Raw genomic sequence first — 72089 nt, 5'->3', positions numbered from 1 at the left:
GACCCCCCGGCCCGCACCCTCCCCGGCCCGCTCCACCGCCGCCGACGACCACCCGCACCCTAGCTCCCCTGCTCCACCGCCGCCGACGACCCACCGCACCCTCCCCGGCCCGCTCCACCGCCGCCGACGACCCCCCGCACCCTCCCCCGCTCCACCGCCGCCGACGACCCACCGCACCCTCCCCGGCCCGCTCCACCGCCGCCGACGACCCCCCGCACCCTCCCCGGCCCGCTCCACCGCCGCCGACGACCCCCCGCACCCTCCCCGGCCCGCTCCACCGTCACAAATTATTACTGTTTTTGTAAAAAATTGTTACTGTTTCATATTCATATTCATTTTCTAAAAAATTTATTAGATGCAACAAAAAATAAAAAAAATTACTTATGGCGCACCTATGGCTGGTGCGCCATTGCTACATAAATTTTTTTTACTAATGGCGCACCCGTCGTGGGTGCGCCATTGCTATGTAAAAAAAACATTCTAATGGCGCACCGCTTCGGGGTGCGCCATTAGTAAGTTTCCCCCCTTAGCTAATTCCTCCCCTCTCCCTCGCCAGTCCACCCGCGCGCTCACCTGACCCACGACGCCGCCGCCCCGACCCCCGCCGGACTCCACCCCCGTCGCCCCCGCGCCCCCGTGCCCCCCACCACTGCAGCTCCCCCGCGCCGCCGCCCCCGCCCCGCGCCGCCCCGCCCGCCGCCCCGCGCCCTCCCCCGCGCAGCCATCCCTTCGACGCCGCCGCCGCCCGACCCCGACCCCAACCCCGACCCGACCCTCCGGCGACCGGCCGCGCCCGCCCAGGTACCTCTCCTCCTTCCTCCTTCCTCCTTGTCCAGCGGCCCGCCGCCCCGACAGCATCTCCAGCAGCACCTCTGAGCAATTTGCTCCACTTGTTCATGCAAGCTAGTAAAACTGTTGTTCTTCTTCTTGCTCCTGTGATGGATTTTCTGAACCTTACATTCGTTCCTGCACTAGTACTTCTTCTGCTCTGTTTAAAACTGCTCTTCTCTTTTTGTATTAGTCTCAGATAAGCAAGCATGATGCAATTATGATCTGGGCAACCGCAGATAAGTAGTAGGAGTAACTATGTTTGTAAATCAAAATTGCTTCACTCCTCGTGATAATCTGCAGATTCAAGTTGTGGCAAAAAAATGTTCTGTCTATTTACAGTGTGGAGTATACAGTTATTACAGTGTCAATGTTGATGATTTACAGTGTGGAGTAGTCATATTTTTCTTTGAAATCTAAGTGCAATTTCTCTGTCTTGTTGCTAACTGAATTTACAGTACTAAGTGGTCTCTAAATTCTGCAGTATTTATGTTCATGACTTTACTGAACTATGTTGTCTTTTCTAACAGTGCCTTCATTTAAATAGTTATATTTTAGCTTCATGGTTCTGTGTAATTTGTGCCTTGATTTTCTGTCATCTCTGAATTTTGCTGTTCCTGTGCTTGCTACTCCTTAATTCACACATGTACAGGAGGTACAAGAGGTTAAATTGAATCTAACCCTCCAATGTTATATGTTTTGAACTCCTTCCTGAAATCCCTTCTATTATTTTTATCCCAAACAAGTACCCAGGTTTATAAAGATCTAGTGAGCATTGCCAGTGTTGGGGAGGGAGTGATCTGAATTGGTTTATGTGACTCATCCTCATTAACTTTTCTCTCTAACCTTTTTTACAGTACAAATAAATTGTTCCTTCTTCTGTATTTGACCACTGTTTATTGTGGTTTTGATTTTGTTACAGTGTTCTCAAGTATAACAACATAGTGGGATCATTTGTCAACATAGTGGGATCATTTTGCAGATTCCAGCAAACAACATAGTGGGATCATTTGTCAAGGCCAGCATCGGAGTGCTAATTTACAGGTATAAATAGATAAAAGATTCAGAGTGTAGCTCTTTGTGCTCCCTGCATCCTTTTTCTGAGCTGTTTGTGCTCCCTGCATCTTTCAGCTCTCATTTTCAGTGGAGTTGTTGAATTATATGCTCTTATTGGACATGTTTTACGTGTTGATCCATCAATTGCTAGTTTGCTGGGTTTTGTCTGCGACCATCGTGTCGTGATGATTTTGCAGGTACCCCGAGAGGCCCTTGAGTTTGCCGGAATGTCGATTAACTTCCGTTCCGGCAAATTCGGGTACTCCATATGTCCTATTTTCAGCAAAGGTCATGCTGAAATTTTCCGTGAATTTTAGCATGACTTTGCTAAAAATAGGACATATGGGGCACTTCCGACTAATGCATGGGCCGGGGTATCTTAGTACTTAATTAAGTAGGATCAACTGCCTCTTGTGTTATTCATATAGAAGTGTGATATCTACTCATAGTTATTACTAATGTCAGTTGCTCGTCATCGATAAACCCTAATCTGGTAGGATGACCTACTAAAAAAGCCCATACCACATATTCTATTTGGATGGGCGTGTTTTCACCACACTGTGGATTATCTTATTGGACCCAACAGAGATGATGTAGTTTTGAATTATGAACATAGGAAATGTCGTCATCGGACGACGAAAGTCTCTCGGGGGAGTGCGACTGGTGCCACGACGGTCGAGGTCTGTGCGACAGGCCTCACCTGGACGATGATCGGCGCTTCAGCATTAAGCTCGAGGAGACCTTCGAAGTTGAAACGGTACGCAACGACGACAAGTGTTTTTTTCATAATTAAGCATGACTTCAACTATTCCAACGTGTAATTTCATCTTTTACAATTCGAGTATAGTTTATCCCATGCCATGCAAGACGCTATGTCTTGGAGAGGATGGATTTTGAAGATCATGAAAATTTTGAAACGAAGAAAATTCACCTAAGGACACATCATGATGTGGATTTTGAAGTAAATCTGTATAATGCTGAGAGCGTAACCCATTTTGGTTGCAAAAATTGGGAAGCATTTTGCAAGATGTATGGTTTTGATGAGGGTATGCTTGTCACCATGGATCTTGGTGATCCTGGCATCGACCAAGACAATATGGACATTTGGGTCCTTGTTGATACGCCTCCAGTTCTACCGCTATGTGAGTTTCTCAAACATAGTTAATTATTAACTAATCTATATTGTTTATTTCAAAATAGTTGACAACTTATTTCCATTGACAGCTTATTTTGATTGTTCAAAAAATGTGCGGAAAATGGTAGACAAAACCCACTACACCGATGGCTCCGAGTTAACTTATCAGGAGAAAAATCATCTGGTCGGATTTTGTACTGATCTTGAGAATTACAATATCTACAATCAAACTCCTCAACATTATGGTCAATACGTGCCACTAGTGCACGTGTTGAACTACGGTAACTACCATGGAGATACCCTGGTAAGATTTTGTACTATTACGACATCCGTGCATCTTTTGCATACTTCTAAAACTAGTACATCATTGCTAACTATGAAGTTATTACTATGTTTTTCAACAGAGAATCCCAGAGGATTGTGTGCCTCATTTGATGTATCAGAATGGCAGCCTTCAAGTTTTGAACTTATATCCAGGTCATCCTACAAATCTCAACTGTCCATACCGGATTTCTAGAAGAAGTGGAGACATGCTAATCAGAGAATGGAAAAAATGTATGGACAGTCGTAAGGAGGTTCTTGGAAGCAAAAGGAAGCGCCGCGCAAGAATTGGAGACAGGATGATCTCCATTCTCCATAATGGAGAGTCAGGGTCTATATTGTTTTATGCTATTTTACCTTAAATAGGGTATTTTAGGTCCTGCCTAATACTGATGATCATGTGCTAAGAACAATTAAGTAGGGTTGGTTCGATGACTATCAGGATGATGATCGTATGACTTGTTATTAATAACGAGTAGAAGTTGTATGATGATGATTAGTAGGACTTGTTAGGATTAGTATTAATTTCGACAAACTCGCTACTCGCGGTCTCGAGACTTGTAATGTTCTATCTTTGTTCGGTCTTTTGATTTTGGAGACTAATATGATGAATTGTATTCGGAGACTAATCTTCTATTGTATTCGATGAATCTGCTGTTGCTGTGTGGTGCTGTTTATATTCTGTCCAATAATATATTTTGTAATCTGTGCAAATATCATAAAAGAAAAAAAATCCCTAATATACATACTAATGGCGCATCACCCAGACGTGCGCCATTAGTATGCCAAAGGATACTAATGGCGCATCACCCATCAGTGCGCCATTAGTATGGCAAAGCACATGCCCCCTGGGAGGCATACTAATGGCGCACCGTGGCCTATACTAATGGCGCACTGCCTGGTGCGCCATTAGAGTACCAGATACTAATGGCGCATCAGCGGTGCGCCATTAGTAAAAATTACTAGTGGCGTGATGCTAGTGGCGCACCAGTAGTGCGCCATTAGTAGGCAAAACTGGTGCGCCACTAGTAAGCCTTTTTCTAGTAGTGCCCCTCTAGACATACTTCCGATCCTACAATGGCGAGTCGAGTTATCACCGTCATTTCGGCCGTCCCGCGGAATCTGCCAAGGAGATCCTATCTCCCCATATTTATTTCGCAAACCTCTTTTTACCGGTGCCGGGAGGTACCGGCGGACTACACCCAATCACAATGCGCCACCGCATAGAGTATCTGAAAAATCATTGCAGTATTCTGTTTATTTGGAGTTCATATTTCTCTATCTTGGGTCCCATCATGCACATGCAAAGGACGCATGCACGGTCCCGCTTCTCTGTTTTTACTGTTTATGGTACAGACTATGACATGCATGTCTGTGACATTATCTCTCCTCTCCATCTCCAAATCCATCACTTTTAATTCTCTTTTCACTATTTAAATTGTTCATATGTTCAAAACAAAAATTCCGTTTTTGAAACTTTTTATATGTGAACTCCTGGAGCGAAGACCTTTAGAACAAGATCAATCTTAAATATATTCAAACATGTTTAAATTTCAACGTTTGAAATAAGTGAAATCGGCTTTCTTAAAATAGTGAAATATGATCTTAGAATTGAGTGAAACCAATTTTTTTAAATGAGTGAAATATGTTTTTCATACACATGAGACATTTTTGGGTGTAAAATACGAGAAACTTATTATTTCAGATAAGTGAAATCATTTTCTTAACATAATGAGATGAGTTTTTTGAAATGAGTGAAATCAGTTTTATGAAATTGGTCTAACTCGTTCTTTGAAACGAATGAAATATGTGTTTTAAAATATGTGAAATCGGTGTTTAAGTTGGTCTTTTGAGACGAGCATAATCTGTTTTTGAATGAGCGAAATTGTTTTATTAAATGAGTGAATTCTATGTTTCGGAATAAGTGAGATCAGTATTTCAAAAGTTTTTTTAAATGAGTGAAATCACCTTTTCGAAATGAGCGAAACCATTTCTCTGAAGTGACTTAAATATGTGTTTCAAAATGAGTGATTTTATTTGTTTTGCAATGTCATTTCAGCTATTCCAATTCTAATTTCATATTTTCACAATGATTGAAACTAATTATTTTAAGTCTCAAAGAACTAATTTCAATTCTTCAAAAAAGAAGATTTGAATCCAATAAAAACATACACTACCATATTCTAAAAAATAGTACTGAACCTAGTATTTTCAAAAGAGTGGCATAAATTTTTTTTTTTGCAATCTCGTTTCAGTTATTCCAATTTCAATTCATATTTCACAATGAGTGAACTGGTTATTTCAACAATCAAAGAACTGATTTCAATACTTCAAAAAAAAGATTTAAATCCTTTCAAAACATATTTCACTATCATATTTTACAAAAGACTGAAACTTAGTATTTGACAAGAGTGAAATCATTCTGTAAATAAGTGAATCTGTATTTTCAAATTAGTGCAATAATTTGTTTGGAATGAGTAAACTTTGTCATTGAAATGAGTGAAATCTATCTTTTGTAACAAGTGAAATCAGTTTTAAACTAGCGAAACGAGTGAAATCTATCTTTGCCATTGTAATGTGTTTTAAACTAGCGAAACGAGTGAAATATATCTTTTGTAACAAGTGAAATCAGTTTTTGGAAACATATGAAACATGTATTTCAGTTGAGTGAGTGTAATGTGTTTTCTGAAATGAATGAAATGTATCCTATGTAATTGAGTGTAATGTGTTTTCTAAAATGAGCGAAATCTATCTTTTGTAAATGAGTGTAGTGCGTTTTCTAAAACTAGTGAAATGAGTGAAATATGTTCCTTTTCGTTGAGTGAAATATGTTTTCTTGGAATTGTTTAAATAAAATTAGTTGAAATATATCCAATATTGGTCTTATTTTTAAGTTCACGGCGCGAGCAATTCAAATCTATAAAAAGTTTCAAAGACGAATAATTATTTCAAAAGTTATCAACTATTCTGACTATCACAATGAAATAAAATGCTAGTCTTCATTTTGAAGAGAGAGAATAGTGTCGGATTTCGGGTTCCGGCAAAACCTTTGAGGTTCGAACACTGGGGTGCGCGCGAAGATCTCCCCCTACCAAATCACGCCCTCACCCTCACCGCGATCTCAAAACCTAGCTCGACGAACTCGCAACACAAGGGACACGAGATTTATACTGGTTCGGGACACCGTTGTGGTGCAATACCCTACTCCAGTGTGGTGGTGGTGGATTGCCTCTTGGGCTGAGGATGAACAGTACAAGGGGAAGAACAGCCTCCTGAGGCAAGGTGTTCTTGTGCTTGGCGAGTGTGAGGATGATCTGAATCCGTCCCCTCCTACTGTGGTGGCTAGTCCTATTTATAGAGGCCCTGGTCCTCTTCCCAAATATTGAGCGGGAAGGGATGCCACAACGGCCAATTTGAAGGGGGACAGCTAGTACAAGCTATCCTGACAAAAGCGGTCTTCGCCTGCCAAAGGCTCTGGTGGTGACGCCGTCTTGGACTCCACAGTGACCTCCGTCCTGCCGTCCTACTGGTCTTGGTCTCGTTGCACCGATATGGAAACCTTTGCCCGGTGCCTCGGTACTCCTCGCCTGCGCTTGTCTCCTTAGAACCAAAGAGGAAGCGAGGACACTGTGCGTGCTGGTGCCCGCCTGGTCTTGGTCGTCACGGCTTACGTCATTGGAACCTCGCGAGGTTCGCCTTGCCTTGAGCTCTCCGCCCCTCACGGGCCAGCCTGGTGAGGCCGCTCCCGAGGAGGTCTTGTGTCGTCCGCCTCGCGAGGCTTGGCCCCTCGCGAGGGTCTTGGGTGTTTGTTGGTGAAGACGAGACGTACTGGGCCGCGGGTAGAGCCACGCCGTGGGCCGCAGGCAGGCAAGTCTGGGGACCCCCGTTCCCAAAACGCCGACAGTAGCCCTCGGGCCCAAGGCGCGCTCGGACATGGCTTCGAGGCGAAGCCAAAGGGCAAGTGTCGAGCGCCGCGGGCCCCAACAGCCTGCGGCCTTGGTCGACGCATGGTGATTGATTGGACGTGGGCGTCTCCGCTTCCCCACGCCGCCTAGGCAACTGCCCGACTTGACAAGTCCTTGCTGCATGCAGAGAAATATCATCATTACCTGTGATCGTGGGGATCGCCGGTTGGCCTTCTCCTGCTATGAATGAGGAGGGGGGCAGAGCCCCCGTTGCCCATCTCTTCCCATTCTGCTTGCTTCTCCTCCTTGCTCCATTGCCAGTAGCGACTCCCATGGCGCCTGCGAAGAGATTTCGGCCGCAGAGAAGGGGAAGGCTCGCCAGGAGGGGCCCGATTCTCCGCCGCCCAAGCGTGGACGCGGCCGTCCTGGCAAGCACTCCGCGACCCCCGCCGCGGCCCCCCGCGGCCGTGGCAATGCCCCTTCGCGTGGTGGGAACCGCCTATGTCGAAGCAGCCCCGTCGGTGAAGGGAGACGTGCCATGGTCGCACGGCCTCCCCGGCCATGCTTCCACTCGGCAGAGGTGCTGCCGGAGTTCATGGTGTGGTCGGAGAACCCCGCCGGCTCCTGGCTTCAGCTCCCGCACTTTTTCGCCGGCGAACTGCCGGCCACGGGTCCAGGCGGGCTCTGGCTGCAGGCGGACGGCTGTTGCAGCAAAGCTTCGTGGGTCGCGGTCGAGACCTCCATCACTGGAAATGTGGCTTTGGCTCGCGGCTGGCAAACATTTGCCCGCGCGCGTGTCCTGGGTAGGCGATGCACCCTCCACTTCAAGTACGACGGCAACGCGACCCTCTACATGAGGGTGTTCGGAGAAGACGGCCGCCGCGCCGGGTGCTGCCCCGAGGACAACGACGGCGACGAAGTGCTTGGCCTTGGCGATGGTCGGGATGAGGGTGAGGACAATCTCGTGCCCAGCTACGGCGGTTCTCCCTCCGGCGACAGCTCCAGCAGCGGTGGCTACGACCAGCCGCCGCGCTCGCTTCGAAGGTGGCAGCGGGTCTTCTCGCCGCCGCGCCCTAGTGAAGCGCGAGGAAGGGTCCGACTGAGCTCGGGAGAGCGCCATGGGCCCGTCCCCGCGAGCTGCTGCAGGGGCATGTGATGCTTTTGTTTCGTTCCTCTTGTCCTTCCTGCACTGAGAGAGACAAGTATGGGGCCCCGTGGGGGCGTGCAACAAACTATGATTTCCAAATTGTTATGTTGTGTTTATCATTCCCGTGCCGCGTTGTAATATCAATGTTTTGTATAGGCACGTAGGAAAAACTTAGCTTGACGCGCTCGGAGTAGTTTCCGCCTTGCGAGGTGCGCGTTTCTCAGTACCTGGCGAGGTGGAACTGCAAAAATTTGTTAGGAGATCCAAGCCCTGGTCGCAGGTGCCTCTGGCCACGACCCAGCGCCTCGTATCACGGTACCCGAGGGGCACGGATTGAGAAAGGTGCGCCAGCTTGCGGCTCGAATGAGGGTGCCTCACAAAAAAAGGTCAAGATGCCCACGAGGGCACCTGTCCAGCCCCCTCGCGAGGGATGCGAGAGAGAGTATAGGTCAAACAAAGAACCGAAGGCAGAAACAGAGGCAGAAGGCGATGGAACGAAATCGTCAAGGAACACCGGAAAGCAAATTTCGATTAAAGAGGGGCGAGCCAACTACGGAAAGCAAATGAAAAGCTGCGTCCGGCACCTAGTCTAGTCTTCTTGTCTTCTCACCAACGCGGAGCTAAGTGCTGCCACTAGGACGTGGGAGGGAGCCCCAAAGGCCCGAGGGCGGCACTCCTGAGACTCTGGGGCGTGTATAGCCCCACTCATTATTACGTGAGAGTGTCATGAGCGGAGACCTTCACAGGCACTGGGCCTTCTTCACAGGCACTGGGCCTTTCTTCATGGGTAGAACTTCCGGAGGTGCTGGATGTTCCAGGCATTCTGGATGGGGATCCCGTCCTGCGTCTCCAGGCACGCGGTGCTAGGCCTGGAGACATGGATGACCCGAAACGGGCCCTCCCACATGGGCGAGAGCTTGTGCAGCCCTTCCTTGGAGAGCACCCGCCTTAGGACGAGATCACCCACCTCGAGCGTCCTGGAGCGGACGCTGCGGCAGTGGTACCGTCGTAGGGCCTGCTGGTACCTCGCAGCTCGGAGCGAGGCTTCACGGCGGCGTTCCTCCCCCAGCACGAGATCCATCCCCCGCATGGCGTCCTGCTGCATTTCATCGAACGCTAGGACCCGTGCTGAGCGATGCCTGACCTCGTGTGGGAGAACCGCTTCTGCTCCGTAAACGAGGAAGAACGGTGTCTCGCCTGTCGGCTTGGTGGCGGTGGTGCGAATGGACCACAGCACAGACTGGAGCTCGTCGTGCCAGCCCCTGCCGCAGGCCTCGAGCTTCTTCTTGAAGGTCCTGGTCTTGAGGCCCCTCAAGACCTCCGCGTTGGCACGTTTGGCTTGGCCATTGCTCCTGGGTTGTGCCACGAAAGCGTAGCAGATCTACGTTTCAAGGTTAGCACAATATGTTTTGAAGAGATTGCTAGTGAACTGTGAGCCGTTGTCGGTGATGATATGGTTAGGGACCCCAAACCGGCTCACGAGACCTCTGATGAATTTGACCACGGAGCCGGCCGGGATGGTGCAGACGGCTTCTACCTCCGCCCACTTGGTGAATTTGTCAATGGCGACGTAGAGGTAGCGGTAGCCCCCAGGCGCTCGAGGGAACGGGCCCAAGATATGCAGCCCCCAGACCGTGAAGGGCCACGAGAGTGGGATAGTCTGGAGTCCCTGAGCCGGCTGATGGATCTGTTTGGCATGGAACTGGCAGGCCTCGCAGGATTTCACCAGCTCAGTCGCGTCGTTGATTGCCGTAGGCCAGTAGAATCCGCTGCGGAACACCTTGCCGACGAGGGTCCGCGATGACGAGTGGTGCCCGCAGTCCCCGCCATGTATGCCAGCTAGCAGCTCCTTCCCCTGTTCCCTGGAGATGCAGCGCAAGGAAACGTCATTTGGCCACTTCTTGTATAACTCACCGTCCCGGATGCAGTATGCCGTGGCCTGTCGGGCCACACGCTCCGCGTCCTCCTCCTTTTCTGGCAGCGTCCCTTGTGTCAGGTATTCCTTGAATTCCTTGGTCTAGCACCCCTCCTAAGGCTCGAGCGCCAAGAGCAAGCGCGCTCCTGAGGTCGGGCCACAGGCCGGGGCTCCTGAGGCAGGTGGTTGAGGGAGTTCCTCCCGAGGCAGCGCTGTTCTTGAAAGTGGTGGTGTTGACGATGGCTTGAAGAGCCGCTCCTCGAAGACGCCAGGCTCTTGGGGTAGCCGCTTGGATGCTCTCCTAGTGATGTCGTCGGCTTCCTTATTGGTGCCACGGGGCACATGCTGCAATTCCAGGCCCAAGAACTGCTTCTCCATCTTGCGCACCTCTGCGAGGTACGGCTCCATGTGCTCGTCCTTCGGCTCATACACCTTGTTGGAGAAGTTGACGAGGAGTTGCGAGTCGCCCTTGATGGTGAGATGCTTCACCCCCAGGGCCACCACAGCCTTGAGGCCAGCTATGAGGCCCTCGTACTCTGCTATGTTGTTGGAGATCTTCTCGCCCTACTGGAAGCAGAGCTGCACGGCGTAGTAGAGTTTGTCCTGGGCGGGCGAGATAAGCACTGCTCCAGCCCCCGCGCCCTGGCGTGAGAATGCACCGTCGAAGTACATGACCCAGCCGTCCGGCGCTTCGCTCCCTGGAGATAGGGATTGGTTCTTGCCCGCTTTGAGCTCCGGGGTGTCAGTCCATTCTGCCACAAAATCTGCGAGCGCAGCCCCCTTGATGACCCTGGTCGTGCTGAACTCCAAGTCAAATGCTTGCAGCTCAATGTTCCATTCAGCAACTCGTCCGGCAGCATTGGGGCTCCTGAGCACCCTTTCCAGTGGGTAAGCCGAGACGACCTTGATGGGGTGACCCTGGAAGCAGTGGCGCAGCTTGCGCGAGGCCACCAGCAGCGCGAGCAAGATCTTCTGAGGCATGGGGTATCGTGCCCTCGCATCTCGTAGCACTGTGCTGACGAAGTACACCGTGTGCTCGACGAGGGTGGTAGAGCTGTCTGAGTCTTCGGCTCCTGGGGGTTGAGGTGTCTCTTTGGGGTCTTCGGCTTCAGGGGCTTGGCAGCCTGCCGAAGCAGCCGCTGCTTCAGGAGCATCGCCTTGGCGCCGCGCCGCTTCATCCGGCCTGGTGGTTCCACCTGGCGGGCCCTCGACCTGGCGCTCTTCTTTGAGGGCCACCAGCGCTGCGCTGGCGGAGTGGGGTGTGGCAGACAGGTAGAGCACCAAGGGCCCGAGAGGTCGAGGTGCCACCATCACTGGCGGGCTGGTCAAGTATCTCTTGAGGTCTTGAAATGCCAGGTCGGCCTCGGGGGTCCACTCGAACGGGCCCTTCTTCCTTCATCAGCTTGAAGGACGGCAAGGCGCGCTCCCCTAGCTTGTAGATGAAACGCCCCAGCGAGGTCACGCAGCCGGCAAGCTTCTGCATCTCCTTGAGGGTCTATGGTGGGCTCATGTCTTCAATTTCCTTGACATTTTCCGGGTTGGCCTCGATCCCCCTGTGGGACACAAGGAAACCCAGCAGCTTGCCTGAAGGGACACTGAACACGCATTTCTCCGGGTTGAGCCGCAAATCCACCTGGCATAGGCTCGCGAAGGTCTCCTCCAGGTCTTGAATTAAAGTTCTCGCCTCCCGAGACTTCACCACGATGTCATCGATGTAGGCCTCCGCGTTTCTCCCGAGCTGCCGTCCTAAGGCGATGTGCATCACCCGTTGGAAGGTCGCTCCCGCATTGCGCAGTCCAAAAGGCATGCAAGTATAGCAGTACACCCCACAAGGGGTCAGGAAGGCCGTCTTCTCCATGTCTTCCACCGCCATCTTGATCTGGTGATACCCCGAGAACGCATCCAGGAAGCATAGCAGGTCGCACTCGGCGGTGGAGTCGACGATCTGGTCGATGTGCGGCAGCGGGAATGGGTCTTAAGGGCAGGCCTTGTTGAGGTTGGTGAAGTCGACGCACATGCACTCCTTCCCTCCTTTCTTCGGCACGACGACAGGGTTCGCCAACCACCCCGGGTACTGGACTTCACGAATGACACCTGCCGCCTCCAGCTTGCGGGTTTCTTGGACGATGAAGGTCTGTTTCTCCGTGGACTGTCGCCGCGCCTTCTGCTTCACAGGGCGCACGTTGGGGCACACCTTCAGATGATGCTCAATCACTTCTCTCGGGACCCCGACTAGCTGCTTGGGCTCCCAGGCGAACACATCCTTGTTTGCCCTCAGGAAGTCCACCAGCGCCCTTTCTTGATCTTGGGTGAGGTCGGCGCCTATGGTAAAGGTGGCGCCTGAGGCTCCGTCCTCATCGACCGGTATTTGCTTTGTCTTGGCTTGGCCTTGAGTGAATAGCTGCTTCTTCTTGGTTGGCGCAACCCCCTTGGCTCTGGGTTCAGTCTTGCCGGCCGAACAAGCCGGCGCCGCGGCTTTGAAGGCGAGTTTGAGGGCCTCCAAGGCTTCCTTGGTGTCCCCGGCCACGGTGAGGACGCCCTTGCTCCCCGGCATCTTCATGAGGTTGTAGGACAGATGGGTCGCCGCCATGAACTGAGCCAGAGCCGGGTACCCAAGAATAGCATTGTACGGGAGGCTGATGTGGGCGACGTCAAAGTCGATCAACTCGGTGCGGTAGTTGTCGCGGGTGCCGAAGGTCACGGGAAGCCGGATCTGCCCCAGGGGGCTGGAGGCACCTCCGCCGACGCCGGAGAAGGACTTGCTGGGGCGGAGCCGCTCGAGTGGTACGTGAAGTAGGCTGAAGGCCTCCACCGACAGCGCGTTGAGGCCGGCGCCACCGTCGATGAGGGTCTTGGTGACGGCTACGTGGCAGATGGTGGGCGTGCAAAGCATTAGGAGCACGCCCGAGCCGACGGTGGTGACGGGGTGGTCTCCCGAGTCGAAGGTCAGGTCGGCCTTGGGCACCACCCAACCCGGGGGAGCCCCCCGCCACGCGGAAACGGCATTGATCTGGCGAAGGAACGGCTTGACGTGGCGATCCGAGGGTGGTGCTTGCGAGCCATTGAGGAGGTCCGCGACCGCGTGGGGCGCTGGTGCCACGATGCGCGCGACAAGGAGGTCGCACAACTCCTCCCAAGATGCCACCGTGGATCCGAGGAGGTTGAATAGCCAGGCACGCGGCACGCCAGTGAGGGCCATGGGGAGCCAGTTAGCCATGACCTTGTCGTCGCCTCCGGCCTCAAGGACGGCCTCCTCGTACGCCAGTAGGAAAGACACCGGGTCCGCCGCGCCGTCGTAGCGTGGTGGCATCTCTGGCTTGAACTTGGGCGGCCACTGCACCTGTCGTAAGGCGGGGGCCAAAGCTCGGAGCCCTCCGGCCCCACCGCTGGCATCGGTCGTCGGAGCGGGAAGCGCGGCGCCTGACATGGGTGCGAAGCGCAGACCGATGGAAGGAAAGCTCCGGCGCACCCCTACCTGGCGCGCCAAATGTCGAATTTCGGGTTCCCGCAAAACCTTTAAGGTTCGAACACTGGGGTGCGCGCGAAGATTTCCCCCTACCAAATCACGCCCTCACCCTCACCGCGATCTCAAAACCTAGCTTGACGAACTCGCAACACAAGGGACACAAGATCTATACTAGTTCGGGCCACCGTTGTGGTGTAATACCCTACTCCAGTGTGGTGGTGGTGGATTGCCTCTTGGGCTGAGGATGAACAGTACAAGGGGAAGAACAGCCTCCTGAGGCAAGGTGTTCTTGTGCTTGGCGAGTGTGAAGATGATCTGAATCCGTCCCCTCCTACTATGGTGGCTAGTCCTATTTATAGAGGCCCTGGTCCTCTTCCCAAATATTGAGCGGGAAGGGATGCCACAACGGCCAGTTTGAAGGGGGACAGCTAGTACAAGCTATCCTGACAAAAGCGGTCTTTGCCTGCCAAAGGCTCTGGTGGTGACGCCGTCTTGGGCTCCACGGTGACCTCCGTCCTGCCGTCCTGCTGGTCTTGGTCTGGTTGCACCAATATGGAAACCTTTGCCTGATGCCTTGGTACTCCTTGCCTGTGCTTGCCTCCTTAGCACCAAAGAGAAAGCGAGCACATTGTGCGCGCTGGCGCCCGCCTGGTGAGGCCGCTCCCGAGGAAGTCTTGTGTCGTCCGCCTCGCGAGGCTTGGCCCCTCGCAAGGGTCTTGGGTGTTTGTTGGTGAAGACGGGCCGTACTGGGCCGCGGGTAGAGCCACGCCGTGGGCCGCAGGCAGGCAAGTCTGGGGACCCCCGTTCCCAGAACACCGACAAATAGTATATGCATGTAGCCACTCACCCTTCTCTCCGCTCACATTCTCTTCCCTAACATAGAACAGTGTACCATACTGAAAAGATGTCAGGTATGACAGATTGTATTTGGTGGTATTAGGACTGCCGCACAGAAGAAGCACACAGAAAAAGAAAAATTCTAACCTGATCTCAACGCAAGTACACGGTGGATCCAACACCGGTACATCGCGGCTCCGGTAAAATTACTTATTCGATATTTATTCCTGCTTTGTGGTGAAGGACTTTCATGCTTGTTAAAGAATTATGATGCAGGTTGGGTGGATCGAGGAATTCGTGTAGGAGCGGGGGCACCATGGATCTCGCATCTGCTTTTTTGCGGATGGTTGCCTTATCTTTATAAAATTGATGGAATAAGTGCTTCTTGGCTTAATGAAATATTGGAGGCCTATAGCTATGGGTCAGGACAACGTGCGAATAAGCAAAAGAGCTCAGTGTTCTTCAGTCCAAACATGGGAGCGTCTATGAGGAGAGGGGTCAGAAATGTGTTGCAGATCTTTAGAGAAGCCCTCTCTGAAAAATATCTTGGCCTTCTGACGGCTGCGGGCAGGATTATAGAGCAACTTTTTGTACACAAAGTGGAGCAATCACATTCAAGGGTGCAAGAATGGTGTGAGAAAATGATGTCATGTGCGGCAAAAGAGGTACTTTTGAAGTCCGTTATTCAGGCCTTACTGACCTACTCTATGAGTTGTTTCAAGCTCACTAAGGGGTTATGCAAGAAAATAACAACAATTATGTCAAAATACTGGTGGGCTGGATCTTTGGATAAAAGAGGTATGCATTGGCAATCTTGGGAGAAAATGTCAGTGTTACAATTCAGAGGTGGCATGGGGTTTCGGGACGTTGAGATTTTTAATGATTGCACGCTAGTGAAACAAGCGTGGCGACTACAGGATAATCGGGAGAGCCTTTGTGCTCAGGTGTTGAAGGGTAGGTACTACCCAAACGATGACTTGCTGCGGACTGCTCAAAGAACGCCTCGCAAACATGGAAAGCTATCATATAGGGGAGATAGGTGCTGAAGGCATGCTTGATCAGAAGGATTGGAGATGGGCGTACTACAGATATTTGGCATGATCAATGGATACCAGGAACAACATCTATGAAGCCAGTGTGTCGCCTAAGTGATGCACCGGTTCAATTGGTGTATAATTTGCTGGAGGAAGGAACTGGGAAATGGAACAAGGATCTGGTTCAGTAGCTATTTATCCCGCCGGATGCCGAAGCAATAATGAGTTTGCTTAGACCTCGGGTTGCCATGGGCAATTTCTGGGCATGGGAATGGGAAACATCGGGGATATTTTCAGTCTGGTCTACCTAACGATAGCTGATGGAAAGAAGGTGCCAAGCAGGGTCTGTACAGAACAACTCGTCATGAGAAGACGGTAACTGGAAGGCGTTGTGGAAGCTGGGAGTGGAGTCAAAAATTTGGGTCTTCTGGTGGCGTGTGTTTAAGAACATGTTGCCTACCTTTGGGGAGCGCTGGCGGAGACATGTTATGGAAACATCATTCTGTCCGATGTGTGGACCCGAGGAGGAAACATTATTTCATGTGCTCATTCAGTGTGATCATGCAAATCTTTTTCGGATGCAACACATGACTTCTTTGGCATTGAGATGCCGCAACTGCACCTAGCTATATGGTCAAGGGATATTCTGGACACAAGTTTTGTGTCAAAACATACATCAGTGGTTGTCTCGGTGATGTGGGCTATTTGGTCTAATCGAAACAAGTATGCCCACGAGGAGATTAAGTATCAACCGGCGAATCTATGCAAATCATCCAGGAATTGTTAGCGGCGCTAGAGGCGTGAGAATCAGATGCACTAGTGCAGAACTGGGTGTGGGCAAGATGGACTCCACCGGAAGCAGGATGGACGAAGATCAACATTGATGGGGCCATTGGAATGCACAACGGGCTAGAAGCCACTAGAGTGGTGGTGTGGGATGATCATGTTCAGTTCTAGTGGGAAGGCTAACGAAGTATGAATCTATAAAGAACCCGATGGGGATTGAGTCTTTGGCTTGTAGGGATGCCCTAGCTCTTGCCTTAGAGAAGGGTCTCTCGCACGTGATCATAGAGACAGACTGCCAAAATGTGTGCAATCAGTGGATAAATGGAGGTGCTAAATCGGTAGTTGGTCAAGTGTTCAGGGAGATGAAAGCTGATCTCCATCGTTACAGGGGTTTAAGCTGCAGTTTGTGAGTAGAGTAGCAAACTCGGTAGCTCATACTTGTGCTAGGGAGGCGATGTCTTTGGAAGCGATCTCTTTGGATTTTGATGTAACTTATGTTTATCTGATTGAAGTTGTACAATCAGATTTGATTCCGCCTTCATATTAATAAAGAGCCCTGAAGGTGGTTTCTCAAAAGGATTACTCTTGGAAGGATGCATTCTTCACAGAGCATGCTTCCCTCAAGCCCACCGCGGGAACTCGATGGCTTACCCTAAGAGACTTCAACCAAATCTATCATGCCCTGGACAAAAATAATCTCTATGTGCAATCTAGTGCTCCTTGAGTATTTTAGAAATTGTTGGACTAATGTGTTTACTAGTGCACATAGAGTAAAATGGTCCTGAACTTATCGAGAAGTTTTGTAAGTGCATCAAGTGCCCCCTTAGTGGTTTTGGAGTATTGACGACAAATAGGTTGAGGAACTAATGAGTTTGTGAGTATACATAGGAGACAGAGTCCGTGAAGATTCGGTTTAACACATGGAAGACGACCCCTAAAAATGAATTTCTTCAAGTGAAGAATTTATTGATGAAATTGGCATGACCTTTGAAGAACTTGATGTGAATATTTTGAAGCTTGAAGACTTTGTTTTCATAGTTTCTTTTCTTCTTTGAGTCATAGGAAAAATCGTACTTTCAAAGGGGGTCTAGATGAATCATATTTCACATTACCAAAGTGATGCTCAAACCTATTCAAACCTATACACAAAAGCCGCTTCGAGTGAAGCATTTGGAAATCTCCGGTGCAGCTGACGCATTTGCTAGCGACAGTGACGAAGTTCATCTGATTGCTGATGAATTTGGTCATGCTGAGGAGTTAGGAGTTCGCCAGTGCGTTCTGCCTAAAAGTGAGGAAATCGAGTGCCCTAACGAAGTTGAGAGTTCAAATTCCGACTGTTGCTACACCGTGCACCAGCTGTCGAGTGGATCCTTATCCTGACAACGATCGAACTAGAGAAGGGCATTTATGACATTCCATGTCGGGTTGCCCCTAGCCACAACCACTTGTTGGTTGGCTTCTCCGAGAGAACTTGACACTTGTCATAAGAGAGCAACCCATCCTCTGACGACCCAGCCTCTGACGACTTTGAGAGAATCCTAAGTGAGGAAAAAACCAGAGCCAAAGTGATTGAGCATCACTGAAGAGATTGATCTTTGTGATCCGACGCCTATTACCTTTGAACACTGTCATTCTTCCAGACGGTTAGGCGTCAAGTTTTGAGTACACTAAGAGTCATTTTGGTGTGCCGGTGAACAAGTCTGTGAAGGTTTTGGAAGTCTAGCTTGAAGATTTACCACGAGTGATTAGACAAGATCTGTGGATCTTAGTTCAAGAGAAATACGGTGAGGACTGTGTGCCCTCTAAGTTGTGACTTAGCCGCCTCAACCAGACGTACAGTTGATGCAGCAACTGGAACTGGGTCTACCAAATTTCATTGTCTTCACCGAGCAAACCTGGTTTCAAATTCCTCAAGCCTCTCTTACTTTATTCCGCTGCTGGTGAATTTGTGATCTATGCTCTGAGGAATTGAACTGAATAATTTCATCTCGCTGTCTTTCATTTCCTCAGTTCATTTTCTTCATGCGTGTATGAATGTATGATTGCATGTTCTTCACTCTTATGTATCCTGATTGCATGTACTTTGATTCTCTGATGACTTAGTTTCCCTTGTGTTTCTATTTCTTCACTCTGATCTTCGTCAAATTACTTAGAGTTTGACGAATTTCTAAAAATCTCCCCTTCCCCCCCTCTGGGAGTTAACATGCGCTTTCAAGTTTGCTAAAACTTCTGCAAAGGTTATCTGCGCTACAGAGACTATTGAGAAGATTACATGTTGGAGACGACCCCTAAAATTTGTTGTGTGAGCAATTGGTTCGGTCTGTTATTCGAGGAACAATTGACGTAGTCCTTTTTGTAAATTCATTACTTTCATTTGAGTCATAAGGCAACTGTACTATTAAGGCAGGCCCAAGATAGTCAAGTTTAGGTCTTTGTTGAATGTTCAATCATTAACTAATCTCCCATTGAAGTCAAGAGAAATCTCTTAGTGTTTTGTGTTTTTACTCGGAGTCAGAGACATATGTTTTCTAGGATGCAAGAGAATATCATGGGCAGTTGAGTCAACTTGTTTCTCAAGTAAAGTTATCACGTGAGTTGAAATCCCCCCATTGGACACGTGTCAGTTGTGGCGCGGGCCCCTATTGTTCATTTTACCCATGGGAATGCTCCGGCTATAAATAGTCACCCCACCCCAACCTTCACCGGTGGGTTGCTCCATTTGACAGGGTTTGTCTGAGTAACCCATTTGTTGAGAGATTTCACCGAGAGGGAAAACCAGACCCCAAAGTGAAGTGATTGAACAATCACAGAGAAGTAAGTTTAGATCTAGCTTGTGCCTATTACTCTAGTGAGTTGCATAATCACTAGATAGTTAGGTGTCAGTCTGAGCAACTAACACTGGTGCGCGTCGGTCCTAAACAAACGGTTTTTAACCCCTTTCCGTGACGGCATTTGGAACCGTCGCCAAGTGAGTGTGGGCGATAGGGGGGTCCTTCCCACACGACCCAGAAACCATCGGGGATATGCCCTCCTGGCATACACGTTCGGCAAAATGAGGTCGTGTGCGACCGGTGAGCACTCAAATATGGAAATACGTACAGTAGAGCTAAAAAATACAATTATACGGAGAAATTGTTTTTGGTCGCAATACATCCCACACAGTCAGTCCCCGCTAAACGTTTTCGTTCGTATGCACATCCCACACAGTCGCTCCAAGGAAAACGTTTCTGTTCACAGGTACATCACACACAATTTTTCCCGTTAAATTGTTTGCGTTATTGAATGTATCACACACGGTCCGTAGAAGAAACTGTGTGGCAAAGGTTGTCCATCACACACAGCTTTATGTGGTAAACATTTGCGCAAGGTGGCCTAACGCAAACAGTTTTCAAGAGAAAGTCGTGTGTGATTGTTCATAGATCCAACACGGTTTATTCCTAGAAACTGTGTGCGTTGCCTGAGGTCATCGCCCACGGTGTTTTTTCAACAACCGTTTGCAATAGCAAAACCCAATTAGCAGGCTAATTATCCGATTATTCATAATCCATTTATTAATCTAATTGATATTTCATATTAAGCACACAATATATTTCATTTCCATATTAAGGAAGCAGAATTTCATAATTGAAATACATTAGAGTACAACATGATATAGCTTCAGCACTCAACTACCCCATTACACAACTGCACCAGGAGCAAGTTCCACATGCAACATGTAGAACCTTTCGAAATTAGCATCATAGACGGTATATAGACAGATGCATATCATCTGCAAAACTGCTGAAGCGGAAGGCGAATATTGAGCCTTCATTCATGTTGAAGGTCTTTGCAACTTTAGGCCAGTGCCTGTGGATGATTGACCATCCGTCCTTCGTCCTCTTCAGGAACACTTCAATATTGAACCGTGGGTGTTGTATGAAAACCTTCCTCGCCTCCTGACCATAGAGGTGGTTTGAGAGGTAATCATCAGTGAACTGCTTTGGAAAGGCCTGAAAACAAGGATGTGCATAAATATCTTCTCTATATTGGAAATGGGGCAAAGGAATAAAAAAAGGCAAGGTATAATAGTTAGTACCATCTTGTAGTGAACTGATGTCTTCTTCATTGTGCAGACAAAGATCTTGTTGTTTTTTGTCGCTAATTTCTTTATCCTAACAATCTTTCTGAGTTTCTTGATTTGATTGATATTCATGGACAACTCATTTCCCCATATGCAAAAAGGGTCGAACAGTGGGTCAAAACCTCTGACAGCAGGACCTACATGTGCAAGACCAAATTGTTAAAAACCTAAATATTAGAATGGTTCCTGCAATTGCACAATAATGTGCTATTAGACAATGGACCATGCACGTGCTAACCTCGATTGTAAACCTCAGTGCTTCCCATTGTTTCCCTGCAACACATATAAGGTAGTTAGTCATCAGGTTAAGTAAGGGTTCGCATGCTATCAGTAAAATATGTTGATGAAAAATAAGCACATTGCAGATTCATCAGATTAATTCAAGCCACACGAAAAACCCATTTACCCTAACCAAGCATGATTAAGAACTAGGAAATATGGCAGTTGTATATGTTTCTCATGTATTAAGTGCAGCCAAATTCGATTTATTCCTCACATGCAAAACTATACAAAATTCTACCCACGACAATTGGACATTGCATTGCAGAATTGAACCAAGCAGTTAACTAAACACCACAACTAATGAACCAAACATTAACTGAGTACCACATTGCATAATATAACATACTCCTAATAGAAGATCAGACAGTTAACCGAACAGTTAACTACAACCAATTGTAACAATTGTATTTGTTTCTCATGTATTTACTACAGCCAAATTCAATTTATTCCTCACATGGTATACAATAACAGAATGCATCCACAATTTTGTAAAGATAAATTCGATTTATTTCTCACATGGAAGGCAATAAAAAATTGCAGCCTGAAGAATTGAACATCACATTTGCAGAATTGAACCAAATAGTTAACTAAAGACGGCAAATAATTAACAAAATAGTTAATAAATGAGCACCACACTGCACGACATATAGAACGTATACACTAGATCAACAAATTGCATGGTAAAATTAGATAGCACAATTCACTAGAATTTGTGAAGGAAAGGCAGGAGCAGCACACGCAACGGGTAAACCGAGCATGCTTAACCGGCGTAGCTAGCAAATGGCAAGGTGCTCCTTCAAGATCTGGGGGTCGGCACGAATGGCAGCCATCGCGACCTCATCCGCCCGTGCGGCCGTGATTTGCTTCTCCGCTGCCAAATGCTCCTTGAGGTCCTGGCTATACTGCATGCACCATGGCTTACGCCGGCGCTTATTTGGTGGAGGGGTCAGTGATTTGGGTGGAAGGTGCCGCGCTCGCACCGGCGGTCGGGGCATGTGGGATGTGGAAGGAGGAGAAGGATGGGGGTCGAGTGTGGATTACCTGCCTGGATAGATGAGGCCGAGCAGCGTGAAGGAGGGTCGCCGGTGAGGAGGCGGCAGCGATGCAAGCAAGGAGTGAAGGTTTCAACTTGGAAAGGAAGGCGGAAAAAGGGGAAATGTGGCTTTTGATAAGGGGGAGGGGCGGGGAGGTAGATATTTCCGCGGAAGCTAAAAATTTGGAATCGCTTCAGCCAAAAAACTGGCGCGCAAAGTGTCATCAGACACGGTCCCTTATTCAAAACTGTGTACGATATGTGGACATCACAAACGATTCAGATAGCTTAACACGTGTGTGCTGAGTTTGAACGTCAAAAGTTTTGGTTCGAATTTCCATGGTTACAGTGGTCATCCACATCATTGCATAATTTGGGTCCACAAAGGAGACTACAGCACACCCACACTTCTTAATCAATCAAGTTCAGCAATTAAACAGAGCTAGCTGACCTAAACATTACTCTAACAAATTAAAGCCCGGCGCTTTTAATTAAACAAAACAAAGAGTACTACTATGGCTGGTGCTCGTCGATCTCCGCCGCCGCCTCCATGTCCAGCTCGTGCCCGATGTCTCCTAGGGAAGGGGCTCCATGGCATCCATCACACCATACACGGCAAGCATCTCGCCATCCGCGTCCACCATCTCTTTGGAAAAGGCTGCCACGAGCTGGGCGTGGGCGGACGCAATCTGGGCTAGGACGGGCTCCGTCGTCGCAAGGTATGTGGCGGAGGAACGGACGGCTGCTCGAACGCTCTCGGCGATTGCCAGCTCTTCGGCCGTGGGTTGCCGACCGTTGTCACAGAAGCTTCGTTCGATTTGTGCGGTGACCGCCAGGAGCTGGGCGTGGACGGCCTCGACATGGTCGTGGGCGGCCTCCATCAGGGCTAAGGCCGCCGCTGCGGAACGAACAGCTGTTGTGCCGCTCTCGCCAGTTGCTATCCCCGAGGCAGATGTTGCTACCGCCACCTAAGAAGCAACAGCGGCTGTTTGGGCTGCCTTTGCTGCCCGGTCGCAGATTGTGATCGCGCTCATGCACCTTGTTAGCATGCGCATGGCGGCTGCGGCCGCGCTCTCGCCGGAGTGGGCCACCGAAGTTGCCCTCACGACGTAGGTCCACGTGCCCATCTTTCACCGGCGACGATTGAACAGTGAAATGATATTTGGGGAGCGAGCTAGTGTGCTTGAGATGCCCGCTGTGGACTGTAGCAGACGCACCTTCTCGCGTAAGCCATAGGCGTACTATACACCGACGATGCTCCAGGATATTTTGTGCTGCACCTCACACGGTTGCTGATAATAAACTGTGTGATCTACTTGATTTTTCATCTTGATTTGAATTACATAATGGGGTCACAGCGGCAATGGACGGTGTTTGAATTGATAGACGTTTTATCTGGAGTGAACATGCAAATATATGTGTGTCGTAAAAGAACTGGAATTATTCAGGCTTCATTTGAACATTTTATACATTAAATTGGTTTTCTAGCCATTTCAGGTGAGCAATTCAAATTTGAACTACATGCACATGCTCCAGTGCATATAAATTGGTTGAAAAATCAAATATGTGTCCTTGGGTGCATGCTTAGGTCCCATGCAAGAAATGGGAATGAATTTCAAACACCAGGGCACCGTTGATTGCCGGAAAAACATTGAGATGCCTGGTTTTTAAATTCTAGTAAATCCAAAACTCTTCTGAAATTCATGAAACTTGGCATGCTATCATGGAGCGCCATCAACACCGTGGTACAAATTTTGTCCCATTTGGGGCAGGTTTGGGTATATGCTTCTCACAAACCGGAGCTTCTCACAACAAGCATGATGGTTTTCGGTAGGGAACGTCCCACCTTTGGGGACAAAACGATATCCATTGCCTCTTATTACTTTCAATTTTTTTCTCGTGTCAACATAGAACAACAGGAGTGTTGTGTGAAATTTTGTGATTTTTCGGGGTTCGTTTGGACATTTTTATGCATTAACTGAGTTTTCAATGCATTTATGTGCATAATTAAAATTTGAACTACATGCACATGCTCCAGTGCATATAAATTGGTTGAAAAATCAAATATGTGTCCATGGGTGCATGCTTAGGTCCCATGCAAGAAATGGGAATGAATTTCAAACACCAGGGCACCGATTGCCGGCAAAACATTGAGATGCCTGGTTTTTAAATTCTAGTAAATCAAAAACTCGTCTGAAATTCATGAAACTTGGCATGCTATCATGGAGCAGCATCAACATGCCATGGTAAAATTTTTGTTCCATTTGGGGCAGGTTTGGGTATATGCTTCTCACAAACCGGAGCTTCTCACAAGAAGCATGATGGTTTTCGGTAGGGAACGTCCCACCTTTGGGGATGAAACGATATCCATTGCCTCTTATTGCTTTCAATTTTTTTCTCGTGTCAACATAGAACAACAGGAGTGTTGTGTGAATTTTTGTGATTTTTTAGGGTTTGTTTGGACATTTTTATGCATTAACTGAGTTTTCAATTCATTTATGTGCATAATTCAAATTTGAACCACATGCACATGCTCCAGTGCATATAAATTTGTTGAAAAATCAAATCTGTGTCCTTGGGTGCATGCTTAGGTCCCATGCAAGAAATGGGAATGAATTTCAAACACCAGGGCACCGTTGATTGCCGGGAAAACATTGAGATGCCTGGTTTTTAAATTCTAGTAAATCAAAAACTAGTCTGAAATTCATGAAACTTGGCATGCTATCATGGAGCGGTATCATCATGTCGTGGTAAAAAAATTTTCCCATTTGGGGCAGGTTTGGGTATATGCTTCTCACAAACCGGAGCTTCTCACAACAAGCATGATGGTTTAGGTAGGGAACGTCCCACCTTTGGGGACGAAACGATATCCATTGCCTCTTATTGCTTTCAAATTTTTTTCTCGTGTCAGCATAGAACAACATGAGTTTTGTGTGAATTTTTGCAATTTTTCGGGGTTCGTTTGGACTTTTTTATGCATTAACTGAGTTTTCAATGCATTTATGTGCATAATTCAAATTTGAACCACATGCACATGCTCCAGTGCATATAAATTGGTCGAAAAATCAAATCTGTGTCCTTGGTTGCATGCTTAGATCCCATGCAAGAAATGGGAATGAATTTCAAACACCAGGGCACCGTCGATTGCTGGCAAACATTGAGATGCCTGATTTTTAAATTCTAGTAAATCAAAAACTCGTCTGAAATTCATGAAACTTGGCATGCTATCATGGAGCAGCATCAAAATGCCATGGTAAAAAATTTGTCCCATTTGGGGCAGGTTTGGGTATATGCTTCTCACAACCCGGAGCTTCTCACAACAAGCATGATGGTTTTCGATAGGGAACGTCCCACCTTTGGGGACGAAATGATATCCATTGCCTCTTATTGCTTTCAATTTTTTTCTCGTGTCAACATAGAACAACAGGAGTGTTGTGTGAATTTTTGTGATTTTTCAGGGTTTGTTTGGACATTTTTATGCATTAACTGAGTTTTCAATGCATTTATGTGCATAATTCAAATTTGAACCACATGCACATGCTCCAGTGCATATAAATTGGTCGAAGAATCAAATCTGTGTCCTGGGGTGTATGCTTAGGTCCCATGCAAGAAATGGGAATGAATTTCGAACACCAGGGCACCTTTGATTGCCGGCAAAACATTGAGATGCCTGGTTTTTAAATTCTAGTAAATCCAAAACTCGTCTGAAATTCATGAAACTTGGCATTCTATCATGGAGCGGCATCAACATGCCGTGGTACAAATTTTGTCCCATTTGGGGCAGGTTTGGGTATATGCTTCTCACAAACCGGAGCTTCTCACAACAAGGATGATGGTTTTCGGTAGGGAACGTCCCACCTTTGGGGACGAAACGATATCCATTGCCTCTTATTGCTTTCAATTCATTTTCTCGTGTCAACATAGAACAACAGGAGTGTTGTGTGAATTTTTGTGATTTTTTGGGGTTCGTTTGGACATTGTTATGCATTAACTGAGTTTTCAATGCATTTATGTGCATGATTCAAATTAGAACCACATGCACATGCTCCAGCGCATATAAATTGGTCGAAAAATCAAATATGTGTCCTTGGGTGCATGTTTAGGTCCCACTCAAGAAATGGGAATGAATTTCAAACACCAGGGCACCGTTGATTGCCGGCAAAACATTGAGATGCCTGGTTTTTAAATTCTAGTAAATCCAAAACTCGTCTGAAATTCATGAAACTTGGCATGCCATCATGGAGCGGCATCAACATGCCGTGGTACAAATTTTGTCCCATTTGGGGCAGGTTTGGGTATATGCTTCTCACAAACCGGAGCTTCTCACAACAAGCATGATGGTTTTCGGTAGGGAACGTCCCACCTTTGGGGACGAAACGATATCCATTGCCTCTTATTGCTTTCAATTTTTTTTCTCGTGTCAACATAGAACAACGGGAGTGCTATGTGATTTTTTTTATTTTTCGGGGTTCGTTTGGACATTTTTATGCATTAATTGAGTTTTCAATGCATTTATGTGCATAATTCAAATTTGAACCACATGCACATGCTCCAGTGCATATAAATTGGTCGAAAAATCAAATCTGTATCCTTGGGTGCATGCTTAGGTCCCATGCAAGAAATGGGAATGAATTTCAAACACCAGGGCACCGTTGATTGCCGGCAAAACATTGAGATGCCTGGTTTTTAAATTCTAGTAAATCCAAAACTCGTCTGAAATTCATGAAACTTGGCATGCTATCATGGAGCGGCATCAACATGCTGTGGTACAAATTTTGTCCCATTTGGGGCAGGTTTGGGTATATGCTTCTCACAAACCGGAGCTTCTCACAACAAGGATGATGGTTTTCGGTAGGGAACGTCCCACCTTTGGGGACGAAACGATATCCATTGCCTCTTATTGCTTTCAATTTTTTTTCTCGTGTCAACATAGAACAACAGGAGTGTTGTGTGAATTTTTGTGATTTTTGGGGTTCGTTGGGACATTGTTATGCATTAACTGAGTTTTCAATGCATTTATGTGCATAATTCAAATTTGAACCACATGCACATGCTCCAGTGCATATAAATTGGTCAAAAAATCAAATATGTGTCCCTTGGGTGCATGCTTAGGTCCCATGCAAGAAATGGGAATGGATTTCAAACACCAGAGCACCGTTGGTTGCCGGCAAAACATTGAGATGCCTGGTTTTTAAATTCTAGTAAATCCAAAACTCGTCTGAAATTCATGAAACTTGGCATGCTATCATGGAACGGCATCAACATGTCGTGGTACAAATTTTGTCCCATTTGGGGCAGGTTTGGGTATATGCTTCTCACAAACCGGAGCTTCTCACAACAAGCATGATGGTTTTCGGTAGGGAACGTCCCACCTTTGGGGACGAAACGATATCCATTGCCTCTTATTGCTTTCAAATTTTTTTCTCATGTCAACATAGAACAACAGGAGTGTTGTGTGAATTTTTGTGATTTTTTGGGGTTCGTTTGGAAATTTTTTTGCATTAACTGAGCTTTCAATGCATTTATGTGCATAATTCAAATTTGAACTACATTCACATGCTCTAGTGCATATATAAATTGGTCGAAAAATCAAATCTGTATCCTTGGGTGCATGCTTAGGTCCCATGCAAGAAATGGGAATGAATTTCAAACACCAGGGCACTGTTGATTGCCGGCAAAACATTGAGATGCCTGGTTTTTAAATTCTAGTAAATCCAAAACTCGTATGAAATTCATGAAACTTGGCATGCTATCATGGAGCGGCATCAACATGCCGTGGTACAAATTTTGTCCCATTTGGGGCAGGTTTGGGTATATGCTTCTCACAAACCGGAGCTTCTCACAACAAGCATGATGATTTTCGGTAGGGAACATCCCACCTTTGGGGATGAAATGATATCCATTGCCTCTTAGTGCTTTCAAATTTTTTCTCGTGTTAGCATAGAACAACAGGAGTGTTGTGTGAATTTTTGTGATTTTTTTGGGTTCGTTTGGACATTTTTATGCATTAACTGAGTTTTCAATGCATTTATATGCATAATTCAAATTTGAACCACATGCACATGCTCTAGTGCATATAAATTGGTCGAAAAACCAAATTTGTGTCCTTGGGTGCATGCTTAGGTCCCATGGAAGAAATGGGAATGAATTTCAAACACTAGGGCACCGTTGATTGCCGGCAAAACATTGAGATGCCTGGTTTTTAAATTCTAGTAAATCCAAAATTCTTTTAACCATTCACGTGACGCCATGTGTCTTGGTTTTAATGGCTGTAGGAGGTGTCGTGCGGACAGTTGCTTGACCTTGACTGAACGGGAGGCATGCGAGCGCCGTCCGGTGCGCAGGCTGACCAAGAGGCCCTTTGACTTCCATGGTCGCCCGCCTTGCTCGCATCCCCTCCATTAATGGCGCCCAAGCCGCAATTTAATTCGCTTTTTAAATATGAAACACTCATTGCAAATGTTTTAGTTTAAAAACCCGTATGCAAACCGACAGCTTCCCGAGGAAGCCAAGAGAAAATGTGCCGAGCAGGATTTCTGCAGCTCTTGATCGCAAACGTTTTAGGTAGAACACACGTATGCAAAGTGAGACCAGCGCAGGATTTGTTCATCCTTCAACGCAAACGGTTGTTTGGATGACCCGTGTGCAACCACGTACAAACAATTTGGTAATATTTGTCAATCCTTGTAACACTGCGATTTGTCAAAATATGAAGCTTAAAATCAATAGCAGTATCTAATTTTTGCAACTAAAATTTAGTAATTAAGCATTGATTTCATTCATAGATTAAGTAGTCGTTCTTAATTTATACAAACAGTTCAACTCGGCAGCTGAACCGACTAAACTTTTCCCCAATTGTTGCCAACCACGTACTGAAATAGCTAGTTCAACTATATATACTAGCTAATTTTAAGTACGTTGTACAGTTCCACCACATCTATAGTCAGATGAACTGAACAAAATAGCCCCTATATACTACTACTACTACTACTGCGGAGGGGCTTTGTACTACTTCCGGCTGCCTCTCCTCTGCCAAGCGCGCTCAGTAAGAGGCGGAGGAGGAGGAGCCTACCGATGAGCTGGGCAACCGCAATGCGGTGCCTGCCGCTAATGCAGCTTCAGCGACGCTCACCTCGAACGCCCTCTACCGCTCCAGATGACCCCTCTCGAAGTGGTGGTTCTCCTCGTAGATCTCCTGATTCCTCGCCTCTGAGGCGGCGTGTGCCGCGGCCACGGCGGCGGTAAGGCTCTTTGCATGCTCGACGAGGCGCTCCTCCTCCTCCCGCAGGAACTCGGTGTAGCGCGCAAGGTCGCTGACGCACGTGCTGGCATCCACCTCCGCCTCCCGCCGTTGGGCGGCGGTGGCGGAGCGGGTGATGACCCCGGAGGTCGACGGTGGGCTGGCGGCCACGGTGACCGACGACGGGGTGGCGGCCATGTCCACCACCTCCCGCCTTCGGGCCGCGGCGGCGGTGTGGGTAATGGCCATAGTGGCCGGCAGTGGGGTGGCGGCCACGACGGCCACCTCCCGCCTTCGGGCCGCGACGGCGGAGCGGGCGATGGCCCTGGCTTTCAACGGTAGTGTGGCGGAAATAGCGGCCGGTAATAGCTGCCGACGGGCACCGGCGGCGGAGCATGTGGTGGGTGTTCCACGCACACCCAACAGGGACGCCATGCACACTACACTACGCCGGGGACTGCGCCGCCGCCGCGGTGTAGCCTCCCAGCTGGAGCTGTCCTCTGATGACAGCGGAGTGGCTGAGCGACGATGATGAACCGGTGCCATTGGCGATTGTGGGAGAAGCAGACGAGATAAGCTATAGGGATGGAGGGGAAAATGCGACGCAGGACCCGCCGGCCGTGAGGGTTTATATAGCAGGCCGGTAAGCATCGGGATTTTGGGGGATTTCACCGAGTCGGGCGGGAAGCTTGTGCGGGAACCTGCGAGGTTGCGCGGGAACGGGCTCACCGACAATTCATTGGCGCCACCGTTTGGCAAAAAGAACGCCCCCGTGCGCTGCGCAAGCTTGCGCTGTAAGCCGTCTGCGGTAGCGGGGTGACAAGACGTGCGTAAGGAGGACGAAAGGCCACGTACACATACGGTTAATAAAAAAACGTTTGCGATTTAATTACCTACTATACCACTGTCCTGGTTTATAAGTATGATTTAACTAATAAAATACGAATGCATGTCGCCAAAGATTATATAGTTGGATTTGTATTTGAACATAGTTTCCAATTATATAATTTTTGAAACATGCATTAACATTTTGTTGGTTAAATTTGAGGGCAAATTATGGCACGGAATATAAAGGAGACTATAGACTAGATGGAGGTGGTACCACACGGCCGCTCTCTCCGCAGCAACGCAACTGTCGGCCGGCTTGTAGGCGACCATTTCCTGCGTGTTCAACTGCTCTATGCGTGTGGTTGCTTGCGGTTCAGGTGGCCACGGCGCGCTCTGCTCGCGTCCCGCCGCGCGCGCTCTACTCTCGCGTCCCTCCAGGCGCTCTGCCCTCGTCCCTCCACGCGCGCTGCCATTGTTTGGGGCCGGCGCACGATCACGCACGTTCATGTGCAAGCGGTTGCACCGGGCGCGGCGCGACGATGCAGTTACCCGCTGCAAAAACTGCCATGCGGACGGGCCGAGAATCCACACCGCCCGGCCCCCTTTTATTCCTTCGGCCATTTACCTTCATCTCTCGTCTCACACGACACAATAAGCACACCCACGAGGACACATAGAGAGAGGACATCCAGCGGTTCCAATGGCGCTCCCCATGGCTCCAATGGCGCTCCCAGCGGCGGATGATGACAACGGCGGGCAGTTTACCACGCATCACGTAGTGGACACCCACATGAGGGGGAAGGCCCTCTCGGTGGTGTAGACGAACGATCCGGTCTTGGTGGAGAGCTCCATCCAAACTATGGAGCAGTTCCTTGCCAAGGACAAGTACCGAGTGGTCGGCTTCGACCTCCAGTACACCATCGGTCGTGTCGGGCACGATCAGAAGGTTGTCGTCGCCCAGTTATGCGTGCAACATGACGTCCTCTTCTACCACTTCCACCTTGCCACATGGCCTTGCGAGCGTTTCTCCAGGTTTATCAACAGCTCCGACTACAGTTTCGCTATGGTGGACACCACCAACGATCTAAAAGCGCTCAAGGTTTCGGACTTGAAATGCCCGAATCTTGTCAACATCCAGCACCACTACAAGGTCTGGGGTAGCGACAAAAACAAACTGAACTCCCTGGTTGACCTCGCCTCGGCCATCACCGACCCCTACTACGCGAAGATGAAGAATGAGAGCAATAAGGACAAGAACGCCTGGCACAGTGTGTGGCATAAGAGACTGGATGAACAACATGTTAAGTACGCGGCCATGGACGCGTACACAAGCTACGAGATGTACAGGCGGATCGTTGACATGAGGAAGTGTCTTCTTCCTGACAAAGACGAGGGATCAAGCCACATAGCAGTGGCGGGAGCGTCACAAGAAGTAGATGACTAGACGATCGTTTCTCCTACTTTAGAATGCATGCAATTGTTTATTGAGGTGTGTGCGAATGATCTGTATAGTCACTTATGTAATTGGATGTTTATTTCAGTTATATATATACATGTTATTCTACTGTAGACAGAGCAATTCACACAGCTTATTAGCAGCAATCGTCTGTGTTGTTATTGGTCTTCGCACATATTTCAGATTACGAACCTGTTTGCCGCGTATCACACACATCTTGTTCAGTTGAACCGTTTCCATTGTGTTGCCTAATCACACATAGTTCATCCCAGTGAGCCATATGCTGTATATCACACATGCCTTCATCTGGCGCGCTTGTTTCTTTTGTTCCTCCTCATCCCAAACAGTTAATTGAGTTGAACCGTATGCCCTGCATCGCACACGCAACTAAAATCTGAACCGTGTTTGATGCATCCGTCATCACAATGTTTTGCACCTTTTTTGACGTTTTTTTACACCACCGTTTGCGATTATGGCATCGCACACAGTTTCGTTGAAGGGTCTCCGATCGTAGTGTCGCGTTTGGACCATCCTACAGTAGTGTAAGAGTTATTGTGGTGTGCCAAGGAGTTTGTCTATGAAGGTTTCGCAAATTGCCTTCAGGAATCTACCCGAGTAAATTGACTGGAGGTCGAGGAACTTGCAGTCAAGGAGAATAGGATGGAGAGAGTTTTTCTCCTGTGTTCAATCACAAGTCACTCCAACCAGACTTAGCACTTCGGCATAAGTGTGAACAGGTCGAACAAATAGTTTGTCGCCATCGAGCAACAATGGTTCTTTCTCTTTCTATATTACTTTTGGTATGTACATTTTGTTGAGTTATCCCTCGTAGTGTTGTTTATCTGTGTTCAGTCCTTTGAGAATGAAGAACATTTACATCAGTACTAAACCATGTTTGTCTTTGTTTTCCATCTTGTTATACTCAATGTGATGTGCCTCTACGTTCGCATGTTTTACATCTACTGCTACCTAATTATCCTTCTAGCTTCTATTATGACAAATATCTCGCAATAGTGTATTTTTATTTTTCATCTAGTCAATTCCTTCCTTTGTTATTCCTCTGCTTAGAATTGCCTTAGACATTTTATTATGTTGTGTTGTGTTGATAGATTTACTATCTCAAAGAAAATTATAAATATCCTATTCACCCCCTTCTCTATTCGTTGATCCTACATAATTAAAACATCAATTGTAGCCACATCAATAGATTCAGATCCACCTCGCACTTCTGCGAGCTCAAGGAAATCCACCTACAACACTACTGCTTCACTTAGTCTAATGAAAGGGTTATTCCAACCATGAGCAAGCTTGACATCTTCTTTTGCAATGAAGATTCATTGCCCCCTCCTCCTCGAAGCGTGCAACAAGGGACCAAGGAAACCTAGATCCTTCAAGTTTGAAAATTTATTGATCAAGATGCCCGGTTTCTTGGACGTTGTCCAAAATGCTTGGAATGAGCCATCAAGCCACATTCAGTCGTGACAACTTCTCTTTCAAAGCTAGAATGGCTGACAATTAAAAGCTCGGAGCAAAAACCTTTTTTCCAAAGCCAAACTTCATCTACATATGGCCCTTGTGGTCATTCTTCGTCTTGACATGGCAATGGCCACCACTGTTTGGTATCCATTTAGTCTCTTCACCATCCACAAGGTTCACGACTTTATTAGAGACTATAATGATCCATTCAACAACACCTGACCTCATTTTTTTTATGCATAACAAGCTTGATGTCCTCAACTGCAGAAGTGATCGGTTGCCATGGTTTCACTATGACTAGCTCATTTCAATGATGGTTTTTATTTTTGTCTTTCTTCCACTTTTTACATTGCCACTTGATGTGTCTTTTTTCATGACATTGATCACACCCATTATCATCATACTTTACTTGAACACCTGTTCTTGCTTCTCCCCTGGATTGAGTGACTAACATCCGAATGCGAGGAATAACTAGCTAACTACCTTTATAGAATCTATATTTTGTATCCTTGTTTTCACAAGATTCCAAGTGACAACTCCATTAGGCGCTGAATTGCAAAATATGGCATTAAAGGTCTCCTAGTTGTCTGATAATGAGCTTAGTAGCAGCAAGGTCTCACTTCACCTTTAAGTGAACCTCATAATAAAGAAAGTGGATTTGTAAATATTTTGGTTGGTATTCGCCCGATATGTGATTTTAGTGTCCTCTTTGTACCTCGGACAGATTATTTGTTTGACCAAGAAGATTTTGTTGGTACCTTTTTTTGAGCAAAAAGCTCCTACAATTCTCATCAAAAGGTGCGAGCATGTGTCGCATCAGCGATATGGTTATAAACATTGTCATTGATCCATTGTCAAATATACCCACAAACTTGGCGATGAAGTACTTTTCACTGATCTTAACTAATGCCCTGCGACATCATAGTGGTGAACATTGGCTTCTAGTACTTTTTACATGTAGCACTCCATCTTGCCCTTTGAAGTCTAATAATCTGCACCATTCGAAGATACCTTTCAGCTGGTATTCACTTTCGTCTTTCATCATAAAAAAATCAGCAAAACACAAATAAACCTTGCTCTGATATTACATTGATGGTGCTACACATTAACAATACAATGCGCCAATTCACAAACATGACAAATATGCACAATAGAACTCCCTCAATTCACAAACATGACAAATACGCAGATTGGGATTCCCCGACAGCGACCGCAGATGGTCAAGCCTGCCTCTTCTCAGGCCTCGGTGCAACTGACCAAGTGGCGCTCGAGGATTGGCGCTGCGGTGTCCGATCGCATGAGCATGGACAGCGATGGGGCTCGGGATCTGGGTGATTGCAGCAGTTTGAGCAGTGGTAGGACCATGAGGGTCGGATCTTTTTGGTGGACGTGTCGGGATCTCTGAGGACGATATGACTTCTATTCCTCGTGGGACCGGGACAAGGCAAATCAGCCCATGTGAGTGGTACCAACTGAGCCTATCAGCGGCCTCTGATCTGCATGCGGACGAGACAGGGCCATGCACGTCACCTCCTTGTGTGAGCGCACGTAGCACGCCGGATCGCCAACCGGAGATGGAGATTCCATGCATGGCACGAGCAGAGGATGCTACGGCGGATGAGGTGGATGCGCAGGCACTTGTTGAAGGAAATATGCCCTAGAGGCAATAATAAAGTTGTTATTTATATTTCCTTATATCATGATAAATGTTTATTATTCATGCTAGAATTGTATTAACCGGAAACTTAGTACATGTGTGAATACATGGACAAACAGAGTGTCACTAGTATGCCTCTACTTGACTAGCTCGTTGAATCAAAGATGGTTAAGTTTCCTAGCCATAGACATGATTTGTCATTTGATTAACGGGATCACATCATTAGAGAATGATGTGATTGACTTGACCCATTTAGTTTAGTATGTTGCTATTGCTTTCTTCATGACTTATACATGTTCCTATGACTATGAGATTATGCAACTCCCAAATACCGACGGAACACCTTGTGTGCTATCAAACGTCACAACGTAACTGGGTGATTATAAATATGCTCTACAGGTGTCTCCGAAGGTGTTTATTGGGTTGGCATAGATCGAGATAAGGATTTGTCACTCCGAGTATCGGAGAGGTATCTCTGGGCCCTCTCGGTAATGCACATCACTATAAGCCTTGCAAGCAATGTAACTAATGAGTTAGTTGCGGGATGATGCATTAAGGAACGAGTAAAGAGACTTGCCGGTAACGAGATTGAACTAGGTATTGAGATACCGACGATCGAATCTCAGGCAAGTAACATACCGATGACAAAGGGAACAACGTATGTTGTTATGCGGTTTGACCGATAAAGATCTTCGTAGAATATGTAGGAGCCAATATGAGCATCCAGGTTCCGCTATTGGTTATTGACCGGAGATGAGTCTCGGTCATGTCTACATAGTTCTCGAACCCGTAGGGTCCGCACGCTTAACGTTCGGTGACGATCGGTATTATGAGTTTATGTGTTTTGATGCACCGAAGGTTGTTCGGAGTCCCGGATGAGATCAGGGACATGACGAGGAGTCTCAAAATGTTTGAGACGTAAAGATCGATATATTGGAAAGCTATATTCGGACATCGGAAAGGTTCTGAGTGGCTCGGGTATTTATCGGAGTACCGGAGAGTTACGGGAATTCGCCGGGGAGTATATGGGCCTTATTGGGCTTTAGGGGAGAGAGAGGGGCTGCCTAGGGTAGGCCGCGCGCCCCCCAAGGCCTAGTCCGAATTGGACTAGGGGGAGGGGCGGCGCCCCCTCCTTCCTTCTCTTCTCGCTTCCCCTTCCTTCTCTCCTACTCCTACTACTTGGAAGGGGGGAAATCCTACTCCTGGTGGAAGTAGGACTCCCCAGGGCGCGCCATAGTAGAGGGCCGGCCCTCCCCCTCCTCCACTCCTTTATATACGTTGGAGGGGGGCACCCCATAGACACACAAGTTGATCATTGATCTCTTAGCCGTGTGCGGTGCCCCCCTCTACCATAATCCACCTCGGTCATATCGTTGCAGTGCTTAGGCGAAGCCCTGTGCCGGTAGCTTCATCATCACCGCCATCACGCCGTCATGCTGACGAAACTCTCCCTCGACACTCTGCTGGATCATGAGTTCATGGGACGTCATCGAGCTGAACGTGTGCTGAACTCGGAGGTGTCGTGCGTTTGGTGCTTGGTTCGATCGGATCGTGAAGACGTACGACTACATCAACTGTGTTGTCATAACGCTTCCACTTTCGGTCTACGAGGGTATGTAGACAAACTCTCCCCTCTCGTTGCTATGCATCACCATGATCTTGCGTGTGCGTAGGAAATTTTTGAAATTACTACGTTCCCCAACAGTAGCATCCGAGCCAGATCTATGCGTAGATGTTATATGCACGAGTAGAACACAAGTGAGTTGTGGGCGATAATAGTCATACTGCTTACCAGCATGTCATACTTTGATTCGGCGGTATTGTTGGATGAAGCGGCCCGGACCGACATTACGCATACGCTTACGCGAGACTGGTTCTACCGACGTGCTTCGCACACAGGTGGCTGGCGGGTGTCAGTTTCTCCAACTTTAGTTGAATCGAGTGTGGCTACGCCTGGTCCTTGTTGAAGGTTAAAACAGCACATACTTGACGAAAAATCATTGTGGTTTTGATGCGTAGGTAAGAACGGTTCTTGCTCAGCCCGTAGCAGCCACGTAAAACTTGCAACAACAAAGTAGAGGACGTCTAACTTGTTTTTGTAGGGCATGTTGTGATGTGATATGGTCAAGACGTGATGAGATATAAATTGTTGTATGATATGATCATGTTTTGTTAAAGTTATTGGCAACTGGCAGGAGCCTTATGGTTGTCTCTTTATTGCATAAGATGCAAGTGCCATGTAATTGCTTTACTTTATCGCTATGCGATAACAATAGTTGCAAAAGCAATAGCTGGTGGGACGACCATGTGACGACACGGTTATAAAAGATCAAGATGATGGAGATCATGGTGTCATGCCTGTAACAATGGAGATCATGACAGTACTTTGGAGATGGAGATCAAAAGCACAAGATGATGATGGCCATATCATGTCACATATATTGATTGCATGTGTTGTTTATCCTTTATGCATCTTATTTTGCTTAGTTCGGCGGTAGCATTATAAGATGATCTCTCACTAAATTTCAAGGTATAAGTGTTCTCCCTGAGTATGCACCGTTGCGACAGTTCGTCGTGCCGAGACACCACGTGATGATCGAGTGTGATAAGCTCTACATTCAAATACAACGGGTGCAAGCCAGTTTTGCACACGCAGAATACTCGGGTTAAACTTGACGAGCCTAGCATATGCAGATATGGCCTCGGAACACTGGAGACCGAAAGGTCAAGCGTGAATTATATAGTAGATATGATCAACATAGTGATGTTCACCATTGAAAACTACTCCATCTCATGTGATGATCGGACATGGTTTAGTTGATTTGGATCACGTGATCATTTAGATGACTAGAGGGATGTCTATCTAAGTGGGAGTTCTTAAGTAATATGATTAATTGAACTTTAATTTATCATGAACTTAGTCCTGATAGTATTTGCATATCTATGTTATAGATCAATAGCTCGCGTTTAGCTCCCCTGTTTTATTTTTGATATGTTCCTAGAGAAAACTAAGTTGAAAGATGTTAGTAGCAATGATGCGGATTGGATCCGTGATCTGAGTATTATCCTCATTGCTGCAAAGAAGAATTATGTCCTTGATGCACCGCTAGGTGACAGACCGATTGCAGGAGTAGATGCAGACGTTATGAACATTTGGCAAGCTCGATATGATGACTACTTGATAGTTTAGTGCACCATGCTTTACGGCTTAGAATTGGGGCTTCAAAGACGTTTTGAACGCCATGGAGCATAAGAGATGTTCTAAGAGTTGAAATTAGTATTTCAGACTCATGCCCATGTCGAAAGGTATGAGACCTTTGACAAGTACTTTGCCTACAAGATGGAGGAGAATAGCTCAGCTAGTGAGCATGTGCTCAGAATGTCTGAGTACTACAATCACTTGAATCAAGTGGGAGTTAATCTTCCAGATAAGATAGTGATTGACAGAGTTCTCTAGTCACTATCACCAAGTTACTAGAACTTCGTGATGAACTATAATATGCAAGGGATAACAGAAATGATTCCCAAGCTCTTCGTGATGCTGAAAACGATGAAGGTAGAAATCAAGAAAAGCATCAAGTGTTGATGGTTGACAAGACCACTAGTTTCAAGAAAAGGGCAAAGGGAAGAAGGGGAACTTCAAGAAGAATGGCAAGCAAGTTGTGAAGAAGCCCAAGTCTAGACCTAAGCCTGAGACCAAGTGCTTCTACTTCAAAGGGACTGGTCACTGGAAGCAGAACTGCCCCAAGTATTTAGCAGATAAGAAGGATGGCAAAGTGAACAAAGGTATATTTGATATACATGTTATTGATGTGTACTTTACTAGTGTTTATACCAATCCCTCGGTATTTGATGCTAGTTCAGTTGCTAAGAGTAGTAACTCGAAACAAGAGTTGCAAAATAAATAGAGACTAGTTAAGGGCGAGGTGACGATGTGTGTTGGAAATGATTCCAAGGATGATAAGATCACAATCGCACACTCCCTTTACCTTCAGGATTAGTGTTGAACCTAAAATAAATGTTATTTGGTGTTTGCGTTGAGCATAAATATGATTAGATCATGTTTATTACAATACGGTAATTCATTTAAGTCAAAGAATAATTGGTGTTCTGTTTACATGAATAAAACCTTCTATGGTCATACACTCAAAATAAATGGTTTATTGAATCTCGATCGTGCTGATACACATATTCATAATATTGATGCCAAAAGATGCAAAGTTGATAATGATAGTGCAACATATTTGTGGCACTGTCGTTTAGGTCATATTGGTGTAAAGCGCATGAAGAAACTCCATGTTGATGGGTTTTGGAATCACTTGATTATGAATCACTTGATGATTGCGAACCATGCCTCATGGGCAAGATGACTAAGACTCCGTTCTCCGGAACAATGGAGCGAGCCACTGACTTATTGGAAATAATACATACCGATGTATGCGGTCCAATGAGTGTTGAGGCTCACGACGGGTATCATTGTTTTCTGACCTTCACAGATGATTTGAGCAGATATGTGTATATCTACTTGATGAAACACAAGTCTGGAACACTTGAAAAGTTCAAAGATTTTCAGAGTGAAGTAGAGAATCATCGTAACAAGAAAATAAAGTTTCTACGATCTGATCGCAGAGGCAAATATTTGAGTTACGAGTTTGGCCTTCAATTAAAACAATGTGGAATAGTTTCACAAACTCATGCCACCTGGAACACCACAACATAATGGTGTGTCCGAACGTCATAGCCATACTTTATTAGATATAGTGCAATCTATGATGTCTCTTACCGATTTACCACTATCGTTTTGGGGTTATGCGTTAGAGACAGCTCCATTCACATTAAATAGGGCACCGTCTAAATCTGTTGAGACGACACCGTATGAACTATGGTTTTGGCAAGAAACCTAAGCTGTCGTTTCTTAAAGTTTGAGGTTGCAGTGCTTATGTGAAAAAGTTTCAACCTGATAAGCTCAAACCCAAATCGGAGAAGTGCGTCTTCATAGGATACCCAAAAGAAAATGTTGGGTGCACCTTCTATCACAGATCTGAAGGCAAGATCTTTGTTGCTAAGAATGGATCCTTTCTAGAGAAGGAGTTTCTCTCGAAAGAAGTGAGTGGGAGGAAAGTAGAACTTGATGAGGTAACTATACCTGCTCCCTTATTGGAAAGTAGTTCATCACAGAAATCAGTTCCTGTGACTCCTACACCAATTAGTGAGGAAGATAATGATAATGATGATCATATAACTTCAGATCAAGTTACTACTGAACCTCGTAGGTCAACCAGAGTAAGATCCACACCAGAGTGGTACGGTAATCTAGTTCTGGAGGTCATGTTACTTGACCATGACGAACCTACGAACTATGAGGAAGCGATGATGATCCCAGATTCTGCGAAATGGCTTGAGGCTATGAAATCTGAGATGGAATCCATGTATGAGAACAAAGTATGGACTTTGGTTGACTTGCCCGATGATCGGCAAGCAATAGAGAATAAATAGATCTTCAAGAGGAAGACAGACGCTGATAGTAGCGTTACTATCTACAAAGCTCGAATTGTCGCAAAAATGTTTTCGACAAGTTCAAGGCGTTGACTACGATGAGATTTTCTCACTTGTATCGATGCTTAAAAGTCTGTCCGAATCATGTTAGCAATTGCCGCATTTTATGAAATTTGGCAAATGGATGTCAAACCTGCATTCCTTAATGGATTTCTTAAAGAAGAGTTGTATGTGATGCAACCAGAAGGTTTTATCGATCCTAAAGGTGCTAACAAAATATGCAAGCTCCAGCGATCCATCTATGGACTGGTGCAAGCATCTCAGAGTTGGAATATACGCTTTGATAAGTTGATCAAAGCATATAGTTTTATACAGACTTATGGTGAAGCATGTATTTACAAGAAAGTGAGTGGGAGCACTACATCATTTCTGATAAGTATATGTGAATGACATATTGTTGATCGAAAATAATGTAGAATTTTCTGGAAAGCATAAAGGAGTGTTTGAAAGGAGTTTTTGAAAGAAAGACCTCGGTGAAGCTGCTTACATATTGAGCATCAAGATCTACAGAGATAGATCAAGATGCTTGATAAGTTTTTTCAATGAATACATACCTTGACAAGTTTTTGAAGTAGTTCAAAATGGAATAGTCAAAGAAGGAGTTCTTGCCTGTGTTGCAAGGTGTGAAGTTGAGTAAGACTCAAAGCACGACCACGGCAGAAGATAGAGAGAGAATGAAAGTCATTCCCTATGCCTCAGCCATATGTTCTATAAAGTATGCCATGCTATGTAACAGACCTATTGTATACCCTGCCCTGAGTTTGGCAAGGGAGTAAAATTTTGATCTAGGAGTAGATCACTGGACAGCGGTCAAAATTATCCTTAGAGGACTAAGGAAATATTTCTCGGTTATGGAGGTGATAAAGAGTTCGTCGTAAAGAGTTACGTCGATGCAAGCTTTGACACCGATCTGGATGACTCTAAGTCATAATCCGGATACATATTAAAAGTGGGAGCAATTAGCTAAAGTAGCTCCGTGCAGAGCATTGTAGACATAGAAATTTGCAAAATACATACGGATCTGAATTTGGCAGACCCGTTGACTAAACTTCTCTCACAAGCAAAACATGATCACACCTTAGTACTCTTTGGGTGTTAATCACATGGCGATGTGAACTAGATTACTGACTCTAGTAAACCCTTTGAGTGTTGGTCACATGGCGATGTGAACTATGGGTGTTAATCACATGGTGATGTGAACTATTGGTGTTAAATCACATGGCGATGTGAACTAGATTATTGACTCTAGTGCAAGTGGGAGACTGAAGGAAATATGCCCTAGAGGCAATAATAAAGTTGTTATTTATATTTCCTTATATCATGATAAATGTTTATTATTCATGCTAGAATTGTATTAACCGGAAACTTAGTACATGTGTGAATACATAGACAAACAGAGTGTCACTAGTATGCCTCTACTTGACTAGCTCGTTGAATCAAAGATGGTTAAGTTTCCTAGCCATAGACATGAGTTGTCATTTGATTAACGGGATCACATCATTAGAGAATGATGTGATGACTTGACCCATTCCGTTAGCTTAGCACTTGATCGTTTAGTATGTTGCTATTGCTTTCTTCATGACTTATACATGTTCCTATGACTATGAGATTATGCAACTCCCGAATACCGGAGGAACACCTTGTGTGCTATCAAACGTCACAACGTAACTGGGTGATTATAAAGATGCTCTACAGGTGTCTCCGATGGTGTTTGTTGAGTTGGCATAGATCGAGATTAGGATTTGTCACTCCGATGTCGGAGAGGTATCTCTGGGCCCTCTCGGTAATGCACATCACTATAAGCCTTGCAAGCAATGTAACTAATGAGTTAGTTGCGGGATGATGCATTACGGAACGAGTAAAGAGACTTGGCGGTAACGAGATTGAACTAGGTATTGAGATACCGACGATCGAATCTCGGGCAAGTAACATACCGATGACAAAGGGAACAACGTATGTTGTTATGCAGTTTGACCGATAAAGATCTTCGTAGAATATGTAGGAGCCAATATGAGCATCCAGGTTCCGCTATTGGTTATTGACCGGAGATGAGTCTCGGTCATGTCTATATAGTTCTCGAACCCGTAGGGTCCGCACGCTTAACGTTCGGTGATGATCGGTATTATGAGTTTATGTGTTTTGATGTACCGAAGGTTGTTTGGAGTCCCGGATGAGATCTGGGACATGACGAGGAGTCTCGAAATGTTCGAGACATAAAGATCGATATATTGGAAAGCTATATTCGGACATCGGAAAGGTTCTGAGTGGTTCGGATATTTATCGGAGTACCGGAGAGTTACGGGAATTCACCGGGGAGTATATGGGCTTTATTGGGCTTTAGGGGAGAGAGAGGGGCTGCCTAGGGCAGGCGCACGCCCCCCAAGGCCTAGTCCGAATTGGACTAGGGGGAGGGGCGGCGCCCCCTCCTTCCTTCTCTTCTCTCTTCCCCTTCCTTCTCTCCTACTCCTACTACTTGGAAGGGGGAATCCTACTCCCGGTGGGAGTAGGACTCCCCAGGGCGCGCCATAGTAGAGGGTCGGCCCTCCCCCTCCTCCACTCCTTTATATACGGGGGAGGGGGCACCCCATAGACACACAAGTTGATCATTGTTCTCTTAGCCGTGTGCGGTGCCCCCCTCCATCATAATCCACCTCGGTCATATCATTGCAGTGCTTAGGCGAAGCCCTGTGCCGGTAGCTTCATCATCACCGTCATCACGCCATCGTGCTAACGAAACTCTCCCTTAACACTCTGCTGGATCATGAGTTCGTGGGACGTCATCGAGTTGAACGTGTGCTGAACTCGGAGGTGCCGTGCATTCGGTGCTTAGATCGGTCGGATCATGAAGACGTACAACTATATCAACCGCGTTGTCATAATGCTTCCGCTTTCGGTCTATGAGGGTACGTAGACATACTCTCCCCTCTCGTTGCTATGCATCACCATGATCTTACGTGTGCGTAGGAAATTTTTGAAATTACTACGTTCCCCAACACTTGTGCCTGCCACGGACGTGGTGCCGGGCACGCCGTTGCTGTTGGGCGCGACAACCACTGTGCATGCTAATGTGGCTGCGATGTGCAATGAGTTACGGGTCTCTATCTCGCCAATTCTTCCGAGGCCAGACAACCGTGCCCCGACGGGCAAGGGAGATAACCCAAGAAAGAAAAGGAAGGTTGAGGCGACGCCAGCAAGACAAAGCGCCAGGATTGCCAAGCACGCGACCACAAGGCAGCAGCAGGTGCTCATCCGGAGGCTTTGCCTGGCGCATGAGGGCGAGGTGATTTTGGAGGAGGCCCTTTGCATGTACGTGGACTTGTTCTCTCGGCCACTTTCAGACACACATATTGCCGCCATGCTGGCTCTGTTTGGCTGGGAGTCACCGCCATTGCCGTTGGGGAGGAGGTCGCGGTGGCATAGCTATGCTGCGGTGCACTGGTGGTCATCAGTAGGTTTTCACAATGAATTCACAACCTCTGAAAGTTGTTGTGTGGAATGTGCGCGGTCTAAACGCTCCGGCTAGGAGGGGTGCTGTCTATCAGGTAGCGGTGGCGGTGAAACCGGACATAGTATGCTTGCAGGAAACCAAACTTGCAGGACGTGTCTCTGCCACTTGTGCATCAATGCTTGGGCAATAAATTTGGGAAGTTCTTTTACTTACCGGCTGATGGGACTCGTGGTGGCATTTTGGTGGCTTGGGATGACACGGTCACCCAACTTTCCAACCCCCACTATACGGCTAACTCGCTCACGACAATTGTAAAATCACCGAGTGAGCAGGAATGGTGGCTGACCTGTGTCTATGGACCACAGGATGAGCGGGATAAGGTAGCTTTCTTGCAAGAGTTGGTGGATATTCGGGACTTGCACGCTGGACCTTGGCTCGTGGCTGGGGACTTTAATCTCCTGGTGAACGAGGAGGACAAGAGCAACGCGTTGATTAATTGGAGAATGATGGGCAGGTTTCGTGCAAAGCTAAATGCTCTAGAACTAAAGGAGTTATATCTTAATGGGAGGAGGTACACGTGGTCGAATGAGAGGAAACATGCAACACTTGAAAAGATTGATCATGTCTTTGTCTCAAATGAGTGGGATGAGGCGTACCCTACTTGCTTCCTCTCTGCCCTAGGGACAGCCATTTCGGACCATTGTCCTCTGATTCTTGACTTGAATATGGAAGTGTCCACGCGGAAGAGGTTCAATTTTGAGTCCTTTTGGGTCAAGGCGGAGGGCTTCATGTAGATTGTACAAACGGCATGGAACTCAACTCCGCTAGCTTCCAATGTCTATCTTACACTACACAACAAGCTCAAGGCAACGGCTAAAGCCCTGCAGAAATGGAGTGATCGGTGGATAGGCAACGTTAAGCTACAGATTTGCATTGCTCTCGAGGTGATCAACAGGCTGGATATCGCCATGGACTCCGGACAATTATCGACTGCGGAGGTAGAGCTTCGTAAATGTTTGAAGAGAAAGCTTTTGGGGCTATGCTCTCTGGAGCGGACTATTGTGAGGCAACGGTCGCGTTTACTGCAGCTGAAAGAAGGGGATGGGAGCACACGCTTGTTCCACCAGCAGGCAAGCCATCGGCAAAGGAAGAACACGCTAAGAACTATGAGGCATAACGGAAACCTATTTACAGGACAAGAGGATGTAGCGTCGGCCATGGATGATTACTACTCCATGGCTTTTGGGTCGTGTGAGGTGCGGACCCACGCACTCAACCTGGAGGCACTTGGGCTGCCGCGTCGGGACCTGGCTCATTTGGAGGAGCCGTTCTTGCCAGAGGAGGTGGAGAAGGTGATCAAATCTATGCCTCCGGACAAGGCGCTGGGGCCGGACGGATTCACGGGTCGTTTCTATGCGGTTTGCTGGCACATCATACGGGATGATTTCATGGCTGCAATGAGCTGCTTCTATGATGGAGATGTTAGAGGCATGGCAGCGATTAACAAGTCTCTTGTGACCCTCCTGCCGAAGAAAGATGGGGCGCTGGATGTGGGCGACTTCAGACCTACCAACCTAGTGCACGGGGCTGTGAAGATCTTTGAAAAAGTGCTTGCCTCGAGGCTTGTGGTGGAACTGCCAAATCTGGTGGGGAATCATCAAAGCGCATTTGTCAAAGGTAGATCACTCCATGAAAATTTCATGCTAGTCCAGAGTATGGCAAGGCGGTTGCACGCACTCAAAAACCCTACAGTCCTTCTGAAGCTGGATATTTCTAAAGTGTTTGACTCAGTTTAGCGGCCGTTCCTCCTCGAGGTCATGGAACAGCTTGGTTTTGGACCACGGCGGAGAGCTTGGGTATGTGGGATTCTAGTCACATCGACCACTAGGGTCATGGTGAATGGAGACCCGGGAAGTACAATCTACAACTGCAAAGGCCTGCGGCAGGGCGACCCCGTTTCACCGATGTTGTTTATACTTACTATGGAGCCACTGCAACGACTGTTTGATTGGGCAGTCGAAGAGGGCTCTTGCACCCCCTGGCAACAAATGGAATGAGGAAAAGGATCTCTATTTTCGCCGATGATGTGGTTCTGTTTGTCAAACCGGAGCCCATGGACCTTGCGGTTTGCAAGTGCATTTTTGATCTGTTTGGAGAAGCGTCGGGCCTGCATATAAACATGAGCAAATCGGTGGCCTTGCCAATACGTTGCTCTGAACAATGTATCAACATGGCTAGTGAGGAGCTGGGGTGTCCAGTGGGCTCATTTCCAGCTCGGTATCTTGGACTTCCATTGTCTTTGAGGAAACTTTCTGCTACGCAACTCCAGTATCTCATGGATCAGATGGCAAATCGACTGCCAAAATGGAAGGCCGCTCTCATGCCAAGGAGCGGTAGACTAACTCTGGTGCATTCTGTTTTGTGTGCCATGCCCATTCACGCCATGATGGTTTTGGATCTGCCGATCAAAATGATTGCCGCAATGAATAAGGTGTGCCGGGGATTTCTGTGGTGTCGTAAGGCCGAAGCAAATGGTGGCAATTATGCTGTGGCGTGGGAGGTGGTGTGTGCTCCGAAGTGGGCAGGAGGGTTAGGGCTCCCTAATTTGAGGTGGCTCAACTTAGCTATGCAGGCGAGGTGGCCATGGCTTCAACGGACAGATAGCAGCAGACCATGGAGCGAGTTCTCAATCAAGGTGCCCGATGAGTCAATGAAGCTTTTTCAAGCAGCTACAAGATGCACTGCTCGGGATCTCTTCTGGGAGGATCGGTGGCTTGACGGCATGAGGATACAAGAGCTTGCACCGGCCATCTATGATCTGGTGCCAAGCCGCGTGAGAAGAACATGCATGCTTGGGCAAGTGCGGGAAACATGGGCTACAAGTGTTGGCCCAAACTTGGGGGAGGAAGCCATGCACCAATTCCTACAACTATGGCAGAGGATTCAAGATTGGGAACCAATGGAGAATACCCCGGACAGCATCTCTTGGTCGTGGGAGACAAGCGGAAAGTTCATAGTCAGGTCGGCATATGCCGCCAGGTTTTGGGGCAGAGAGATCATACCCACCGTGAACCTCACTTGGAAATCGAGAGCCCCGGCAACGTGCAAGTTCTTTACCTAGCTAGCCCTACGCAATAGATGTTGGACATCGGATAGGCTGGCCAGAAGGGGACTACCACACCAAGACAAGTGTCCACTCTGTGACCAGGAGGAAGAAACAATAGAGCACGTGCTCTTAACATGCGCCTTTGCTAGGATGGTTTGGGCGGGGCTATGCCAGGCCTTGGGGAAGTTGGATTGGACACCCACTTCGGATGAGTGCCTCCGGACTTGGTTATGCAGCAAACAAGGACTCCCCACCATTTCCAAGAAGGATCTGCACGCACTACTATTGCTGACGTTGTGGGAAATATGGAAACATAGGAATGCTGTCGTGTTTGATGGGGCAATGCCATCGGTTGCTGAGCTTCTACGCAAAATCTCCTCAGAAGGTAGAACATGGTTGATGGCTGGGCTCATTAAAGGAAATGTGGATCATGTGTTTGCAGGTCTAATACGGTGGAGCATTGGGGAGGAGTAGACTATGTTAGGATGGAGTGGAGTTGTATGTGTTCTTGTGAGATGTAACACAATATGCTGGTGGAGGCGCTCTTCGCCTTTCTTCTATCAATATATGCTATGCACACTTGTGCATATTCAAGAAAAAATTTATAGTGAACTTTGAGGATAGTTTCAACTAACAACTAAAGCAACAAAATGAGCATAAACATCATGCAAAATAAGACGAGATTCAACCTCCCTCGACATATTTAATTTCTTCTCCTCCTATATACAAAAACTAGGTTGTCCAAGAAATAGCAAAGCGTCGCCGATTAGCATCTATAATACCCCCTCCGTCCGAAAAAACTTGTCTCAAGTTTGTCTCTTAAATAGATGTATCTAGCGCTAACTTGATGCTAGATACATTCATCTGAGGGACAAGCTTTTTCAGACGGAGGGAGCACGAGCAAAGTTGCTTTGCTGTCTATGTGAAGTGGCTGCTATCCTGGCTTCGATGGCAAACCGGCGACATCATCGCGCGCACCAAAAAGCAGGGGACAAAACTCTGCTTTCCCAAGCAAACCCAACAGCTTTCCCCACTCCCACTCCCCAACTCCCCACTCCTCACTCCAGCCAGCAATGACAGACGATCCCGCCGCCGCGGGGCCCGGCCGAGAAGTGCCGCCGCCGCCGCCGGCCCGGCAGCCGAGGCCGCTCTCTGTCGTCTCCGCCCTCCCCTTCTGGTTCTACCTCACCGCCGCGGTCTCCCTCCTCGCGCTCGTCCTACCGCACCACCTCTCCCCCCACGCCTCCCCTCCCCTCCCGCCCCTCCTCCGCCGCCACCTCTCCGACGGCCGCCTCCTCAAGCTCCACCCGGGCCCCGACCTCTTCGCCGTCACCTCCCGCCCCGCCGCCCACTCCGCCGCGCACCACCACCCCGTGCTCGTCCTCCCGGGCCTCGCCGCCGGATCCTTCTCCTTCCGCCGCCTCCTCTCCTCCCTCTCGTCCCGGGGCCTCGTCGCCGCGGCCGTCGACCTCCCTGGCCAGGGCCTCTCGCCGCCTCCGGCAGCCCCTCCCGCCCGCACGAACCCGCTCCGGGAGATCATGGACCGCGGCATCTTCCACGCGTTCGAGCACCTCGTCGAGACCGGCGAGGTCCCGTTCCAGGAAACGGCCCACGAGCCGCCCCACTCCTTTTACGCGGCCAACGAGGCGGCCGCGGCCGTGGCCCGTGCCGTGGACGCGCTCGGCCTCGCGCCTGTCCACCTCGTGCTCCACGACTCCGCCCTCGCCGCCGGCGCCGCCTTCGTGTCGGCCAACCCGGCGGCCGTGCAGAGTGTCAGTCTGATCGACGCCACCGCCACTTTGCCGGCTTTCCCGGCGGCGGTTCTCGGCGTGCCGGTGCTGGGGGGGCTGGCGCTGCGGGTGCCGGCGTTGTTCAAGGGGCTGATGCGTCTGTCCTGCGCCCGGGGGGTGGATGCAGAGGAGGCCGACGCGCACAGGGCGGCGATGCGGGGGCAGGGGAAGAGGGGTGCAGTGTTTGAGGCCTGGAAGGCCATGAACCATAGTTTTGACCTGACAGAGTGGAGGAGCTCTTCAGAGGAAGTGAAGAGGCTGCCGATGATGGTTCTGTGGTCGGGTTCTTGGTCGGATATGTGGATCGATGAGGGGAAGAAGGTGACCAAGGCGTTGCCGGACGCCAAATTCATCTACCATTATGGCGGCCGATGGCCTCAGGTCAGTCTGTTTGTCAGTGTCTACACATGTTTACCATTTTCTTTTTTGGGGAGTATGCGTTGTAGTCATGGATGAACTAGTTGTCATTTTTGTTAGCTTAGTAGATGCAGATGTACAGATAGTCATGGTTGGTCTTCTGCCTCTATGTAGATCACTATTACTCTGCATCACTGTTACATAGAGTTGGGATAGAATTGAACCAAATTAGTACTTGCTCAAAGTGAGACTTCTAGAGATTTCAGAATGAGATGATGTCAATCAAACTGCCAAATAGTAGGACGATATCCATTTTGCAGTATAGCACACTGCACACTCTGTAACATGCTAATATACCGACCTGAACTGTTTCTACTAGCATTGTTATCATGTTTTCAGTTAACATTTTGAGAAACGAGTTAGTAGTCCCAATCTCATTCCTGTATTTTATAGGGAACCAACTAAAGAGCTCCCCTTATAAGTTATAACTCATATATGACTGTCTGTAGTCTCCCCTTATAACTAAAGACCTTAACTAGGGTCATCTTGCCTTCATCGTGGTGGTATTTTTAATTAGGCTTTGGTTTGCAACGTTCTACTGTACTACTATATGGCAAAGAAGCAAGCTGAGATTATGATTTGTTTTTCCTTGTTTTGCAATTTCAGGTGGATGCATATGAGGAAATCTCAAAGTTGATAGCAGATTTTGTGACCATGTTACCAACAACTGCGACAGAGCACAGGTCGAAGAATATGGACCAATCATCCGGCGAGTCAGTAGATGCTCACAGCGATCATCCAGTTTCATGAAAACCAGAACTATCTGATTCATGGTTAAGAAATGCCTCGCGAGCATCCATATTGTTCGACCAGTCGATGTTCGTCTGCCTTTGACAAGTCTTAACTTGTTCTGCTAGAAGGGGATGATGGTCTCTTCTTTACAATCGCCCCGTTGCTATCCGTTTCCCCGATATCTCCCGGTGAAAGTTTGAAAAAACTTCACCTGTAGGGCCGCTTCTATTCCTCTTTCAGGTGATGCTGTCGAAATGTAACCTGAGACTATTTTGCCTCAGGGAAGTAGGGTATTCTGTAACGAGGATGCGCTCGCATAACCTGATTTAGTGTAACTTTTTTTGTTGTCATGGATCTATGTCTTCTAGGCATAGCCGGTCCCAAGCCCGGGTAAAGGAGGAGGGTTGTGATAGGCTTGGCGAGCCAACGTAAAAACTAGCCAGTCCCATAGGTATGAAACCCATTTGAGCGAGAGTAGTACTAGGATGGGTGACCTCCTGGTCGTGAAAGGGTTTCATATTTAAGGGTTGTGATAGGCTTGGCGACCAACGTAAAAACTAGCCAGTTCTTTGGGTATGGAACCCATTTGGGCGAGAGTAGTATTAGGATGGGTGACCTCCTGGGAAGTCTTCGTGAAAGGGTTTCATATCTAGCCTACCCCAACTTGTTTGGGATAAAAGGCTTCGTAAGTAAGTATGGATAGGTAAATGTACTCCTGTACTAACCAGTGCATTGTACACCTAGATAAGTTTACTTGCACTTGAAATCAGTGCTGCGATGCGATGCAGAGTACACTGTATTCTCTAGCTGACCACCACCAGGCAGTTGGAAATTGTAGCTGAGCATCAAAATAGTTCATTTTGTTAACTTGGAGAAAATTACGTGTCCCAAACATGTTTGAATCCACATTTCTTCTCCTATCTTTTAAGTTGGTTTATGCCAAACATGTCCAAGCTATTTTCTTGCTGCTGTGTATCCATCAGTATCTCTGCAGCTCTTCAGATTAGTAGTCTGATCAACCTGGCACCAATGTTCATAGAATGTTGAGAATCTTTATACATAAGGGGTTTTACCATACTGTTCAGTAATCCCACTAATGTCATCATTGCGTTAAGAGGCGTACTATGCTTCCAGGAGGTGGCGCGGTACCGGAAGGCGGAGAGCTTCCAGGAGGCGCTGTTGAACGGCAGCATCGGCGCCGTCATTGACGAGATGCCTTACCTCAACATCTTCCTCCAGACCTACCGGGGCAACTTCACCGTGACTAGCCAGGCTAACATGACGGGCGGCTTTGCGTTTGCGTTCCCCAGGGGGGTTGCCTGACGTGTCGGACTTGTCGCAGGCGATCCTGAACCTCACCGAGAGCGGCGATATGAGTAGGATTGAGTGCAACTCGGCGACCTGGATGACGAATAAATTCAATTTAAAAATCAGCTGGTTTTTTGACCAAATAAATAGAAGAAAGTACCAACAATTATAATATAAAATAAATACATTATGAAAATATATGTAATGGTGGATATATTGATATCGATTTGATATTGCTTATCTTCGTATTTATTTGACTCGACTAAAAAATGTTTTTTTACTCAGTTCATACCCCCATTTATTTGGGAACGGATGGGCAAAAAAGTTGGTCTTCTCTTTAGCCTCACGACCAAAACCAGCAAAGGTTTGACTGTTCGTCCACACGACCGGGAAGCAGGACTGGAAAATCCCATGTCCAACCCACCGCGTGATAGGATAGCCTCCTTCTCCTCCACACATCCCCTGCTCTGCTCTGAACTTCTCTTTCAGTGACCGTTACTTACCCGTCGTCCGATCCCGAGCTTGTTTCCTTCAAAAAGATTGTCGAGCTTATCTTTGGCTGGCTCGTTACCAGCTGAGCTGACTTTGATTTAGCACGTAAACGGTCTTGAATTCTCATTCGCTGAAGATTATTGCTGCAGAAAACTCCAGCGGTAGGAACAGTACGCGCCACTTCTACTGTATGTGAGCTGAATATTTCAACGGCCAACCACGGCGAGTTGGCGATCTTGGGGTGGTCCTCGAGGGGGAGACCCGAGGACTGCATTTGTTTATGGTCACACCTTTGGGGTAACATGCATCAGCTGGTTTCCTGAAGTTCGTGTTTGTTTTGTTCATTAGGCAGCACTCTCGAAATTACGTACCCAGCACAAGAACGAGCCAGCGGCACGCACTCAACTTAACTTGACCACGCCATCGATCTCAACTTCTCGACCAATCAAAATCACGTACGACAAGTATGATGGGAGAGTTCCACGGCCGGCAGCAACGGTATCACCATTAATCTATCCTGCAGGTGAGACTTCAATTAACCTCCCTCTCGCGTCGCCTCCCCCGCGGGCGGCTCGGGAGGGCTCAGCCGCCGCTGCCACCTAGTAACCCTCCAGCGCCCTTCTCCCCCTCCGCCGCTGCCGTTGGTCGGCGCCGGGCAAAGCCCGTGTGTGCGATGGCGGCGGCGGAGGGTCTCTCCTCCCTCTCTCGGATCCGCAGCGACGCGGTCGTCCTGATCCGCGGGGTGCGGCCCTCCCGATAGTGTGGCGGATCCCGAAGGCGGCGGGTTCGCGACGGTGCACGGGCGCCCAGATCCATGTGTTGGGGATCGTTGCAGAAATTAAAAATTTTCTACGCATCACCAAGATCAATCTATGGAGTAATTAGCAACGAGAGAGAGGGAAGTGCATCTTCATACCATTGAAGATCGCGAGACGGAAGCGTTACAAGAACGCGGATGAGGGAGTCGTACACGTAGCGATTCAGATCGCGGTTGATTCCGATCCAAGCACCGGACAACGGCGCCTCCGCGTTCAACACACGTGCAGCCCAGTGACGTCTCCCGCACCTTGATCCAGCAAGGAGGAGGGAGAGGTTGAGGAAGAGGGCTCCAACAGCAGCACGACAGTGTGGTGGTGATGGAGTGGCAGTTCTCCGGCAGGGCTTCGCCTTGGATGTGGTGTTGCAGCCCTTCCTCTACCCCTCTATTTATAGGGAGGAGGGTGAAGGGGGCCGGCCCCTCTAGATGAGATCTAGAGGGGGGCGACGGCCAAGGGGGAGGGGGCGCCCCCTTTAGGGTCCCCCCCCCAACCCTAGGCGCATGGGCCCTAGGGGGGATGGCGCCCAGCCCACTTAGGGGCTGGTTCCCTTCCACCTACAGCCCATAAGGCCCTCCGTGGCAGGTGGACCCTTCCGGTGGACCCCCGGAACCCCTCCGGTGGTCCCGGTACAATACCGGTATACCCCCGAATATTTCCGGTGACCGTATGATGACTTCCCATATATAAATCTTCACCTCCGGACCATTTCGGAACTCCTCGTGACGTCCGGGATCTCATCCGGGACTCCGAACAACATTCGGTAACCACATACAAATCTTCCTTATAACCCTAGCGTCATCGAACCTTAAGTGTGTAGACCCTACGGGTTCGGGAATCATGCAGACATGACCGAGACCGCTCTCTAGCCAATAACCAACAGCGGGATCTGGATACCCATGTTGGCTCCCACATGTTCCACGATGATCTCATCGGATGAACCACAATGTCGAGGATTCAGGCAATCCCGTATACAATTCCCTTTGTCAATCGGTACGTTACTTGCCCGAGATTCGATCGTCGGTATCCCAATACCTCGTTCAATCTCGTTACCGGCAAGTCACTTTACTCGTTCCGTAATGCATGATCCCGTGACTAACTACTTAGTCACATTGAGCTCATTATGATGATGCATTACCGAGTGGGCCCAGAGATACCTCTCCGTCATACGGAGTGACAAATCCCAGTCTCGATCCGTGCCAACCCAACAGACACTTTCGGAGATACCTGCAGTGCACCTTTATAGCCACCCAGTTACGTTGTGACGTTTGGTACACCCAAAGCATTCCTACGGTATCCGGGAGTTGCACGATCTCATGGTCTAAGGAAATGATACTTGACATTAGAAAAGCTTTAGCAAACGAACTACACGATCTAGTGCTATGCTTAGGATTGGGTCTTGTCCATCACATCATTCTCCTAATGATGTGATCCCGTTATCAATGACATCCAATGTCCATGGTCAGGAAACCGTAACCATCTATTGATCAACGAGCTAGTCAACTAGAGGCTCACTAGGGACATGTTATGGTCTATGTGTTCACACATGTATTACGATTTCCGGATAACACAATTATAGCATGAACAATAGACAATTATCATGAACAAGGAAATATAATAATAACCATTTTATTATTGCCTCTAGGGCATATTTCCAACAGTCTCCCACTTGCACTAGAGTCAATAATCTAGTTACATTGTGATGAATCGTACACCCATAGAGTTCTGGTGTTGATCATGTTTCGCTCGTGGAAGAGGTTTAGTCAACGGATCTGCGACATTCAAATCCGTATGCACTTTACAAATATCTATGTCTCCATTTTGAACATTTTCACGAATGGAGTTGAAGCGACGCTTGATGTGCCTGGTCTTCTTGTGAAACCTGGGCTCCTTGGCAAGGGCAATAGCTCCAGTGTTGTCACAGAAGAGAGTCATCGGCCCCGATGCATTGGGAATAACTCCTAGGTCGGCAATGAACTCCTTCATCCAGATTGCTTCATGTGCTGCCTCCGAGGCTGCCATGTACTCCGCTTCACATGTAGATCCCGCCACGACGCTTTGCTTGCAACTGCACCAGCTGACTGCCCCACCATTCAAAATATACACGTATCCGGTTTGTGACTTAGAGTCATCCAGATCTGTGTCGAAGCTAGCATCGACGTAACCCTTTACGACGAGCTCTTCGTCACCTCCATAAACGAGAAACATATCCTTAGTCCTTTTCAGGTACTTCAGGATGTTCTTGACCGCTGTCCAGTGTTCCATGCCGGGATTACTTTGGTACCTTCCTACCAAACTTACGGCAAGGTTTACATCAGGTCTGGTACACAGCATGGCATACATAATAGACCCTATGGCCGAGGCATAGGGGATGACACTCATCTTTTCTTTATCTTCTGCCGTGGTCGGGCATTGAGCCGTGCTCAATCTCACACCTTGCAATACAGGCAAGAACCCCTTCTTGGACTGATCCATATTGAACTTCTTCAATATCTTATCAAGGTATGTGCTTTGTGAAAGACCTATGAGGCGTCTCGATCTATCTCTATAGATCTTGATGCCTAATATGTAAGCAGCTTCTCCAAGGTCCTTCATTGAAAAACACTTATTCAAGTAGGCCTTTATGCTTTCCAAGAATTCTATATCATTTCCCATCAATAGTATGTCATCCACATATAATATGAGAAATGCTACAGAGCTCCCACTCACTTTCTTGTAAACACAGGCTTCTCCATAAGTCTGTGTAAACCCAAACGCTTTGATCATCTCATCAAAGCGAATGTTCCAACTCCGAGATGCCTGCACCAGCCCATAGATTGAGCGCTGGAGCTTGCATACCTTGTCAGCATTCTTAGGATCGACAAAACCTTCCGGCTGCATCATATACAATTCTTCCTTAAGGAAGCCGTTAAGGAATGCCGTTTTGACGTCCATTTGCCATATCTCATAATCGTAGAATGCGGCAATTGCTAACATGATTCGGACGGACTTCAGCTTCGCTACGGGTGAGAAGGTCTCATCGTAGTCAACTCCTTGAACTTGTCGATAACCCTTAGCGACAAGTCGAGCTTTATAGATGGTAACATTTCCATCCGCGTCCGTCTTCTTCTTAAAGATCCATTTATTTTCTATCGCTCGCCGATCATCGGGCAAGTCTGTCAAAGTCCATACTTTGTTTTCATACATGGATCCTATCTCGGATTGCATGGCTTCAAGCCATTTGTTGGAATCTGGGCCCGCCATTGCTTCTTCATAGTTCGAAGGTTCACCGTTGTCCAACAACATGATTTCCAGGACAGGGTTGCCGTACCACTCTGGTGCGGAACGTGTCCTTGTGGACCTACGAAGTTCAGTGGTAACTTGATCATGATCGTCATCATTAACTTCCTCTCTAGTCGGTGCAGGCACCACAGAAACATTTTCTTGTGCTGCGCTACTTTCTGGTTCGAGAGGGGTCATCTCATCAAGTTCCACTTTCCTCCCACTTACTTCTTTCGAGAGAAACTCTTTCTCCAGAAAGGACCCGTTCTTGGCAACGAAGATCTTGCCTTCGGATCTGAGGTAGAAGGTATACCCAATGGTTTCCTTCGGGTATCCTATGAAGACGCATTTTTCCGACTTGGGTTCGAGCTTTTCAGGTTGAAGTTTCTTGACATAAGCATCGCATCCCCAAACTTTCAGAAACGACAGCTTAGGTTTCTTCCCAAACCATAATTCATACGGTGTCGTCTCAACGGATTTCGACGGAGCCCTATTTAAAGTGAATGCGGCAGTCTCTAAAGCATAACCCCAAAATGATAGCGGTAGATCGGTAAGAGACATCATAGATCGCACCATATCCAATAGAGTGCGATTACGACGTTCGGACACACCATTACGCTGAGGTGTTCCAGGCGGCGTGAGTTGTGAAACAATTCCACATTTCCTTAAGTGTGTGCCAAATTCGTGACTCAAATATTCCCCTCCACGATCTGATCGTAAGAACTTTATTTTCCTGTCACGTTGATTCTCAACCTCACTCTGAAATTCCTTGAACTTTTCAAAGGTCTCAGACTTGTGTTTCATTAAGTAGACATACCCATATCTACTCAAGTCATCAGTGAGGGTGAGAACATAACGATAGCCACCGCGAGCCTCAACGCTCATTGGACCGCACACATCAGTATGTATGATTTCCAATAAGTTGGTTGCTCGCTCCATTGTTCCGGAGAACGGAGTCTTGGTCATTTTGCCCATGAGGCATGGTTCGCACGTGTCAAATGATTCATAATCAAGAGACTCCAAAAGTCCATCTGCATGGAGTTTCTTCATGCGTTTGACACCAATGTGACCAAGGCGGCAGTGCCACAAGTATGTGGGACTATCATTATCAACCTTACATTTCTTGGCATTCACACTATGAATATGTGTAACATCACGTTCGAGATTCATTAAGAATAAACCATTGACCAGCGGGGCATGACCATAAAACATATCTCTCATATAAATAGAACAACCATTATTCTCGGATTTAAATGAGTAGCCATCTCGCATCAAACGAGATCCAGATACAATGTTCATGCTCAAAGCTGGCACTAAATAACAATTATTGAGGTTTAAAACTAATCCCGTAGGTAAATGTAGAGGTAGCGTGCCGACGGCGATCACATCGACCTTGGAACCATTCCCGACGCGCATCGTCACCTCGTCCTTCGCCAGTCTCCGCTTATTCCGCAGCTCCTGCTTTGAGTTACAAATATGAGCAACCGCACCGGTATCAAATACCCAGGAGCTACTACGAGCGCTGGTTAGGTACACATCAATAACATGTATATCACATATACCTTTGGTATTGCCGGCCTTCTTATCCGCTAAGTACTTGGGGCAGTTCCGCTTCCAGTGACCGTTTCCCTTGCAATAAAAGCACTCAGTCTCAGGTTTGGGTCCATTCTTTGTCTTCTTCCCGGCAGCTTGCTTACCGGGCGCGGCAACTCCCTTGCCGTCTTTCTTGAAGTTCTTCTTACCCTTGCCTTTCTTGAACTTAGTGGTCTTATTCACCATCAACACTTGATGTTCCTTTTTGATCTCCACCTCCGCTGATTTCAGCATCGAATATACCTCAGGAATGGTTTTCTCCATCCCCTGCATATTGAAGTTCATCACAAAGCTTTTGTAGCTAGGTGGAAGCGACTGAAGGATTCTGTCAACGACCGCGTCATCCGGGAGATTAACTCCCAGCTGAGACAAGCGGTTGTGCAACCCAGACATTTTGAGTATGTGTTCGCTGACGGAACTATTCTCCTCCATCTTACAACTGTAGAACTTGTCGGAGACTTCATATCTCTCGACCCGGGCATGAGCTTGGAAAACCATTTTCAGCTCTTGGAACATCTCATATGCTCCGTGCTGCTCGAAACGCTTTTGGAGCCCCGGTTCTAAGCTGTAAAGCATGCCGCACTGAACCAGGGAGTAATCATCAACACGTGTTTGCCAGGCGTTCATAACGTCCTGGTTTGCTGGGACGGGTGCTTCACCTAGCGGTGCTTCAAGGACATATGCTTTCTTGGCAGCTATGAGGATGATCCTCAAGTTCCGGACCCAGTCCGTATAGTTGCTACCATCGTCTTTCAGCTTGGTTTTCTCTAGGAACGCGTTGAAGTTGAGGTTGACATTAGCGTGGGCCATTTGATCTACAAGACATATTGTAAAGATTTTAGACTAAGTTCATGATAATTAAGTTCATCTAATCAAATTATTAATGAACTCCCACTCAGACAGACATCCCTCTAGTCATCTAAGTGATACATGATCCGAGTCAACTAGGCCGTGTCCGATCATCACGTGAGACGGACTAGTCATCATCGGTGAACATCTTCATGTTGATCGTATCTGCTATACGACTCATGTTCGACCTTTCGGTCTCTTGTGTTCCGAGGCCATGTCTGTACATGCTAGGCTCGTCAAGTCAACCTAAGTGTATTGCGTGTGTAAATCTGGCTTACACCCGTTGTATGCGAACGTTAGAACCTATCACACCCGATCATCACGTGGTGCTTCGGAACAACGAACCTTCGCAACGGTGCACAGTTAGGGGGAACACTTTCTTGAAATTTTAGCGAGGGATCATCTTATTTATGCTACCGTCGTTCTAAGCAAATAAGATGTAAAACATGATAAACATCACATGCAATCAAATAGTGACATGATATGGCCAATATCATTTTGCTCCTTTTGATCTCCATCTTCGGGGCGCCATGATCATCATCGTCACCGGCATGACACCATGATCTCCATCATCGTGTCTTCATGAAGTTGTCTCGCCAACTATTACTTCTACTACTATGGCTAACGGTTAGCAATAAAGTAAAGTAATTACATGACGTTCCAGTTGACACGCAGGTCATAAATAAATTAAGACAACTCCTATGGCTCCTGCCGGTTGTCATACTCATCGACATGCAAGTCGTGATTCCTATTACAAGAACATGATCAATCTCATACATCACATATATCATTCATCACATCCTTCTGGCCATATCACATCACATGACACTTGCTGCAAAAACAAGTTAGACGTCCTCTAATTGTTGTTGCAAATTTTTACGTGGCTGCTATAGGTTTCTAGCAAGAACGTTTCTTACCTACGCCAAAACCACAACGTGATATGCCAATTTCTATTTACCCTTCATAAGGACCCTTTTCATCAAATCCGATCCGACTAAAGTGGGAGAGACAGACACCCGCTAGCCACCTTATGCAACTAGTGCATGTCAGTCGGTGGAACCTGTCTCACGTAAGCGTACGTGTAAGGTCGGTCCGGGCCGCTTCATCCCACGATGCCGCCGAATCAAGATAAGACTAGTAACGGCAAGTAAATTGACAAAATCGACGCCCACAACAACTTGTGTTCTACTCGTGCATAGAAACTACGCATAGACCTAGCTCATGATGCCACTGTTGGGGATCGTTGCAGAAATTAAAAAATTTCTACGCATCACCAAGATCAATCTATGGAGTAACTAGCAACAAGAGAGAGGGAAGTGCATCTTCATACCGTTGAAGATCGCGAGACGGAAGCGTTACAAGAACGCGGATGAGGGAGTCGTACTCGTAGCGATTCAGATCGCGGTTGATTCCGATCCAAGCGCCGAACAACGGCGCCTCCGCGTTCAACACACGTGCAGCCCGGTGACGTCTCCCGCACCTTGATCCAGCAAGGAGGAGGGAGAGGTTGAGGAAGAGGGCTCCAACAGCAGCACGACGGCGTGCTGGTGATGGAGTGGCAGTTCTCCGGCAGGGCTTTGCCAAGCTCACGCAGAGGAGGAGAGGTGTTGGGGAGGGGAGGGGCTGCGCCTTGGATGTGGTGCTGCAGCCCTCCCTCTACCCCTCTATTTATAGGGAGAAGGGGGAAGGGGGCCGGCCCCTCTAGATGAGATCTAGAGGGGGGCGGTGGCCAAGGGGAGGGGGCTTGCCCCCCCCAAGCGAGGGGCGCCCCCTTTAGGGTTCCCCCCCAAACCTAGGCGCATGGGCCCTAGGGGGGATGGTGCCCAACCCACTTAGGGGATGGTTCCCTTCCACCTACAGCCCATAAGGCCCTCCGGGGCAGGTGGACCCTCCCGGTGGACCGCCGGAACCCCTCCGATGGTCCCGGTACAATACCGGTATACCCCCGAATATTTCCAGTGACCGTATGATGACTTCCCATATATAAATCTTCACCTCCGGAACTCCTCGTGACGTCTGGGATCTCATCCGGGACTCTGAACAACATTCGGTAACCACATAAAAATCTTCCTTATAACCCTAGCGTCATCGAACCTTAAGTGTGTAGACCCTACGGAATCGGGAATCATGCAGACATGACCGAGACCGCTCTCTAGCCAATAACCAACAGCAGGATCTGGATACCCATGTTGGCTCCCACATGTTCCACGATGATCTCATCGGATGAACCACGATGTCGAGGATTCAAGCAATCCCGTATACAATTCCCTTTGTCAATCGGTACGTTACTTGCCCGAGATTCGATCGTCGGTATCCCAATACCTCGTTCAATCTCGTTACCGGCAAGTCACTTTACTCGTTCCGTAATGCATGATCCCGTGACTAACTACTTAGTCACATTGAGCTCATTATGATGATGCATTACCGAGTGGGCCCAGAGATACCTCTCCGTCATACGGAGTGACAAATCCCAGTCTCGATCCGTGCCAACCCAACAGACACTTTCGGAGATACCTGCAGTGCACCTTTATAGCCACCCAGTTATGTTGTGACGTTTGGTACACCCAAAGCATTCCTACGGTATCCGGGAGTTGCATGATCTCATGGTCTAAGAAAATGATACTTGACATTAGAAAAGCTTGAGCAAACGAACTACACGATCTAGTGCTATGCTTAGGATTGGGTCTTGTCCATCACATCATTCTCCTAATGATGTGATCCCGTTATCAATGACATCCAATGTCCATGGTCAGGAAACCGTAACCATCTATTGATCAACGAGCTAGTCAACTAGAGGCTCACTAGGGACATGTTATGGTCTATGTGTTTACACATGTATTACGATTTTCGCATAACACAATTATAGCATGAACAATAGACAATTATCATGAACAAGGAAATATAATAATAACCATTTTATTATTGCCTCTAGGGCATATTTCCAACACCATAGGTGTGGGATTCCCGGCAGCGTGTGGGCTCCCGGTGGCGGCGGGATCGGTCGACGGCGGGCTTGGGCGATGGCGTCGGCCGCGCGGTGCCGAATCTCGTCGCTCGTGGCGGATCTCGCCACTTCGGCCATCGTGGAGGAACCTGGACCTGGGGCGGCGGCCCCGTTAGGCATGGCGATGGCGTCCTCGGCTGGCGACGTTCGTGAGGGGTGGATGGACGGCGTCTTGACCGCATGGGCGGTGAGTTGCCGGTGGATCTCCTCGGCGCTGCAGGCTCTCTCCTGCTGCACTTGGTGGCTTATGATCGCGGTCATCGGCCTCATATCCGGCAGGCGTCCTGGTTGAGGATGGATTGGTGGCAGGTGGCTGCGGCGGCCTCATACCCGGCAGGCGTCCTGGTTGAGGAGCACGCCGGACTGGTGGGTGCCCCATACCCGGCAGGCGTCCTGGTTGGGATATCAGGTTTTAGATGTTAGGTTTGGCTGCGAGGTCTGTTTGGTATTAGGCTCAGACTATCAGCATCCCTTTATCAACTGGATAGGAGTAGCGACAGATGTTGCCTAGACGGTGGCTTTAGTCTTACTGTTGTAGGACTTTGTAAGGTCTTGTGTGAATAATTAATAAAGTGACTGCATGTATCGTCCAGATGCAAAGGCCGGGGGTCCTCCTCCTTTCTAAAAAAAGGAGTATTTAACAAAATACTACCACAATTCGTGGAACCGTGCCTACAAACTACCACTTTACAAATTTGTGCGGAAAACTATCATTTTTTCACTAATTCTTTACAAAAAAAACACTAATGACTGATTTGGATGAAATTAAACTCGATTATGACCGCGCCGCCAGAGTACTTCATCTTCTCCGCCTCCGGTGAAGGTCGCCGCCGCCTCGATCTCTTTCTCCGGCTTCAGGTCCGTGCAGTGCCGGAACGAGGGTCACGGCTGCCGGGCTGAGGTCTCCGGCTGCCGTGCCGAGGAGCACGACGAGGCATCACATTCAAGCTCCTCCCCAGTGAGCAGTGTTGGAGCCTCGTCGTCGCCCGCCGGCCGCACGGAAGCATGCCTGCCCCTTGCATGGAGACGAGCTGCCAGCCGGAGTCGACGCCGGCTATGCCTCCTCTGTCCTCCGTAGGTGCGCGCTCTCGGGGCGGTCGCCTGCTGTGCGCTCTGGTGGGAGAGGCTCCGCGTTGCGCACCGCTACCCGACGACCAGCGGCTCCCCAATCTGCTTCGTCGCGCGGCAGGTTCCGGCTACGCAGCATCTTCCGGCGACCTGCTAGCCAAGGCGGAGGCGGGAATGAGCTCGCCGGCAACAGGGACCTAATTGCTTTTTTCCATGTTTTTGCAGGGACCTGATTGCGTTTTTATTTTTTCATAATCGAGTTTAAACGAGTCGAATCGGACACTTTTCATATATGGTAGTTTTTAGTTAAAGATTAGTGAAAAAATGGTAGTTTTTCGCACAAATTTGTAAAGTGGTAGTTTATAGGCACGATTCCACAAATAGATTTTTGTTAAATACTAAAAGAAAAAGGACCCTGCAGGTGAGCCGAACCCGTTTATGGCAGTTTGCTGGTAGGGAGTTAAGTTGTGAGCTGTTGCAGGCTCCAACGCCGACCTGCGTGATCGCAGTGGCTCTTATGTTTCTTAGGCCTTTTTTATAGTATATATAATTATAAATGGTCTTCTCTTTAGCCTCAGGACGAAAACCAAGCAAACGTTTGACCGTTCGTCCAGACGACCGGGAAGAAGCAGGACCAGAAAATCCCATGTCCGACCCACCGCGTGATAGGATACTAGCTTCCTTCGCATCCACACATCCCCTGCTATGAGGTTCTCTTTAAGTGACCATTAATTCCCCGTCGTTCGACCTCGAGCTTGTTCCCTTGAAAAAGAAAGTCGAGCTTATCTCTGGCTCGTTACCCGCTGACTTTGATTTATCGCGTAAACGGGCTTGAATTCTCATCAGCAAATTAATTGCTAGTACTGTAGAAAACTCCAGCGGTAGGAACAGTATATGTAGTACTCCATTCGGGAACCGAGCATAGCTTGGTTGGCAACGCACGGGAGTTTGCAGCCAGCCTATCAGTGTTCAAGTCTCAGCTTAAGCGTTTAGTGTTCACGGTGTTTTCTTCTATAAAAAAATACCAACAGGTTAGTCTAGCCTGGATTGATCTTTTCTTTTATACTACTGTTGAGCTGAATACTTCAACGGCCAACCACGGCGATTTGGCAATCTTGGGGTGGTCCTTGATGTTGAGGGGCAGACCCGGATCGTCAGTATGGCCAGCAACTTGATTTGACCCAACACGCTCCACACGCAGCTCCCACGTCGCGGTAGCCACGCACCCCTGGTCCTGGTCCTGGAAACGCCATGGATTGCATTTGTTTATGGTCACACCTTTGGGGTAACATGCATGCATGGAATCTGTTCTGAAGTTCTTTTTTCTTGTTCATTAGGGAGCACTCTCGAAATTACGTACCAGCACAAGAACTTGTTAGTTAACTTGACCACGCCATCGATCTCAACTTCTCAGCCAATCAAAAGCACCTACGTACGACAAGTATGATTGGAGAATTCCATGGCCGGCAGCAACGGTATCACCATTAATCTATCCGTATCTATCTATCAACCTGTCACTCACACGCAGCCAATTGAGTGTGAGCTTGGGAGACAGGCGCGTAGCCGGTCAATGGCCGATCGAGGAAACGACTTGGCTGGCGTGGGCATGTAAAGGAAAAAAGGGAGCCACGGAAGACACCGTTCCACCAAAAGTACGTACTACGTGCTAGCATCCATGACGACGGCGCCGGTGCTTCTCCGTCTCCGGGCCTCCATGCCGGCCCTCCGGCGCCACGGCCGCCTCCTCGTCCTCTTGCTTCTGCTCATCGGCGCTTACGGTGCCGCGGCGCAGGGGGGTGGTGTGGCTCCTCGGCGGCGGCGGCAGGTGGTGGACGTGGGGGTGATCTTGGACACGAAGACGTGGGTGGGGAACATCAGCTGGACGTTCATGGAGCTGGCCCTCGACGACTTCTACGCCGACGATAGCCACGCCCGCTTCCGCACCAGGCTGAAGCTCCACCTCCGGGACACCGGCCCCGGCGTCGTCGACGCCGCGTCCGCAGGTACGTGCGCCGTGCACGGCTCCCCATCTCAGACGGGGCAGTAAGCTTTTTTTTTTTTTTTTTTTTTGAGGGAAAAACGGAGCAGTAAGCTAGGAGCCTAGGAGGAAGACGGAGTGGCGTGGGCTGAGAAATGGGCCGAATCTTCTGCCGTGGGCCGAGCATTGTTTTTTTTTCTAGAATCCTCTTTCTCTATATCTCCCGAGCCCTCCGTATGTCGTTTGGCCCATCGGCGTGGTTGCCATTTCCCCCGTCGGCGGCCGGGGCAGCTCTACTAGCCTCGCCCTCGGCTAGTCGGCTCCTTGTCTTGCTTCTCGCGACGCCGTCACGCCGCCCTATCTGGCATAGAGATAAGGTACCCCTTCTTCCCCGTGCGCCCCCAGCTCGTCGCGCCAAGTAATTTGGTAGCCCCGACCTCGAGCCCCAACCAAGAATGTTCCATGCAGAGTTTATAGTTGTGCTGTTAGATTTGGAGTTGGAGCATAATACGAGTTTGACGGTTTCCTGATTTTATGGGCACTTGAAAAACTAGGGCCGTCAACGGATAATGCACCCGTGAATTTGTTATTAGTTGTGCTGTTTGTTAGGGTGGATCTGACATTGCTATTCAGAGAGTTTTTCTTATCCAATTTATCATGTCTTATGAATGAGTACGTTTTCCTTGCAGTTGTTTGATAGAAAGTCTTAATTTGATCTGAAATCTCTTTCTAAGATGCATAAGGATTACAGGTGTTGATCTACTGCAAAATGTCCGAGTGCAAGCGATTGTTGGGCCACAGACGTCAACTCAGGCTAAATTTCTTGCGGAGCTTGGCAACAAATCAACGGTTCCAATCATTTCATTCTCCGCAGATTGCCCGTCACGATCCGGACTAACTCCATACTTCATCCGGACTGCATGGAATGACTCCTCACAAGCAGAAGCTATCGCCTCACTTGTTCAGAAATACAATTGGAGGGAAGTCGTCCCTGTCTATGAGGATGATGATGATACCAATATCAAATTCATTCCCGACCTTGTTGATGCCCTCAAACAAGTCGACACTCGTGTTTCATACAGGTGCAAGATCCATCCTTCAGCTACAGAGGATGATATGAAGACAGCTATCTCAAACTTGAAACAGAATTGGACAAGCGTATTTGTTGTGCGTATGTCGCATGCTTTGGCTCAAAAGTTTTTCCAGCTTGCCAAAGATGAAGGGATGATGGCCCAAGGCTTTGTCTGGATTACCGCGTATGGCTTGACAGATATCTTTGATGTGGTTGGTTCACCGGCACTTGATGTGATGCAAGGAGTTCTTGGGGTGAAACCTCATGTTCAAGATACCGTGGAACTTCAAAACTTTAGACAGAGATGGCGCAAGAAGTACCGATTAGAAAATCCAGGCACCTCATTAAGTGAGCCCACAGTATCTGGCCTCTATGCTTATGATACCATATGGGCATTAGCATTAGCAGCAGAGAAGGCTGGATTTGTGAATTCAGACTTTAGGCCGTCTTTAACAAAGAATGTTTCCACTGACTTTGACAGAATAGATACTTCAAAAGCTGCTGAAAAACTGCGAGGTGCACTCTTAAAGGTCCTTTTTTTTGGCATCAGCGGGAAATTTCACATTAAAGACATGCAGTTAGTATCATCAAACTACACAATAATCAACGTTGTTGGTCAGGAGAGAAGAGAAGTTGGTTTTTGGACTCCAGGATCTGGCATCTCTGGTAGTCCAAAAATGAAGTCTGATCTTAACACCATCGTATGGCCAGGATATAATGAAACTGCACCCACTGCACCCAGAGGCTGGCTATTTCCAACGAATAAAAATCTCACAATAGGCATGCCTGTGAAACCTGGGTTTGAAGAATTTGTAAGATTTGAAAATGGTAAAGCCACGGGGTTCTGCGTTGATGTATTTGAGGCAGTAGTTAAAGAATTATCCTATGATGTACCCCGTCACTATGAGCAGTTTGGAGACGGGGAAGGATCGAGTAACGGAACTTATGATGAGCTTGTCTACGAAGTTTATCTTAAGGTATGCATGGTCCTTTTTCTGTTCCATTCTGCTCCATTGATCATTGGTCTTTAGTATGCAGACATATAAGACTATATCTCTGCACCCGTTCGCCCTTAAACAAAATCAAAGGCATGATCGTCTCGTGTTCCCCTATTTTTCTTTTATTCACTGTTTGGCCCACCTAATGAAAATTGATAGGCCTATTGATTCGAAGTAAGTACAAGAGGGTCAGTCAATAGCACATCTTATTTTCACCACTCCCAAAACTAAACAAGCAGCATTGTTGTTGCTATCGAGCCGTCTTCCAATTCAATGGAACCCGTCTCCCCAGTCAACCAGAAAGATCAAGACAAATGGACCTGTAGGATATCATTGTCCCTCCATTCCCTTCCCACTAGATATGATGTATAGGCCATACTTCTTAAATAGGTACCACCATAAGCTGAGGTTAGGGGTGGGGGGACGGGGGTGATGAAGCTTCACTGTGTATGGTCTTATCAATACATGTATGTATAACTTTCTAGGAATTTCAATTGCGCTTCTATTCGTCACTGTAGGACCTGGGTTCAAGCAGCTTTCTTTATTATGAGCTTGTTTAAGCCATGTACAATAGAAAACAGTGTACCTTGATAAGCTTAACTCTCAAGTACTAACTTACCAGTGCCGCAGCAAAAGCTACAATTGCCCCTTGTATTGTGTTCTAAAAAATTGTTACCCCCTCTGAATCTGTAGTATACTTCTGTATGACTTGCATTCTCAGGTGATTAATAGTTTAGCCTGTCTGTAAAATTGTATTATATACTCTTGTAAAGCCTTATAGCCTGTACTCCAAAGTTTCCCAACTCACTTTTATATGTGTTGCTGGCAGAGATATGATGCAGTTGTAGGTGATATAACAATCTTGGCGAACCGTTCTTCCTATGTAGACTTTACTCTTCCTTACACAGAGTCAGGGGTACGCATGCTGGTTCCAGTTCAGGACCGGAGACAGAAGACTGCATGGACATTCTTAAGGCCTTTGACAGCCGACCTATGGTTAGGAACTGGGGCCTTCTTTATCTTCACAGGTTTTGTAGTCTGGAGTATTGAGCATAGAATAAATCAAGACTTTCGAGGTTCCCCAGCCAGTCAAATTGGATCAGTCTTCTACTTCTCCTTCTCAACACTAGTATTTGCTCACAGGGAGCAGATCCTGAACAACTTATCAAGAATTGCAATAGTTGTTTGGCTTTTCGTTGTGCTAATAGTGCAGCAGAGTTATACTGCAAGCTTAAGCTCGATCCTTACAGTGGAGCAACTTCAGCCAACAGTCACAAATTTAGAAGAAGTTGTCAGAAATGGGGGCAATGTTGGCTACCTCAATGATTCTTTCTTGCCTGGGCTTTTGAAAAGGTTGAAAATTGATGAATCAAAGATGATTGCCTTTGACTCCCCTGTGGAATACGATGAAGCGTTATCAAGTGGAAAAGTTGCCGTCATTGTTGATGAGATACCATACCTTAAGGTGTTCCTCTCAAAGTATTGCCAGAAGTACACTATGGTTGGACCAACCTACAAGTTTGATGGATTTGGTTATGTGAGTGCCATTTTTCCGGTTGTTGAGCAGTAGCCCATTTATAATACGGTTAAATCCTATATGCTGAATCAATTTTCGATGCTAAGTTGTTGCAGGATCCTGCTAGTAACTCAAATTTGCATATTAATATACCATCAGTTTAAACTTTTGATTAAGATTACAGTTTCAGCTCATGTTTGAGTTGTACTTCGAGATTCCTAAATTTGTCGTATGTGAACATGCTAAAGCCTAAAGGGCAACTGCAAGATTATACTTGTTTTGTCAAGAATCTAAAATGCACGATCATGTTCTGGGGGAAGTAGTGCCAATTTTATGGTTATCTATTGGGAACTACAAGACTTGCTTGCTTATTCAAGTATCCAGTAACGTGATAAATCTATCTACTTGATCAGGTTTTCATCTAGTTTACTTAAACCTTATCTTTATATTAGACTTTCTGAAGTTCATTCAGAACGATGGAATATTATGATCAATATGACTGCCTTACCTTACCAAGGGCTTGCATGAGTGATTAATATTACTGCCTCAGTGTTGTTTTGGGCTGGTATAAATTAATGATAATATAACTCTCTCAGCACTATGACAGACTTGTATATCACCACTAAAGTCTTTTCTGATCCTCATCATGTGCTAACTCTGCAGGCATTCCCTCGAGGCTCTCCACTCACACCTGATATTTCGAGGGGAATACTGAAATTCGCATCGGATGACAGAATGGTTAAGATGCAGAAAGACTTGTATGGCGAGACTTCATGCCCCGACAAAGATGACTCCCAAACTTCAAGCAGCCTGACATTGCACAGCTTTAAGGGGCTGTTCATCATCAGCGGAGCATCTTCAGTCCTGGCATTAATCCTGCACGCTGCCATAACCATTTATAACAACCGACATGAATTCAACAGTGACAACAGTCAGAGTCCATGGCGCAGATGGCCTGCCATTCTCTCCAAGCTCTTCCACGGGGACGACAGTCCTTCTAACACTCCAGATAAAGATGAAGCCGCAGCGGAAAATGTTGGTAGTGCAGTTGAGACCCCGCTGAGCATACGCATACCTAGTCACATCGTCGAGCACCTGTCAGACACGGACACAGGAAGCCCACCAGAAGGGGAAGGAACACCAGGCAGGGAGCTCTCAGTGCAGGACACGGAACCGCTGTCGTTTGCTTACATGCATTCTGAGAGGGAGCAAAATAGAGCAGCTTCCTTATCTCGGAGTGGGAGCTCAATCCGCAGGAGACAGATAAGCATGGAATGAACTAATGCTTGACGAGCGCATAGCTTACTGATCGCTGGGATTTAGTTATTCATTTTTAGCTGTCTGTACATGTTTACAGTTTATCCCTTTTGAATCGCAATGCTTGATGTGCATTGCCACATTGGCAATTGTTGGTAGCTGCGAGGAGCATGCGATTCTGATGCTTGTGGTTTCTGAAAAACCTGTAAAGTGCTAGCCTGTATGCTGGTTTTCTCACCCCCTCAAAATTCGAAGAAATTATCAAATGACGTCGTCTTGTAAGGTGCCACCTGATGCTGTTTTTCAGTAGTACTGGTTTTCCTTGTTTTTTTTTATCAAATGCAAAGAATACAAAAATATGCAACGAGCATTCTGGCACTGTCACTGCTTGCTTTCGCTGACAGTAACTGATGAGATGCCTGGGATACGATCCAAATGAGACGTCACATTTGTCTCTGATTCCCACACACATACTCCGTATGTATCTTCAGAAAAGAAACTACTGAAACGAATGCAAAACCCGCACATTGTCGCGTGCGCGCGATATTCTACAAAAGGAGGTCAAACCCGCACGCGCAACCAATCAAATTCTTTGAAAAACTCTGGTAGGAGTTGTCTCGCCCAAGCAATTGACTGCCCTGCTCTCTCCCGCCCCTCCTCCATCTCGCCATGGCCGGGGACGCGCGCGCTCGTCCCTACCTTCCATTCATCCTGGTCGCCTTGGCCGCCTTCTTGACCGTGACCTCGCGGGCGCAGCCGACGGAGGTCAAGGTGGGGCTCATCGTCGACGCCGCCTCGCCGGTCGGCAAGGTCGCCACGACCACCATCCCCATGGCCCTCGAGGACTTCTACGCCGCCTTCCCCAACTCCTCCGCTCGGGTTCGCATCCTGCAGCACGACTCCGGTGGGGACGTCGTCGCCGCCGCGTCCGCCGGTACGTATGACCGGCAGCCGCTTCTGCTCCTTTCCGCGGCTCGTTTCGTTTGACATCTCACGCGTGCGCGCATGGTCGTGATTGCGTTGCATGCAGCGTTGCAGCTGATGACTAGCCAGGGAGCGCGCGCCATCCTCGGCCCGCAGTCGTCCGTCGAGGCGGCCTTCGTCGCCGACCTCGCCACGCGGGCCGAGGTCCCCGTCGTCTCCTTCTCGGCCACCAGCCCGTCGGTCTCGCCCGCCTCGGCGAGCTTCTTCGTCCGCGCCGCGCTGAGCGACGCGGCGCAGGCCGGCGCCGTCGCCGCGCTCGCCACGCACTTCGGGTGGCGCCGCGTCGTGCCCATCTACCAGGACGACGACTACGGCGCCGCCTTCGTGCCCTTCCTCGTGGACGCCCTCGCCGACGCGCGCGCCGAGGTCCCATACCGCTGCGCGCTCCCGGAAGGGGCGACCCACGTCGCCATCGCCGCGGAGCTGTACCGCATGGAGTCCGAGCAGACGCGCGTCTTTGTGCTGCACACGCGCGCCGGGCTCGCGAAGAAGGTGTTCGCCGCCGCCGCGGAGGCGGGCATCACGGGCGCCGGCTACGCGTGGATCATCACGGACGGGCTCACGGGCCTCATCGGCTTCGTCGACCCGCCGCAGGGCGTCATCGGGCTCGCGCCCTACGTGCCGACCACGCCGCGGCTGCGCGACGTCAAGAAGCGGTGGGCGCACCGGTACATGCGTGACCACCCGGACGACGAGCCGGCGCACGCCGTGGTGGGCTGCTACGCCGTGTGGGCGTACGACGCCGCATGGGCCGTCGCGTCCGCGGCAGAGCGACTCAGCTCCGGCGACCTATCATCGCCGCCGGGGCTGGTGGGCGGCAAGGGCGGCCCCACCGACATCTCCGGGCTCGGCAAGTCAAGATCAGGCGAGAAGCTCCTCCGAGCTATCAACGACACGACATTCGAGGGCCTCGGCGGCCGGTTCGAGCTCATCGACGGCGAGCTCGCGGTGCCGGCGTTCCGCGTGTTAAACATCGACGATGGGAAAGCGAAGGGCATCGGGTTCTGGACGCCGCGGCACGGGCTGAGCCGACATGTCGGTCGCGGTTCCAGCAAAGCGGGCGGCGAGCTCTCGCCGTTCATCTGGCCGGGAGAGTCGACGGTCCGGCCAAGTGGGTGGGCGCAGCCGACGAGCGCCGCGAAGCTGCGGGTGGCGGTGCCGGGGAGGATCCCGCCCAGCTACCCGGCGATCATGCACATTGACGTGGACCCGGTGACGAACCGGACGACGGCCGGCGGGTTCGTGATCGAGGCGTTCGAGGCGGCGGTGCGGCTGCTTCCCTACGCTCTGCCCTTCGAATACGTGAAGGCGGACCCCATGCCCTACGACCAGTTGGCCGAGGCGGTTAACAATGGGGTAAGTCATTTCTTTCTTCGATCGCAAACCATGCATGCCTCCTCATCATTCATCAAACCATGCATGTCTTTTTTCTCCAAGTCATGCATGCATTCATTTACATTTTTGCATTAATCTATCAACTCAAACCAAGCCACCTCGTCAAGTCTAATAATGTCTTCTTTTTTTAAAGCTTTCCCCTTTTATACAACTCCTTCCATACAAATTTAATACAAAGTTGAGTCGTTTATTTTGAGACAGAGGGAGTACATCATTTTGTCACATACTTCTTTCTTTTCTTGAGTCGTTTGATCATATTGCCTACTGTATGTCTTCCTCCGCTACATCGCTAGCCGTGTACGCTAGCCTTTGGATTTCTGGAAATTCGGCCGATCCTATTTTTTAGGTGTATAATGTATAATCGGCCCCTTAATTCTCACTCATGTGCGGAATACTCCCGCTGTAAAGAAGTGATATAAAACTTTTATATTACTTTACAAAAGGGGTATATAGCAAAGGTCATAGAGATAGATGATCTAGCTTTGGGCTTCTTTTCTTGTTCTTCTACTGCTTATACCTTATTCATGTGTTTTGGGCATCTATTTATACATCACATACTTGTTTACACGATTATTCATGTGTTTATGCTTCCGTTGAGCAAAAGTTGGATGAATAAACCATTGTGGTCTTGCCCTTTGCTGCAGACATACGACGCGCTGGTGGCGGACATGACCATCACGGCGAAGCGGTCGGAGCACGTGGACTTCACGATGCCTTTCATCGCCACGTCTATCACCATGATTGTACCGCTACGCGACCAACGGAGCAGCAACAAGTGGACGTGGGTCTTCCTCAAGCCGCTCCGCTATGACCTCTGGCTCATCAGCGCCGCCTTCTTCATCTTCACCGGTTTCGTGGTCTGGGCCATCGAGCGCCGCGACAATGAGAGGTTCGAAGGGACGCCATCGAACCAAGCAGGCACCATGCT

General features: G+C 48.1%; 3 protein-coding genes across 3 annotated transcripts in view; all 3 read left to right on the top strand.

Moving 5' to 3' along the window:
• The first annotated feature begins 44743 nt into the window (after positions 1-44743).
• Positions 44744-49921, top strand: LOC123120580 (protein AUXIN RESPONSE 4). Its single transcript, XM_044540585.1, has 4 exons — positions 44744-45133; positions 45318-45382; positions 47561-48803; positions 49446-49921. Exons 1-4 carry the CDS (start codon positions 44744-44746, stop codon positions 49587-49589), a joined length of 1842 nt encoding a protein of 613 aa, XP_044396520.1. The 3' UTR covers positions 49590-49921.
• Positions 49922-63404: 13483 nt separating this feature from the next.
• LOC123121580 (glutamate receptor 2.9) lies at positions 63405-69071 on the top strand. Its single transcript, XM_044541600.1, has 4 exons — positions 63405-63964; positions 64691-65988; positions 66839-67546; positions 68189-69071. The coding sequence occupies exons 1-4, from the start codon at positions 63637-63639 to the stop codon at positions 68801-68803; spliced, it is 2949 nt and encodes a 982-aa protein (XP_044397535.1). The 5' UTR covers positions 63405-63636; the 3' UTR covers positions 68804-69071.
• Positions 69072-69402: 331 nt separating this feature from the next.
• The window catches only part of LOC123124831 (glutamate receptor 2.7), a 3811-nt gene continuing 1124 nt past the window's right edge, over positions 69403-72089 (top strand). The window contains exons 1-3 of the mRNA XM_044545384.1: positions 69403-69716; positions 69813-71122; positions 71806-72089. The exon at positions 71806-72089 is cut by the window's right edge and continues 1124 nt beyond it. Coding sequence (XP_044401319.1) covers positions 69452-69716; positions 69813-71122; positions 71806-72089 — 1859 coding nt within the window. The 5' untranslated portion in view covers positions 69403-69451. The remainder of the gene's footprint in view (positions 69717-69812; positions 71123-71805) is intronic.

Source organism: Triticum aestivum, chromosome 5D (assembly GCF_018294505.1).
Source record: "Triticum aestivum cultivar Chinese Spring chromosome 5D, IWGSC CS RefSeq v2.1, whole genome shotgun sequence".
Classification (NCBI taxonomy): Eukaryota; Viridiplantae; Streptophyta; class Magnoliopsida; order Poales; family Poaceae; genus Triticum; species Triticum aestivum.
Note: the sequence above shows the minus strand (reverse complement) of the source record. Positions and strands in the feature narration are given on the sequence as shown.

Excerpts from the sequence above, each read along its gene's own strand:
- LOC123120580 (XM_044540585.1), top strand. The coding sequence starts at position 44,744 with ATGGATGATTACTACTCCATGGCTTTTGGGTCGTGTGAGGTGCGGACC. Across the intron at positions 45,134-45,317 it reads CTGTGAAGATCTTTGAAAAA|TTTAGCGGCCGTTCCTCCTC; the intron begins GTGCTTGCCTCG and ends TGTTTGACTCAG. Across the intron at positions 45,383-47,560 it reads GACCACGGCGGAGAGCTTGG|TGGCTGCTATCCTGGCTTCG; the intron begins GTATGTGGGATT and ends GTCTATGTGAAG.
- LOC123121580 (XM_044541600.1), top strand. The coding sequence starts at position 63,637 with ATGACGACGGCGCCGGTGCTTCTCCGTCTCCGGGCCTCCATGCCGGCC. Across the intron at positions 65,989-66,838 it reads TCTACGAAGTTTATCTTAAG|AGATATGATGCAGTTGTAGG; the intron begins GTATGCATGGTC and ends TGTTGCTGGCAG. Across the intron at positions 67,547-68,188 it reads AGTTTGATGGATTTGGTTAT|GCATTCCCTCGAGGCTCTCC; the intron begins GTGAGTGCCATT and ends CTAACTCTGCAG.